This window comes from Topomyia yanbarensis, chromosome 1, assembly GCF_030247195.1.
Source record: "Topomyia yanbarensis strain Yona2022 chromosome 1, ASM3024719v1, whole genome shotgun sequence".
Lineage (NCBI taxonomy): Eukaryota > Metazoa > Arthropoda > Insecta > Diptera > Culicidae > Topomyia > Topomyia yanbarensis.
The window spans coordinates 93,127,516-93,199,604 of record NC_080670.1 but is presented as its reverse complement, the minus strand read 5'-3'; positions in this window follow the sequence as shown (position 1 = coordinate 93,199,604).

Sequence of the window (72,089 nt, the reverse complement as noted above, 5' to 3'; positions counted from 1 at the left end):
AAAATTTATATTGTTGTTAGCATAATTTTGTTGTTGTAATATTTTCTGTGAGAAACTACGGACCCACTGCTGTTTCCTAACCCCGGCTTTTGAAAGAGACCTTTTGCGTCCACCCCAGAACATCCATACCAGGTGTTGGGGCTTAGTAAAGGTTCCCTTAAGGTGCCATAATGAAATGCCGAGGTCAAAAGCAGCCGTACTTCTCAAACGGTAATATAAAAATTATCACGAACTTTTGTAACGGAAAAACCGCAACAAAAAAGACAGAAAAAGACCGCATTAATTTCCAAACCCTTTAAAATGTTCCCGAAAATTTGAACAGCCAAAATTATACCACTAGCTGGGGATAATTTGAATGCTCACAACTACTGCATCCTGTCATCATCGTGTTCAATAATGAAAAAATAATTAGAATCAGTCAACAAACCATTGAGATATGGCCTTTTGAAGTAAACATTCCAACTTTTATCTATTTTCTTTAATTTACACATTATATTTAACGTTTGATAGAAAACCCTATTTTCATATTTTTTCAGTGCATCATATAAATAACACCTTTTGTACATTATATTTATGAAATTAAATTGTAAGGTTTTCCTTTAAAAACCGCGACACGTATAAACGATCTAAATAGTCAATGGAAAAACATGGATTCATGCTTGAAGTCTGGTAGAAAACCCACCTATGACCGCATATCACATCCAAACCGTTATAACTTTCGATTCCGTCAATGACATATTTTCAAACCTGCAGGGGATATACTTGATCACTATATCTTTCGAATTCCATGTACTAAATAAGTAGAAAAATATTTTTTGTTTATAGAGATAGGACCAAACCCGTGGGTGTTTGCTGGTAGCCTTATGAAACGTGTCATAAAACTTCAAATCGCAATTTCTCTCGAATCTCTCGATGGATCATTTTGAAATTCACTGAGAAGACGATTGGATACTGTATCTTTCGAATGCCGTATGACAAATGTATGGTCATTTTTTTTGTTAATAACGGTTTTAGGAACACCGTGAATACGTTTTAAAGGAGTTGCGAAATCTGGTGTTTTCCAACACATCAACACAATATTATTTTTTTCGTTCATTTTGATGTCACCTTCAATGTGGTAACATATCGTAATCCTAAATCTACAAACTGGGACCTCTTTTTGGAAAACTTGGCGACAAAATTTCATGGATATTTTCCAACAATTAGTCAACTAAACGTGTAACGTACTCGTTACAAAGATACATTGCACAGTGGTCCCCCCATAGTCCAATAATATAAATATATATATATATATATATATATATATATATATATAATATATATATATATATATATATATAATATATATATATATATATATATATATATATATATATATATATATATATATATATATATATATATATATATATATATATATATATATATATATATATATATATATATATATATATACCGGCAAGAGCGTGTTTTTACCTCATGATTATATGGTTATGGATGTTTTATTGTTTTATTGTTTCAAACTTGATTTTGACAATAATGAACTGATTTTTGCCTTTCTCAATAGAAAGGTATTGCAATTGCTCTGAAAACCCACTTTTTAACGGAGACTCGGAGGGCCGAGTGACATGTACCATTCGATTCAGCTCGTCGAGTTCGGCAAATATCTGTGTGTGCATGTATGTGTGTGTATGTGCGTCTGTGTGTGTGTACGCGAACACAATCTCACTCACTTTTCTCAGAGATGGATGAACCGATTTTTACAAACTTAGTCTCAAATGAAAGGTGCAACGTTCCCATAGGCTGCTATTGAATTTCTAATGGATCCGACTTCCGGTTCCGGAATTAAAGGGTGATGAGTACGAACACGCAGAAAATGTCGATTTTAATAAATTCTGCAATGAATGAATAATGGTGAAATTTTTTCCAAAATGTGACCACAACTGCTTCGATTTGTAGTACTAGGTCACTAACAGTCTTTTTGGGCACATTGGCCACCATCATCGGTTCCGGAAGCCCCGGTGGAAGTATCCAAATTCAGAATAACAGTCACATCGGTTTCTCGGAGATGGCTAGACCGAATCAACCAAACTTAGTCTCAAATGAAAGATGTTGCGTCCCCGTAAATGGATATTAAATTGTATCCCGAACCGACTTCCAGGTTCCGGAGTTACGGGTTGTGGCGTGCGATCACATAGCAAATTGTGATTCAAACCGATACTCCGATGAAAACAAAAAGGTAAAAATTTCGCTAAAATGTCTCGCAAACAACTTAAATTTGCAGTTCTAGGTCACCGACGGTTCCGGAAGTGTCCGGGAAAAGCGGCCATCTTTCAAAACTAGCAAATTCATATCAGTTTCTCAGAAATGGTTAGGCTGGTTTTCACAAACTTAGTAATAGCTATATTATCCCCACAGATGTCTATAAAATTTCGCACGGATCGCTTATATGGTTCAGGAAATATAGACTGAACCGTCCGGTCACATCTGAAATTCCCATATAAGCCGGAACTCAATTTTTTTTCAATGGGGGGACCCAATGAAACTTCAAAAATCGAATTCGTATTTTTGATGCCAAATATCTTTAAAATGCATGAAACGTCGAGATTTTATGTTATCACGAAAATTTTCTTTTATAAAGATCGACTTTTTGGGACTTTGCCGATTTCGCACTTTTTTCAGTTTAATATTACCGTGGCTGTTTTTTCTTGTACAAAATTTTAGAACTCAAATAATGATTTCTTTTCTTGTATATAGATGTCATGTCATGTATAATAATAAAATGTATTATATGCATTTGAAAGCTTTTAATGAATTTTAATTCATGATTGAGAAAGGTACAATTGCACCAATAGGTGGATTGAAATAGGTTTTTAGTATATAGATGAATTCTTAGGGTGGTTCGCTATATACCGATAAGTTAAATAATATAGATAATTGATTGCTCGTCAGAATTTTTTTTGTCGAGCTGTAGTTATCAATATTAGTATTTTGATCTTCAGACTATTCAGTTCCTTTTTAAACTAGGCTTCAGCTGCGCATGTCTGCGCCCAGAATGAATGCCTGAAGAATCTAAGATGTTGTATATGTTTGACGAGTTAGTTAGACGAAAAAAATCATTTCACATTTTAGAACTATATTATTTATTAATACTTCAGATATTGAAATTTTATAGCTTAATTATTATTTTCACAAAATTTCTTTTCGATTGGATCATTACAACTTGAGTTATATTAATTTATTGGACGCTACTTTTTCAAACATATGTCAGAATGGAATATTCGATGTACGGCTCACTCTACTTCGTACCACAACAATGTTCTCGAATGCGGATTCTTTGAGAAAGTCCGTTGCGATTCATACCATATCCGTAGTTCCAATTCACAAATAAATTTGAAGTCATGAACTGTTGTTTTATTTTAAAATTATTGGTACCATAATGAGGATATTTTTTATTTATGCGAAAAGCTTTATTTTCACGGTGGCTAAAACACGTTGTATTCTTAAATTTTTTTAGGGAAACATTCACAATTAATTTTGAAATTTTCTCGTGAGCTTTCTATTATAATCACGAGAAACATTCCAAAATTGAAGATTGGTCTGTAATTTGGTTCACGAGATATCAATTTCACTGGAAACGATATCAAAATATTGGCGTTCAAGCACAAAAGCTGCAGTTTCAAGAATTTTCAATAAAAAATCATGTTTTTTTTGCAAGCGCATAAAAATGTACTATTTGAGACTCTAAAAAATGTTAATGTAATATGAAAGGCACACTGTTAGGTGGATACAATGAATTTTTTAATGTGAAACTCAGTGACCCAAAATTTGCTAGACATATAGTTTAGTAGCGATATTTGCATTGCACATATTTATGACACCTTCTCTTAAGAAATGGAACCACTGTGCATTGTGGGTTTTTGCGGTTTTTATTCGTCTCGAATGAAAATTTGAGCTTTGGGCTTGATACCTGCACACCTAGAAAAAATAGTGTAAATTTACGTCTCCTGACCCTGACATATACGAGCATCAAAAATGACTAAGTTTTACGTTTGATTTCAATTTTACATGACGTTTAATTTCGTGAATCATGTAATTTTACTTCTCATATACCGTTTGTTCTGAATTGTAGGAAGTGTAATTTTATGCCATTGCGCATGCAAAGTATATGTTTCATGTAAAATTAATCGGAACACGGTAATGTTCCGTCTTTTCGAAAATTACGGTTTGTTGAATTGTGTCATGTTTACAATTACGTCAACGGTAAAATTCAGATTTTTTTGGTGTGTGCATTTAATTTCTGCACAAGCTGCTGGTCAACACCTCTCGCTGCTTTTTTCCAGTATCTGAGCATTGAATTAGCATCATTAGCCATGTTTCAATTTTGTATATTTATAGATTGTATAGATTTGGATTGGGTGGCATTCCAGGCTGTTTGGGGAGTTCATCCTATTCTCAAGGACGTTGACGTCATTATCCCGGTACTGCCATTGCGCATTCTTACTGTAGTAGCTACTCGCCAAATCTAGCAAAAACTTGGAAGGACCTAGTTAATCACTAAATGTTTTTAAGACTATCGTAGATGTATAACTCGGTTCATAGTGTAGGTTGTTATGAAAATCGGAGTTATTACCTCCTTCTTTAATATTACTCCTGTCAGGAAGTATAGTTGAAAATGGAGCTGGTACTGGTTGAACCGTTTTACTACAAATTTACTGCCAGATCATACACTTTTTACGGCAAACTTGTCTGCAACAATAATTTTATACTTCTAGGAAATTTGTGATCATTGGCAACATAAAGCTTCTGTCCCGGAAGCTGTTTTCATTACCCATACATTTATTGAATTTGTTCAGATCCTGACCATACATCTTTCAGACCTGCGATTTTGGCCATAATGTTTTGCTTTGCGGTCCAACTCGATTGCTTGATAGCCCTATATGAAAACGATGACACCGCTTCGACAACACACCTTCAGGACAGCAAACAAACATTACTTAAAATCTATTTGAACTGCACAAATAAAAGTTTGGCCATTGTGATCATCATACTCGGGTTTTCATCTCTGTTGTGCAGAATTAATTCTCTATTTTTCCATCGCGTGACAACTTATGAAAACATTAGCTTTTTTCAAAAATTTTGCATTTAATTGCAAGCAAATTGCAGTCAAAAATTTACAGAACCGCTCACAAAGAGCACTATACCGGAAAAGAAAACTCATAACGATTCTGCATTCGTAGAGTTTCAAATGTTTCTAACTTTGATTTTTTGCTAAATTTTTAGAATTATGTTGGGAAAATTTTGTTAAAAAATCAGAGTGGATTTCAACATACAAGCTATTTCAATTTTAATAGGCCGCCTGCTATAAAGATACCTTGTTTTAATACCATTGATTGGTATTTTTCCTGAACATCCAAAACTCAAGAATGTTTCAATGAAAAGTTTTACAACTGAACAAAAAGCAAAACATAAATAAAATCAATAAAAAAAGTACTATGAACTGAGCTCCAAAGGTGGAAAAATTTTTTTTATTCATTTCGTTTATTTGATAGGCACAAATGCGTTAGCTTGGCGGTGCCAAATGCTTTTGTTTTTACATTTTGGATATCTTAAAACTAGGAGGTTACAATGTTGAAATATTTTTTTTACAAAGGAAAAGAAAGTTTACAGCTATCTTAAGACTAGAAATAAGATTCAATATACAAGAGAGGGCCAAAAGATTTTTTTATGAAAAAATTTAAAACAAGGGATTCACTTTGATATACAAGAGAGGGAGTAATAGTATTTTACGAAATATTTTACGGTTATCTTAAAACTAACAATATAGTTTCGTACACAAAAGGGGGAACAAATATTTATGAGAAATTTCACAGAAATCTTAAAACTAGGGATTCAATTCTTTACAAAATGGAGGACAAGAGTTTCAATAAAGAGTAAAAATTATAGCTATCTTAAAACTAGGAATACAGAATACTAATTTGAATTTTTCAACTAAAACTTATGCTTCGTCAAGATATTCAGAGGGTGGCTTATTTCCGCATTAGTGTAGCAGCAGTTGTATCAAGGACAGGGGAGAGACAGGAAAAGAAGAGCAAAACTTGCAACTTTCGCTCGAACGGGGGGGGGGGGGGGGGGGAGAGGGGGATCAGCGAAACAAATTTGCGCCTCAGTCTAGTAAGTCGTCGAGTACCGGATTGGCGGATGGTATTCTGCGGACCCGCGGGGAATCCTTCAAAAGTCATCGGACCTCGAGCCGCTCTCGCTTCAGTTTCCTTCTATGCAGGCGTAGTGGTAAGGGCGACAGCGGTTACATAGTGGCACTCTGGAGCTGATCGGTTCCACAAGGCAGGAGGAAACTCTAAAAACGAGAAATAAAAGAGAGGGGCTAAATTGGGATATTTATCGTTTTTATGAAGGTATACATAAGGGACATATAGGGGAAATCACGAGTTGCCAGCATATCTCGGACTGGTATATTGGGTGGTCTACCTCGGGCCCGAAGGGATTCCTTTAACTGAGACCTAGCGTCACAATACCCGGCGCATACCCAGACAATGTGTTCGATGTCGTGATAGCCCTCGTCACAAGCGCACAGACTCTCCGCAAGCCCAATACGCCGCAAATGCGCATCCATGGTGTAGTGAATGGACATAAGTCGGGACATTGCACGAATAAAATCCCGACCCACATCCATCCCCCCGAACCAAGGCTTCGTTGATACCTTTGGGATAATCGAATGTAGCCATCGTCCAAGTTCCCCATTGCTCCACGAGGTTTGCCAACTGTTGAGCGTCCTCTGACGACAAATACTAAAAAAATCGTTGAAGCAGATTGGTCTTTCGTATATGTCACCATTTAATGCGCCCACCTTTGCTAATGAGTCGGCCTTTTCATTACCCGGGATAGAACAATGAGAGGGGACCCAAAAAAAGGTAATCTGATAAGATTTTTCAGATAACGTACACAAGGACTCCTGTATCTTCCCCAGAAAATACGGGAATTGCTTTTTAGGCTTCACCGCACGAAGAGCCTCGATAGAGCTGAGGCTGTCCGAAATGATGAAGTAGTGATCTGTGGGCAGAGTGTCGATGATCCCAAGGGTGTACTGAATTGCAGCTAACTCTGCGACGTAAACTGAAGCGGGATCATTGAGCTTAAATGAAGCGGTGATAGTATTGTTGAAGATACTGAAGCCAGTGGACACATCGAGATTTGATCCGTCAGTGTAAAACATTTTGTCGCAGTCTACTTCTCGGAATTTATTATAAAATATTTTGGGGATCACCTGCGGGCGTATATGGTCCGGGATTCCACGAATCTCTTCCTTCATGGATGTGTCGAAGAATACAGTAGAATCAGATGTATCTAGTAAACGGACACGGTTGGGATTGTACGAAGAAGGATTGATGGTCTGTGCCATGTAGTCGAAGTACAAGGACATAAAACGGGTTTGAGAATTAAGCTCGACGAGCCTCTCAAAGTTTTCAATCACCAACGGGTTCAGAATATCGCATCGGATGAGCAATCGATATGAGAGTTCCCAAAATCGATTTTTTAGCGGAAGAACGCCCGCCAGCACTTCGAGACTCATCGTATGGGTCGAGTGCATGCAACCCAAGGCAATGCGCAAGCAACGATACTGGATTCTCTCCAGTTTGATGAAGTGTATGTTCGCAGCGGAGCGGAAACAGAAACACCCGTACTCCATCACCGACAATATCGTTGTTTGGTACAACCTGATCAGGTCTCCTGGGTGAGCACCCCACCATGTTCCAGTTATTGTTCGGAGAAAATTGATCCTTTCTTGGCATTTCTATTTCAGATACCTAATGTGACATCCCCAGGTACCTTTAGAGTCGAACCAGACTCCGAGATATTTAAATGTGAAAACCTGGTTGATCGTTGCACCCATTAATAAAAGCTGGAGTTGCGCCGGCTCACGCTTCCTAGAAAAAACAACCAACTCAGTTTTCTCCGTGGAGAACTCAATACCCAGCTGAAGAGCCCAATCAGACAAATTGTCCAAGGTATTTTGTAATGGTCCTTGCAAGTCGGCAGCTTTGGGTCCTGTAACAGAGACCACCCCGTCGTCTGCAAGTTGCCTTAGCGTGCATGAATTGGCAAGACAATCGTCAATATCATTCACGTAAAAATTGTAGAGCAGGGGACTTAGACATGAGCCCTGAGGAAGACCCATGTAGCTAAATCGCGATGTTGTTAAATCGCCATGCGAAAAGTGCATGTGCTTTTCAGACAACAGGTTTAGCAAAAAGTTATTTAAAATTGGCGAAAGACCATGCTGGTGCAGCTTCTCTGACAGAATATTGATAGAAACTGAGTCAAAAGCCCCCTTAATATCCAAGAAGACTGATGCCATCTGCTCTTTGTTAGTATAGGCCATTTGGATTTCTGTAGAAAGCAACGCAAGGCAATCGTTCGTCCCTTTGCCTTTGCGGAAGCCAAATTGAGTATCTGACAGTAAGCCATCTGCTTCAACCCAATTGTCGAGGCGAAACAAGATCATTTTCTCGAACAACTTCCGAATACAAGACAGCATTGCAATCGGCCGATACGAGTTGTGGTCGGAGGCTGGTTTTCCTGGTTTTTGGATGGCGATGACCTTCACTTGCCTCCATTCATAAGGGACAATGTTACCCTCAAGAAAATAAATTCAACAAGCGCCTTTTTGCAGTGTCAGGCAGATTCTTCAGCAAGTTGAATTTGATTCTGTCTAACCCTGGGGCGTTATTGTTGCACGATAAGAGAGCAAGTGAGAACTCCACCATCGAAAACGGTGTTTCGTTCGCGGTATCGTGAGGAGACGCGGCGCGGCACGTTTTCTGTACCGGGACAGAGTCCGGACAGATCTTCTTGGCGAAAGCGAATATCCAACGGTTTGAATATTCCACGTTCTCGTTGGTACTATTACGGTTACGCATAAGTCGAGCTGTACCCCAAAGAGTGCTCATCGCTGTTTCTCTCGTTAACCCGTCGACGAACCGGCGCCAATAACTGCGTTTTTCGGCTTTCATTAGACTCTTCATTCGCCTTTCTAACGACGCGTACTGTTGATAGCTAGCGGGTAACCCGTCTTTCCGGAAGGCCTTATATGCAGTGGACTTTTCCGCGTACAGCTCTGAGCACTCTTTATCCCACCACAGGGTGGGAGACCGTCCATGAGTATTCGCGTTGGGTACTGGTTTAGTCTGAGCTTGATTCGCACTGTCGAGAATCAAGCCAGCCAAAAACCTGTACTCTTCCTCCGGAGGAAGTTCTTGAGTGGATTCGATTTTAACGGATATCGCGGTCGCGTAACTCTTCCAATCAATGTTCCGTGTGAGGTCATACGAGACATTGATTGTTTCCGATGGTCTTGAACCGTTAGCAATTGAAATCACGATAGGCAAATGATCGCTACCGTGGGGATCAGGGATCACCTTCCACATGCAATCTAACTGTAGCAATGTCGAGCAAAGCGATAAATCCAACGCGCTTGCGCGTGCTGGTGGTGTAGGAATCCGCGTCATTTCTCCCGTGTTTAAGATGGTCATGTTGAAATTATCAAATCAAAATCAAAGAAATCATCGCAAAGATCTTGGATTAATGTTGATCTATTATCATCATGAAGACAGCCCCATACCGTACCGTGCGAGTTAAAGTCTCCCAGAACTAGCCGCGGTGCCGGTAAGGATTCCGTGATATTACAAAGCGTTCGGTGCCCTACCGAGGCTCTAGGAGGAATGTAGATGGAAGCAATACAAAGGTCTTTACCTTTGATTAAAACTTGACAAGCGACAATTTCAATGCCTGGTGTCGAAAGGAGGTTAATTGGGTTAAAAGAATAGCACTTTTTGATCTCCAAAAGTACTCCTCCATAGGGGTTTTCTCGATCCAGACGAATAATATTAAAGTCGTGGAAGTTGAGATTTATATCGGAAGTTAACCAAGTTTCACATAATGCGAAAGCATCACATTTTAAACTATTTAGTAAAAATTTAAAGGAATCGATTTTCGGGAGGATACTTCTGCTGTTCCACTGTAGAACAGTGATCGAATCGGTGACCTCGTTCGATGACTTAGCCATCGAAGGATACGATCGCTGCAAGGAGGGGCCATTTAGTAGTCAACTGCTTCAAAAATGTTTGCACTATAGGGAGAAAACGTATCAGAAGGCTTTTAAGAGGATCAGTAACATTGAAAGCTGTGAAAATTAAGTCCACTATGTCAGAAAATTTCATTAGTCCGCTACTGGACTGAGTATCTGTTTGAAAAACGGGGACACTTGGGGTTTTTGGTGTCCCTGGAAGTGGTGGGTACTCCTTGTTAGAATTAATATTTCCAAGTCCTGGAGCACATTGCTTCGGCTTTTGTGTATCACTTCCGTTGGATTTATTGATTGTTGTTGGCGCACTCTGAGTGGACGACACCTTGGCACCCTTACGAGGCAATGTAGGGGAGGCTGGATTTCTCCTCTTCCTGGATTCCGCTGGGTTAACCAAAGATGTTCCCTCTCGTGGGTCGTCAGATTCTTGCTCAACGTTAGCCAAACCAGCATAGGGATTTTCGGATAGGACAGATGGCGAAGCATTCTTTAGCATTATGCATAAGAACGCCTTGAGCGTTCCTTAAGGGAGCGCTTAATTTTATCCCCGCGCTGCTTGTACGCAGGGCATGATTTAAGAGCATGTGAAGGGCCCCCGCAGCAAGTACACTTTTCAGTTTCTTTGTCGCAAGAGTCATCCTCATGCTCTCCTTCGCATTTGCCGCATCGTTTCTTATTTCCACAATATGTGGCTGTGTGGCCCAACTGCTTGCAATTGCTGCAGCTCATGAGCCGCGGTACAAACAGGCGAACTGGTAGGCGAACCCTGTCAAGGAGGATGTAGTTGGGAAGAGAGGACCCGGCGAATGTCAGCCGAAGCGAGCCTGATAGAGAGTAGGTAGTCTTACCTCCCTCGGTGTTTGCGGTATACAATTGTTTGCATTCCAAGATCTTAATCTGTTCAAGTGAGGGGTCCTTAAAGCAGCCAACCCCGTGCTCCAACAGTTCTCCGCATTTCAGGCCCGGTTCGGACACTACCCCATCGATTTCACATGCCACACAAGGCACGTACGCTTTAAATTCCCGCGTTAAGCGCTCACAGCAAGCAATCGCGTTTGCCTGGCCGAGATCATTCACTAGAACACGTATCTTGTTTGCCCGAACACGTGTTATCTGAGTTACTGCCGGGTAATTAGCAGTCAGATCTCGAGAAAGTTTTAATATATTAACCGGTTTCTCTCTGGTCCGAAAATATACCACCCATGGCCAGAGGAACCTTCTGGGTACTGCTTTATACGGGGAGCAATGCGAGTATTAGGGGGATCAGGGACTTCCATGATTACATCAGATGGTATTTCGCCCTCGACCATTTAAGCACGAGGGCAGAGCGTTATATAAACGGGAATGTGTCTTATTATTTGATTACAAGGAAGAGTAAAAGTAGGGAAAAGGAAAGAAAGCAAACGAGGAAAAAAATAAAGCAAAACTTATCTGCAAACAACGTCGATTGTTCCGCACGAGCGAAAACAACGTACTGGATTTACTGTCGGCACCAGCAGAACGGCAGCTCACGAACGAACAAAGGATGACCTTCTCTCACTGAAATTTACACACCGAACACCACTGTGAAATATAACGATCCGTTCCGTTCAAAGGTTGGGAGACGTATGAAATATTGAATTTGAGTAATCAGATCAAAATATTTACGAAATATATTGTTTTTCTTTCTATCTCGTCAGGATTTGGTAATGGATTATGGCCCACTGGTTTTTTTCACTATATGTTTATAAGTTTAAAAAATAATTTTTAGTTTACTTTACTACTTTGTTAACTTCATTTTATGATACCAATTTTGTCAATATGTGAATTCTGACCTAGATTTCTCCTAAAATTACTTTTTCAATTCAAAATAAATCTCTATTTCAGGTATTTGGTGAATCTCTAATGGATTTATAACACAAATTATGACAAACAAAAACTTCTGAACAACTTCTGAGCAACTCCGAGAATCAAGCATAAAATAGAAAATTTTCTTTCTGTAGGAAAACATTTAATAACACTTTTCGAGGTTTTTTGAGTGGTCCAAAATGCATTTAGAAAACATAGAAAAAAAATCAATTTTTTTCGTAAACCTGTACTATTTATAGCGACTGGGTATTTGATGCAACCATGGTTGAATGCATTAGACATTTCCAGGGAGCATCTTTCCAGTCACGCTCCAAACACATATTTTCCTCGATTGCATACCTACAGTGTCAGCAACACTTTCCCCAAAAGTCGACGACGCCTTATTGGTTGTCTACTAATCACTTTAACAAGTCTCCTACGCTCTACATGCTCAAAACTGAATATCATTTTAAACTGTCTCTAACATGCTAGTCCATAATTATAAAACCTTATGCGCATCTGTCGTGATCGCTATTTTCAGCGGCTTTCAGCTCACTACACTGTTCTAATATATAACCAGTGCGAGCAATAAGCTCCTAGTCTGATTTTTCTCATCTGTTGCTCGTTGGCACATCGAACCAGTTTCATCGTGTGTTTTCCGATAGTCATGTGACTGCTGAACTGATCACCTTATGAACTTACTGCTACGTTGTGATCAGGCAATCTCTTGTTGATCGTTCCCCAAAACCTATTGGCGTAAAGGCGGAATTATATATCTCATGCTTTCCATGAAATAAGATATTTAAACATATATTTTTTGGTATTTACTATTAAACTAAGATTGCACTCGTAGCGTGCTATAAAACATCAATTGTTACTTGGGTAGGAACAGATTTAGAAGCTTCCGGACTAATTTTTTATCTTCTGCTGATAGGAGTCGTGCTTAGGCAGAGTTACTACGAATTGCTTAAATTTACCATGTTTCACGGCAATAGCAGATTCGTCCCTCTTTACCATGAGAACCTTCCTATCTGTATATTCCAAATCCTTGCATAACTATTTTTTTAATACTTTTCCTACTTAGTAATTTCTAGCTAATTTGATGTCGTTAAAATGAAAAGAAGATAGAAGTAGAATAAGTTGCTATCCAAATAAATAACATCTATATAGTTCTTCTAAGTTTATATTACTGTTTAGAGTTTTAGAAGAAAGTTGAAAGTTTCTCTTGTTCTCGCTTTCCATGTAATACCTCCTGGAATCGCCATATACCAACTGCATTAATCATTTGCAATAAAAAGTTTATAAAAGCAAAAACTGAAATTGATCACCAACACTCTTGTATTTTTAAGCCAGTAACCAAATCTTTGCTGCAGTTACCACTTCATCTCAGCAACCTTATCTCGTTTTTTTTAATTGTAATATGTTTTATTAAGGCCTTTTCGTAGTTACCATCTCACAGCCGAGAGTCCGATTACAATTAATAGTTTTTGGAAAATTAAATACTAACTTCATAAATTCTAAAACTAAGAAAATAACTTTTTTTTTTTAAATTTTGATATCTGATGCTTTTAAGAACGAATTAATTATCAGCATGATTTGATAGTCCATTGATGCAATTATGTCACGTATTGGTACATGCGCCGACTTTCCAGAATGTTGTATTTCTCTGACCAAAGATTGGCGTTGTGTGTCGTATTTGTCGCAGGTCCATAGCACGTGATCGATATCCTTATATCCGTTACCACAACTGCACAAGTTACTCCCTGATAGCTTTATTCTGAAAAGGTGTGCATTAAGGGTAAAATGATTAACCATAATTCGTGTCATGTTTTTTATGAATGCCCTATTTGGTTTATGTGGTTCAAACCAAGGTTTTTTTAATACTGTAGGTACAATGCTATGACAATATCGACCAAGCTCGTCTTTGTCCCATGCCTGTTGCCAGTTTTCGATTGCCCTTTCTCTTATAATCAGATAGAAATCGGCAGCTTCCATTTGTCTTTCGAAAATTACTCCTTCTGACGCTCCCTTTTTGGCTAATTGAACAGCAATCTCATTTCCTTCAATGCCAGAATGAGTAGGAATCCATAGGAACTTGATTTCGTACCCTTTATTTTTTAGTTCATATGCCTTCTTTCGAATACGCAAAACATCTAGATTTGCACCGCCATTCGCTCTACGGTTTTGCAGAGCCGAAAGAGAGCTAAAGCTGTCCGAACAAATATGAGGCAGGTGGAAACCATGTCAGTCTTTGTACAACAAAACTTAATGCTGTTATCTCCGCTCTGTAGCTTGTGCAAGGCTCATTTAAACTAAAGAAGTATTTTCCACGAAGCCCATAAACCCCAAATCCTGCCTGGTTTTCTGCCAACGAACCATCAGTGAAAAAAATATTTTCTTACGAAAAATCTGCACTTTTTTCTCTACACAGAACTTGTGCGAGTATTTGCCTACTAATTCCACTTAAGCCATCTAATTGGTTTTTCATAGATAGATCGACGTCTAACGCAAAATACTTCGCGGGATTTTCTAGGTCGAGATATGTTTTCTGACATATTGTTTCAGTTGGTAACGTTAAACATTGCCGATACGCAGTTAGAAATTTGGACTAGGGGTTTATTTCAAATAGGTCATCCAATTTCTTACTTATAGCTGTCCCTCTGATGTGCGACGATACCAAATATCTAGATGTCAGTTCAGTGAATCTTAGTTGTAGGGGAAGTATTCCAGTGACAACTTCCATTGACATATTAGGCGTCGAACACATGCTACCCATACTTATTCTTAAGCACTTATATTGAACACGTTCCAGCTTGAAAAAACACAACATCCATACTCCATTACCGACAATATTGTGGTTTTGTATAGTGTAATCATACTGGACGGATGCGCCCCCCACCATGTTCCGGCTATAGCTGACATAAAATTTATTCTTCGTTGACATTTACTCACTAAATATCTCACATGGGTTGCCCAAGTGCACCTGGGATCGAACCATATACCCAGATATTTGAATGAATAAGCTCTAGATAGGTTCAGTTCCCCTATCATCAGAGAAATATCCCATTTTCTAGTTTTTCGGGTAAATACAACAAACTCGGATTTCTGGACAGAGAATGTGAAACCGTTTTCGTGGGCCCATATTGTAAGATTATTCAGAGAACATTGCAAAGTTTTTTGAACTAATGTTCTGTCATTCCCGTACGCCCAAAGACATGCGTCGTCCGCAAACTGTGTTAGGACGCTATCTATATCGATACATTGATCAATATCCGAAACGTATAAGTTGTACAGTAACGGGCTCAGTGTAGAACCTTGGGCTAACCCATAGTAGCTATTGCGACGACATTTCTCGGTGTTGTTCAGGAAAAAAAATCATAGCTTTAAACGACAATAAATTGAACAAGAAACTTGCTAAAACTTTAGGAACTCCAAAGCTTAAAAGTTTCCCACATAGTCTATCGATCGGTACCGAATCATATGCACCCTGTATATCGAGGAATACCGCTACTAGCTCTTGTTTTTTTTAAATCAAATTTGTATGTCGGTCGCTAGCAGTGTAATACAGTCCCTGGTGCTCCGTTCTTGGCGAAAACCATACTGTGTTTTTGATATAATGTTATTCTTTTCTGCCCATGATTGCATTCTATTTAGTAAGATTTTTTCGCATGCTTTTCTGAGGCAACTCAATAGACATATTGGGCGGTAAGAATCATGGTTCGAAGGTTCTTTACCCGGTTTGGGCAGGGAAACCACCTTGATATCTCGCCACGATGCGGGCACTTGATTTTGTTCAAGCATCCCGTTGAACAGTTTTATCAACAGTAATTTTGCCGAGATGGGGAGGTATTTTAATAAGTCGAATTTAATGTTATCTAAACCCGGCGCGCTATTGGAACAATCTATTAGGGCAATTTCTAATTCTATTTGACTGAATGGCTCGGCCAGATAATTGTGCCGATCGGACGCGTTTTCGAAACTTGGTGTTATATTTGCACAATAAGCCGGACAGATTTTGTCAGCAAACTCATATAGCCATGCATGGCTATTTTCCGTTCTACTTGCGGTATTCTCTTGATGGTTATTTCTCAGCCGCTTTGCTAGTGTCCATAAAGTTTTCATGGGAGTGTCCTTATTAAACGTACTTACTAAGTTTTCCAATAGTTAGATTTTTTTGCTTTGAACATATTTTTTGAAATTTTTTCTATGTTTTTATATTTACTATAATTTTCTTTTGTGCCCAGTGTTCTGTATTCTATAAAGGCTTCAGATCATTCTTTTTTATTTTGGAACACTCACCGTCCCACCAAGGAGTAGGAGGGCGTTTTCGTAAAGTAGACTTTGGTAATGGTTTCGTTCGACTACACAGCGCGGACTCAATTATTGTAGATACTAAAAGACCGTATTGTTGCAGTGGGTCTAACGATGCATCAATATGTTGAATGCCGGTATCGACTATATCCGCAAACTTTTCTTCATTCAAGTTGCTACATAAATCTATTGGTATATCAATCGGTTGTATGTTAGGCGAATGAAAAGTTAATGAGATTGGTAAATGATCACTTCCAGAAGGATCTGGAATTACATTCCAAGAACAGTTAAGCGAAAGAGATGATGAGCAGAGAGAAAGATCGATTCTAGTACCTCGACCCGGTGGAGGCGCAATACTTGTGATTTCGCCTGTGTTTAGAATGTTCAATTGAAATTCTTCAAAGACTTCGCTTAGTAACACTGCCCTTTGGTCATCTTTATCTTCCACCCAAGCGCTACCGTGAGCATTAAAATCTCCAAGTATGAACATTGGGTGAGATACGTGAGAAAACAACTGTCGCATAGCATTCTTAGTAACGGGTGCAAACGGGGTTATGTATATTGACATAACAGAAAATCTCAGTTCACCTATATTGACCAAAGCAGCAATTGCTTCGACCGACGAAATATCTGGTACATCAATTTGTTGGAACTCAAGTTCCGACTGTATCCCTAGCATGACTCCTCCATACCCATCGGATCGTTCCTTACGTAATCATCGGTATCCTGTAACATTAAACTCTGATGTTGGTCGTAGCCATGTTTCACTAAGGGCAAACATTTTAACATTTTGTTCTGATAGCATAACCTTCAAGTTGTCCAGTTTTGGAACCACGCTACGGCAGTTCCACTGTAAGAAGTCAATATTGTTCGTAGGAAGTCGATTAATCATCATTATCCACCAAAAAAGCTAAGAGGGGCAAGGTATCTGAGAGTTTTGCAACAATATTGCTGAACACTGGAATCAAACTGCGAATTAAAGACAGCCACGGATCACTGATTTGACAACTCTCTATTACTAGCTCTACTATATATGGAATAGTGGTTTTAGTATTGTGTTTGAGTGCTGTGTCTGCTTTGGAAGTGGTGTTGGTTATTTTTTTGGGGAGCTCAGGGAATTGAATAGGGTCACTCAAGTTTGCGATAGGGCTTTGTTTTTTTGTTTTGGTGCTCGGAGTTTTAGGTAGACCTCTCTTATTACCGTTTTTCTTGAGCTTCACTTGGGTAGCAGAGTGTGGGGATCTTTTTCTTTTTAGCGGTGGTTTGTTGCTGCAATGGGCAACCGGATCATTGTCAGCGTTGTCAGTATCGGCCTCCGAGAGAGAGTCGTAGTAGTTCGGTTGAATAAGATCATTGGACTCGGGCAATGACCCCACGATTTGGGCATAAGAGAGACGAGACTTTTTAACGATTTTGGAGCGCATATTCTTCACACGTTCTTTGTAATGCGGGCACATTTTAATGTCTGTGTGAGTTTCTTTACAGATACCACATGTGTTCTGCGTAACTTCACATTGTGATTCGTTGTGATTGCCACTACATTTGGTACATCTTGCCTTATTGGTACACATCTTTGCGGTATGTCCGAACCTTTGATATTTAGAACAAACCATTAATTTAGGCGTATACAGGCGTACGCTAATGCGCACGTGTTCGATTTCAAGGAATGTGGGGAGAATATTGCCTTCGAATGTGACTTGTACGAAACACGAGGGGACATACTTTTGAGAATTATCCTCATTCTTCTTTTCAACTAGGCGACTACAGCCCAGAACCTTGACACCATTCACTCTACCGTCTTTAAACTTTCCTACACCATTTTCTGTTATATATTTTAGATCAATATCAGCATCTTCCACAACTCCGTCAATTTCTACTTCTACCAACGGAATATACACCCTGTAAAGTTTACAAAGAAGCTCGTTTTGGACCGCAAGATTTGCTTCCATACGATCTGAAAACGTTACCTTGAGTTTCGAGTAATTAACCTTTTCAATAAGTTTAACGGATTTGAAACATTTGTGTAACTCCGCCGATACAAGCAGCAACTTGATCGGTGTTTGTGTTTGGCGAATGTATACTACAAAAGGAAATTTTTCTGTAGATGGATAGGATCTGTGTCGGTTAGTATTAGTGTGTGTGATTTGATCAACTTGATCCGAATCTTTCTGCTGATCGGGGCACTTGGGATCAGTAATATCGTCATTATTCGTATTTTCTGGGGTGTCTACTGAACCCCCTCCGGTGGGGTTCATGACTCTATCCAAGCAAATTCCTGGATTAAGAAAACTGTACGGTGTCACGAAAATTCTATCAACAAAATAGGTTAGATAATCTTCACTTAGCTTCGACTGTGGATCACGATTCAACACTTCACTACCAGCACCTTTCACTTGAACGTCTATATTCGCGGAAGGTTCAGAGCTGACTCCAACCTTATCTTGTTATCGATAGAGATTCCTGATTTCAACGAACTTGCGCCAACTAAGATAACATGGCTTGCTTAAACAAAATGAGATATGCAGTAAGTTTGACATGTCTTTTCAACATTATAATAATACTAATTTTTTTTTTATTCCAGAGCATAAGAAGGAGGGGGAGGGCCCCCCCCCCCTAGCCGCCCTTGCGCACTCCAATGGTTTTGTCATGTGTACATAATTCGGAAAATCGATTATATCATTTTTAGGATCAAAATATCGATACATAATATGCGAGAAGCTTGTGTAAAATTGTATAAGCTTCAACATTGCTGAACAATAGAATCTGGTATTTGATATAATAAAGGTACTATAGCAAAGTAACTAGAATGTTATCTAGATCTTATGTTATTGTTTGTTGCTCTCAGTCGTAAAACAGCTAGACAGGTAGTGTTGGTAGATTAGATAGAATTTAGTTTGGCTAGTAATTCTTGTTTAAATTTGCTTTTTGTTTTACAAGTCTTAATCGCTGCAGGTAGACCATTCCATCTGTTAACACCTCTTACAAAGAATGACTGATTATAGTAAGCAGAGCTATTATCTGGTATAATGTAGCTTTTTGATCTGTTATTGCGCATAGGTCTCAACTTTTCGTATAGATAATGGGGTTTTTGTAAATTTATGATTCCGAACAGCGTAACGCAGGAACGAAAAATGTAGAATTTCGAAAAACTACAACCAAGCAGCGATGATTGAAGACGGGTTACTCTTGAATATCTTGAAAGATTATAAATGTATCGCACACAGGAATTTAGGGCTACCTTGAGTTTGTTCAGTGCTCCCATGGTTGCATTGCTGTAAAAGACATCTCCGTACAAAAAATAAGGTAGTATTAGGGTTTTGAACAGATTCAACTTAGTTTGAACGTCAAGGTGTCCAGTTGCCAAACGTAATCGTTTGAGAGTTCCATAAATTTTTCCACACTGTAAGTTTATGTGAGGATCCCATTCAAGTCGTGGTGTCAGTATAACACCGAGACTCTCTACACGATCCACAAACTGGATTGATACATTGTTCAAAAATAAACGTGGTGCATCAAGAATAATTTTACGCTTTTGTATAAATATAGCTTTTGTTTTTGATGAATTTATGGATAGCAAATTTTTCAAGGACCAACGATATACCCTATCAAGATCGCTATTTATTTTGCGAGCCATCACTTCCAGACTCAAACTCTCGTAGGCACAAAAATAAATTTGTACATCATCAGCAAATAAATGTACACGACAATATTTCAGTACAGACGGCAAATCGTTTATAAATAATGAAAAAAGGAGTGGTCCAAGAACAGATCCTTGTGGGACTCCAGATTGAATGCTGTGGAATGAAGATAAAACGCTGTTGCAGAATACCGCTTGTGTACGCCCACATAAGTAAGATTTAATGAGGTTAGCTGCAGTGTGGGAAAATCCGAAGCAAGAGACCAATTTAACTAAAAGTTTGTTGTGCGAAACCCGATCAAAGGCCTTAGCAAAATCAATCAGCAAAAGAATTGCTACTCCCCTTTTGTCAAAAGTTTGAGCAATATCGTCATGCACTTTCAAAAGAGCGGTTTCAGTACTATGGGAGCAGCGGAATCCTGATTATAACGGACTCAAAAGCTGCATCTGATCCACAAAGCTCATGATTTAGATTTTAAGCAGTTTTTCAAAAACCTTCGAAAGTGCACTGAGAAGGCTAATCGGGCGATAATTTGTTATGCTTGTAACATTACTTCTTTTTTTAATTGGAATTACTTTGGCACGCTTCCATTCGCTTGGAAAAATCGATGTTTTGATGATGGAATTAAACAGGTGGACGATCATAGGTAGAGCCAATGGCAGTATAATTTTGATGAACTTTATTGAAATGTTATCTAAACCTGTAGCAGTGGAATTAACCGAACAGACAGCGTTAACAACTTCAAAATCTTCGAGCAATTTGAAATGGAATCCACCGGAACGTTCAGGAAACTGGGGAATCAATTGATCATCGGTTGTATAATTTGAAGAAAAATATTCATTCATGTCGTGTGACGTAAAGTCACACATGTCATTGGAAATGGTGTTTTTCGAGACACCAAGTTTTCTTACATGTTTCCAAAGTTGTTTATTAGGAATATTTTCGTTCAAAATTTGCCTGTCGAAATTTTCCTTCGCTTGTCTTATAAGGTAGTTGACTCTATTTCTAAGACGCTTATAGTGCGACTCATATTCAAGTGATTTAATCCGCTTCCAATTTCTGTACGCTATATCCTTATCGACCATAGCCTTCTGGATCGCATTATTGAACCACGGATTTATTCTAGGCTTAATAGGACGCAGTGGTATAAAATCATCGTGGAGATGTACCATGTGATTGTTGAAAGTCTCTAACAAAATATCAGGATTATCAATGCTCATGAATTCATCCCAATTGATTGAAAAGAATACATTATGTAAGCCATTTGAATTAAAGTTGACGTAATCCCGGTAAGCATCTGTTTTCGACACAGTGTTGCGAGAGAAGTTTAAAGCACAAAAAATCAAGTCGTGTTTTGATATACCAGACATTGAAACTTTACTGAATTTTAATACAGACTCGGGGGAGTCGGTAATTAAAAGATCGAGCAAAGAGCTGCCAGATTTATGAAAGAAAGTTGGCTCGGAGTTTACACACGTGTACGCCATATTGGAGAGAACGTCTTGGAAACCGCGCAATTTCCTAACTGACTTACATAAATCTGTGCACGGTAACGAAAAACTACCTTAAATTGAGTTCCTTTGACTCAATCTCGTGGTATCGTGGGGGAACTTAAAATTAGGTAAACCGTGTTGAAGGTAGTTTCCATTTAACCACGGCAAAAATTACAACTCATTGATAGGTTTTTTATACTCAAATTTAAGTTGAATTTACCTAATTTTGAGTATACCCCAAACAACTCAAAAGTACGTTCCTCCACGGAAGACCTCGACTGAGTCGAATCTCTCGTTTTGTTTTTGACAACACTAATAAGTGCGAAAGCGACGCACAACTCAAAAGTAAGTTAAAAGAACTTATTCTACAGGTTGTTTTATTTAACCGTGTGTTGAAATCACCAATGAAGTAAATAGACTCATATTTTATAGTGTACTCTTCCAGATGCCCCAACAAAACTTCTGAACAATTCGACTCGGGCGGGTTGTAGTATATACCTAACATAAATGTTTCATGAGCGATATGAAACTCCAATAAAAGATATTCCACTTTGCAACCATTCGAATGTATGTCACTGTACAAAGATTTACGAACTGTTCTACATAACAGATCGTTTTTAATGTAAGCACAAATGCCACCTCCATTCCGATTTCGATCATTCCTAATCAAACGGTAACCATCAATTGAAACCATGGAATCACTAACAGTACAATCTAGCCACGTTTTTGTCATACATATAATGTCCATTCTGCTATTCAAAAAGTTCATCTTCAATTCATTGAACTTAGAAAACTTACGCGCACAAAGGCTCTGTACATTTATATGACATATGTTAAGCTTATCATCTTTTAAAATTGCACTAAATACAGCGCTTGGTATGAGACTCTTCGAATTGGAATTGTTATCCATTATCATGTACGAAGAGCGGATGAACCACGTAACGAAAACTAACCAACTATAGATACACGATTTTAATATGACTGAGAGACAACACCTAACGTTATACAAATTTCTTCTAATAACATGTCGTGTGGCACAGTTTAGCCGGCATCGGTCGTAGGTACAAAGACCTGTATCAACAGCAGAAAACAGCAACAGCAGCAACGATGTCCAGACTTTTAGGAGGGAACAATCACGGGAAGAGAGGATTGGAGTCATGGATGTAACAAAAGTATAGGAAGTGAGATAAACTAGGAAAGGGTTTTAGTACTTCTAGGAAGGGAAGAATACAAGGAAATTTAGGATGGAGACATGGAAAAAGGTAGGAGAAGAGAAACTATTTGGAAAGGTTTAATTTACTATAGAGATCCTTTACGGCGAAGTATGCCTCCGGAACACCATCAGCCACAGCAACGTATACAAGGCCATCCTTTGTGAATACCTTCTGCACACAACCTTGCTTTTTACATTTCTTATAAAAGAAATGTATAGAATTCGCTCAAACTTTCAAGATTTTTTTACATTTCTTATAAAAGAAATGTATAGAATTCGCTCAAACTTTCAAGATTTTTTCCGAGGCCCGGAGGGCCGAGTCTTATATACCAATCGACTCAGCTCGACGATTTGGGACAATGTCTGTGTGTGTGTGTGTGTGTGTGTGTCTGTGTGTGTGTATGTAACGGACAAATTCTCATTCGTGTTTCTCAGCAATGGCTGAACCGATCTTATCCAAACCAATTTTAAATGAAAGAACTAAAAAACAGTATGAACGCTATTAATTTGTTTTTGATTCTGATGTTTAGTTTCCAAGATATGAATGTTTGAATGCGTAAAAATGGCATTTTTTGCAGTTTTTTTTAATTATCTGTCGAAATTGACAATATAGATTAACAATTTATATGTTTTTCGACAGCTTCAACGAATACCTTTCGAACAAGCTATAGATTGTTAAAATCGGACTATTATCAAAAGAGATATTTAACATTAAATGCGGACGAAAGATTTTTATCATTTCCCATTGCCAGAAATATGACCAAAAACATGTAATCTATTATTAACGCCAAAACGGCTTATTTTAGGTCAATAGTATCTTCGGAGAATATAATGGAGGCAATATGCCCTTTCTTTTGGTATTGTGCTTTTGCTGATTAATCCCCCTATGAGTGAGATATTTTCACAAATTTTCTTGGAAGTGATTATATCGAAATGATGCCTTCAGCAAATTTGTAGCTCTTACTTTTGCGAATAACTTTGCTAAAGACTTTAAATATCTATTTTGAATACTTTAAAAGTTATGGCTTGTTGTTTGTTGATTACTCTTTGTCGCCTATTTATTGTTCAATATAGTAATAATCCATTGAAATAAGCCAAACATTATTTCGATAAAACGAATTTTGTATTTCATTTTACTATCTACAACCGCTAGAAATAATCACCGAACACTTCCAAGTTGTCTGGAAGGAACTTGATAACTTATCAGTACAAAAATGTTCATTTGTGCGAACCTTCTGACTGCAATTTTTCTAACTTATGACCATCGGATCGATCTGAAACATATCGGAAAATGAAAAGCGAAGTAAATAACTCCAAGCAACGGCGTAGCCAAGAGAAGGTTTTGGGGTTTAACACCATACAACTCCCCCCCGCCACCACACAAAAAAGAATTGGATTGAAGTTGAAAATTTATTGATGCAGACTGATTTAATTCAATATTACAATAACAATTATCTGATCCGTAGATTGATTACCTGTTGTTGTAAACATCATGAGGACTTTTGATAAATTGTTGGAATGGGGTCCTGATATGTAACTGATCTATTGGTCTTGATTTCACAGTTGTCTGATAACATCAATATCGAATTCCTGCCTGAAAACATTCCAATAGAAAATTCCAGAGTTCTGTAATCAATCATAATCCTCAGATTTATTTTCAAATTGAGCTCGTTTTTGTAGCGATGTACTGTAATAAGGGTCTTTATTTAATAGTAAGTGAAGTTAAAATTGATTTAATGTCTATGAAACATAGAACTGCTCACCAAAAAAATGTATAACTTTCAACATTTGCTAAAAATGTTTTTGCCTTTTTCAAACACTCTAAAATTCGTCAATCTAATCCCGACCCGGAGGGCCAAGTGTCATATGCCAATCGACTCAGTTCGTCTAGATCGGAAAATGTCTGTGTGTGTATGTATGTGCGTATGTGGAAAAAATATGACCTCTGTTAATCAGAGAAGGCTGGATCGATTTGCACAAAGTTGGTCTCAAATGAAAGGTACAACCTTCCCATCGGCTGCAATTGAATTTTTTATTGACTGGACTTCCGGTTCCGGAGTTACGAGTTGAAGAGTGCAATTACACAGCAAATTCCCATATAAATTGAAAGGAAAAATTTTCAATTTAAAATGCATGAAACATTGAGATGTTTGACAAAAATTGACTTGTTTGGACTTTGGTACATTTTTGCCTTTCTCATATAGAAAGGTTATGCAATCACTCTAAAAATCGTCAATCATACCGGCCCGGAGGGAGTATGCAGTGAGGGGTTGCTACTTTAAAATTAAAACTAGTTCAAAAAATTTTAACAAGTCCGGCCGAACCCGGATCTTTTTCCATGATCCGCCGCTGGTTTCAAGCGATGTTTCAGTATCACATAGTATCTCAAGATCGTGGCTGTCGATCCATTGTATGTATGTGCATATCGTACTGAACATGTAATATTCATTTCCACCTTTGTATTGAACATAACCAGCCATGGAATCATAGTCTGGACAAATGAGACAAGCACAATTGCACCACTAGGTGGATTAAAACAGGTTTATATTTTTGGAATGCGTCGAGTTGAGACGAAAACGTAATATGATTAATAACGAGGATAACACTTTCCGAATGTAGAGAAATTTATGAAAAATGACGATTTCCATTCGACTCTAGCAGGTTCTGATCGATTTTGATGAGCATTTGATTTTTGTTGTATGACCAATTATATGTATAGGTCAAATGTTCAAAAACAGTAATTTAAGGTCAAGATAACATCATTTTGAAACCGCCAATTTCGGAGGTTTAGTATCTTCGATGAGTTTTACAAACGTTAAACAGCGCATCATTTTATATAATAATTTTGGCGGTATATCGTCCAAGAAGTATGTATGGTGAATTTTATTCATGAACTCTGTTACTATTTTCTGAAAAATTAATTCTGCATAATTTTAAAACTTAAAAAAATCACGGTTTCGGAATTATGCCGTTTGGACAGTATGATCGACTTTCACCAAACCGAATTTCTGGCTACGCCGCTGATTTCAAATAAGTAGAAACAAAGTCGTTCTACACTCGTTCACAAGAAACTTCTTCGAATGCTGAATATCTATTATAACACATTGAAACCCCGATTTTATCAGCCAAATATGAATATATGTTTGATGGGCTCTAGCAGACGAACAAGACTGAATACGAGTAAATCCTTTCTGGAGCATGTTTTCCTTATCACGAAGATATGCGAAATAATGGAAAATAAAAAGATCATCATAATCAGAAATAGTTATCAGACTACAACAAAGGGACGAGAAGAATATTTTAACAGCTTCAGTTTATTATAAAGAAAAAAAATTGCCCGATTTAGTCAATGTCCCCATTTTGTCAGCCTAAAATACACCATGAGACTGATAAAATGGGTCTTTATTGTATGTATTATTCGCTGTGTTTCACATTAATAGGTACATTTCTTTTTTGGAGATTTTTTTTATCGCATCGAACTACAACAATTTTTAGGGAGTTTTCAAGGGGTTATTTTATAGACTTCTTCCAAAATTTGGCGAACCTATTCCAATTCGTATACCAATTAATTGGTATACTCAAGGGTTTATATGTTGCAGATAGAAAAAATACTGAAATTTTCAGCTTTTTCCTACACAATATTAGGAAAGCTTATTAAACAATCTTTCCTAATAAGTTTGTGAAAATTATAAACTATTTGAAATTTTTTAATAGTTTTATTTTTTATTTAACCGTGATTCTTTAATAAATAGTGACCATCGCTTCACAACGTAGTCTATTTTTCATGGCTTGCGGTGAGCACGATTTCTCGAATTGCTGAACTGAAAATTATGGAATAGAAATTAATTTTTAGTATTCTTTACAGATTTAGCTCGCCGCGCAGATAGCTCTGAATTAGACCCGCTGGTGCCCTAAGACGATTTCGCTAGATTTTCAGAGCACTGTGCACCCAGTGCATTAACGCAAGTGACGGAAGGTTATCGAAAAGTTTCGTGAAAATGAAAAAGTAATGATGATGATTTTCCCAAACGGTTCGTTTTCGAGAGGATTTTATTTGTTCTGTGACATTAGGATTAGCGATAATAATTCAAATCAAGGATACTACTAGGAAGTTTCCTTTAGAAAAAGTCGATGTCGAAGTAAAATTTGGAACTTCAGAGATAGCGTGATATCAGGAAGTGCGATTTCATTTCAACGCTTTTTTGTGAAAAGGGCGATACTTACAAATGTAAACATAAGGCTTTTTTCATACATGCGAATGAGGGCTTTGAAACGCAACAAATTAACCTAAAAATTTGGATTCTACGATATTGCTTTCTTAAACTACAGCAAAAAATACAACGGGCGAAACTGAATTTTTGTTTGTTTACTTAAAGTTTCTCCCTCCACGTTCAATGCAAACAAACAGAGCGATACTTTTTTTTGCTAGCAGTTTAGAGGCGAAACTGTTTTTCGTATTTTTTAGGATTATCAAGCTGATACCAGCTATAAATAGTAACAATGATCGCTATTGAAAAAACCCGGACGAAATCGGTGGTGTAAAACGGTAGTTATTGTAAAAAACGTAAGGGCGATACTTCAATGCTGATAGGTGGGACCGAAAAAGTAAACAATCGCCAAAGGGGCGATACTATCATTTTGTCAATTTCAATAGCAAAAACAAATTTTAATTTAATAATTTCAAATACTTTATGAAGTTTTGGGTTTCGATCACTAAATTATGCAATCTAGGATGTAAAAAAACACAATAGTTCTGGAAATATTCACTGTTGATTTTCTTTGAATTTCCTTTTCAAGAAAAAATGTTGATTTCTTAGTTCTCAGTCGCGTTGGAAATTTGAGTAAAGTATAAATTTCAAATCGATTCAAAAAAAATTTCGATTTTTTTGGCTCAGTACAATATATAACCCCTTTAGGAAAATTCAGTTTTCCCACCACAATATAGATATTTTATTAACAGAGCATTAACAATAATTCGTTGGTATGTCTACTTTATGGGCCATTTTTTCGCTTTCCCATTGATTTGGTTTGAGATTTCTAGCACTGATGTTGTCCTATGCTGATTTGAGCGATTCTCTGCCACTATCCCATGTAGTATGTGTTATCAAAACATCGCGAAGCATCAAGTTCTAAATGTTCTCAAACGATATAATATCCGAAGAGAGTGATAAGAGTTATAAGAAATGTCTCATCACACTGTTAGGTGGATTAAACACGTTTTTAACTTAACAGCTGCCGTACGTACTTCTCTTGCACTTTTAGTGAGATTTTCGTTGAGAAAAATGCGGTTGTCATTATCCAGTCCTATGTGACGAAGCGTTATTGTTCTACTCCTAAGGTACCTTCTGTAAAAGTCATCTCTGACAATGCGCAACGCAAATTGGCAGATGATCGGCGGTGATGCTCCTGCTGCAATAGGTAGTTTCGCGAGGCGCTTGAGATCGACATGGGGTATATCCTCGTTATCATAGGCAAGATGAGATGCAATACTTCGAAATATTTGTTTTAAATTTTCGCCATTCAAAAGGGGTATTCCAGATATGATCAGGTCTTGAGATTTCTCTAGTCGACACACACTATTTGCTGCGAGATCGAGGTCAACACGAATATCATCCACTTTGGCTGCCACAATTTTGATTTCAGCACTGCACTATCCTTTGAGCTCCGCGAGCTGATTCTCCAGACCATCGATACGTTTTCCAAGCTCAGCTTTGCAAGAATCGATTTTTGCTTCAATGTGAGCATTTGTGTTATTGAACATTTGTTGAATATTGTTCCACAGCTCATTTATGGTTGAGATCTCGTTGCTATCCTGGGGTAAATCAGTTATGTCTTCTCTAGAACGTTTTGTTGACATTGCCTTCAACGTTGAGGCCAGCAGAAGATGAAACTGAACGTGTCAGGGGTTTGTTATGGCTCATTTTGATGACAGTGGTTGTCGCTTCGGCGATTGCGGTTTTACTGAAGGACACAAATAAATGATGCTTGTTTCGTGATAATTAAACTGAATTCAACGGCTAAGAATGTTGTTGAGCTGAATAACTTTATGCGAACCAGGTAAAACACAAAGAGAATAGTGAAAGAGACGAAGAGTGAAAATCAGTCAAAACGGCAACACTCCCTTTATGATGATTTCAACACTAGAATTTTGGCAACCGCTTCTACAGGCAGCACTTTAAATGACTCCTATTATATTTTGAAAACAAACCGTATGTCGATCGATGGATTTGTTTATCAAACGATGTGCATTTCGAAACAAAGAGATGAAATAATTCTAAAGCTTATTTTTACTCATACATATACTCTAGAATGCACCTTACAATCACGATTGAACTAAATTCTGACGAAAATTCAAATTTCTTTTTTGATAGAAGTACAATACTTATCGCCTCCAACTCAGGCATGAGTAATGTTTATTTACATTGCACGATTGGTCTGCTCAATAAGGTATTTTTGGCTTCACACTATTCGTCTCTTTCCCTATTCTCTTTGGTAAAACAGCACTCAACTGACTAGCTCTCTAAAGCTGACTTGTTGCTTAGGTAAAAACAGGTATAAAATAGCCGACTTAAACTGCGCGTACTATACACTTTACTCAAAGGCACACATCCCTTCAGAAATGTGTACCAAGCAATTCGTCATCTTCTGTAGCACAGGCTCTGGAAATCATTTACTTTATATAGGGTTAAGTGCCTATTGTCACCCTATTAGGGAGAGTGCCTCTCCCAAACAAGTTTGTGTGATTCGTATCGCCGCGTTGCAAATCTGTGTGTTCCGACCAAATTACTTTGTTCTCGCTGTAAAACCGTTTACTTCCTTCAATAAACTCTACCAAATCGTAGTTGTACTATCAACTTTTTGATTGCATCTATTAGCTGCTTCACAAAATTGTGCGCAACGTAAATAATTTGATTTCAACTCGCCGCTGAAAACAAATTCTCCATTGTTTCGTCATACTGTGTTGGAAATACTACTTCGTGATCACGAACCAGCTAGAAGACAAACCATGCGTAAAGTGTAGAATAGTACTGGGTAAATCTGACCCAGTCTTGTGCGATGGCTTCTGCGATGGATTTCGTTATTTTCACAAACACTGCACCGGCCTATCGGAAGATGAATTATCTGCTGGTAGCGGCCTCGAATGTGCTATGGATGTGTGACGATTGCCGTAGCCTTCTGGAAGACGCAAAATTGCGTAATTCGATCAGCTCGGTGAAAGCCGCCTATGAGATGCGAGTGCAACAGCGCGATGATGAGATTGGATGTTTAAGGCAAAGTATCGAGTCATTGAATTCTACCATGACTAAACTTATAGATTGCACAAAACCGAATTCTGCTTTGCAACGTAGCGAAAGTGCCATTGTCAATGCGAAACCTCAACATTCTTCTCCAATAACAGCAAACTGCTCGGAAACAATATATACTGAAGGAGATGCGAACGATAGTTTTACGTTATTTTTATCAAATATCAAAAACGACGTCAGCGAGCAAGAAATTTCGATTCTTGTAAAAGAATGCTTAAACGTAAATGGTTCTGCAAAGGTAAAAAAAACTCGTTTCGAGTAGGCAAGACGTTAGTACGTTAGACTACGTTTCATTCAAAGTGGAGCTAGATACTAGTTTGAAAAAAACACGCTCTTTCATCCGGCACATGGCCACACGGAGTACGATTCAGGGAATTTCGGGATCTTCGCCATGATGTACCCTGGATACCACCCGTTCGAGTGGATTCTTTTAGATCTTGAACTGATCCCTATTTATTGTTGTGGAAATTGCTTAAGTGTTAAAAAATGTTACTGATTGTGTATTTCATGTTAGTTCTTTTTGTAACTATTGTATTTAAGCTTCCTGTAAATTTAAAGTTCTACACATTAGTTTTAAGTTTTCAATAAGACTGCGAAAGTTCGTTGAATAAACAAACAAATAAACAAACAAATAATTTATTAATTACTCGGTCTACAATCTATGAAATTCTTACACAATGGTATCAACAGCTTTACTTCGTACCTAGATCATAACATAAATAACCTCTGCACGGTGAAATGCTCGTGCTTGAGCGCAATGAGAACTCGAATCGAGTGCTCTTATTGTTGCCCTACAATTTAAATCAATGCGTTGAACAAAGATGGCGGACCAGTGCTGTAGTTGCGGTTAGTCACGGTTAGTCGGCGACTAACCAGCTCCTGGAACCGAAAAAAAACTTTTTTTTGAACCAAAGAAAATTCAGTTGGCCTTATCATTCTGAAAGGCAAATTTAATGATCCCTATGCTCGTAAAAACCATCCAGCTAATTGGAATTTTGTGAATCTATTCAAACTCGTAGGGTATTGTCAAACTCCCTGCCGCGCTAGTATGATATTTTCATAACTTACATGGCGATCCCAGACTGTATGGGGCACTGGTATGATATGCTCATAGCTCGCGGGATACTCTCAGATACTTGAAAGCACTAGTATGATATTCCCACACCTCTGCTGTGATTAATCAGTAGATCATTTGTTCGACACCATTTAGCTACTCTATCAAGGTCTTCGTTCATCATGCGGGTTAGCTCACTAGTGCATTGTCCAATTCTAGCAACGTAAAGTTGAACGTCATCTGCATATAATTGTATGGAGCAGTGCTTGAGCACGGTAGGCAGATCATTAATGAAACAACAGAAAAGCAGTGGCCCAAGCACCGATCCTTGCGGTACTTCTGACATCACAGTGGCACTTCTTGAGTATTTATTATTACACACGACAGTCTGCGTCCTTCCCTGTAGATAGGATTCAATCAGGTCAACTGCTTGCGTCGAAAAATCAAATTGCGTTATTAGTTTATTGCAGAGTTTTCGATAAGCTACTGTGTCGAATGCTTTGGTGAAATCCAGGAACAGCAAAATACCAACTCCTCTTTTATCCAGTACAGAAACTAGGTCGTCATGTACGCGCAGCACTGCGGTTTTGCAGCTTTGGCCCTTTCGAAATCCTGCTTGGTACACTGAGAGTAATTGGTTTTCTTCTATATAAGAAGACATTTGTAGTTGGATGATTTTCTCGAATGCTTTTGATAGAGCACATAGAATATTAATAGGTCTCAGGTTACTAATAGAATTCAGCTGAGGTTTCTTACGATGCGGAAGGATTTTTGCGTGTTTCCAACAAGAAGGAAAAACAGATGTTTCGATGAACTTGTTGAACATATATGTTATTGGTGCCACAATCAAGGGTAAAGCGATCTTGATGAACTTGATTGGTAGACCGTCAACCCCTACTGCCTGTGATTTGATGTTCCAGATTGCATTCACGATTTCCCACCATTGTACCGTATGAAAAGAAAAAGTGAATGGTGTTGATGCAGCTCTCACCCGTCCTGGAGTGTGTGTCTGACTATTGTTATGATTAGCCAGGAAAACGCGGTTTACATCATCGGGATCAAAGTCGCAGACCTGTGGTGCCCTGTCCTTGCCAACTCCAAAACTTCTCACTCGTTTCCAGATCTCCGTTGATTGAATTCGAGTATCCAGGAAGTTCTCCAAATATTGCTTCTTAGCTCTTCTAATTTTCGCATTCACCCGGTTGCGTAACATTTTATAGGCTAGTCGCTTTGCATTCTTTTCGTGTAGGAGCGCTCTTACTTAGTCTTTATAAGCAAGATCCCTTTCCACTAACGACCTACAGACGTCGAAGGAAAACCATTTATTGTTATTTTTACGATTTTTGCTTCTTCGCTCGGGAATGCAACTGTCATGCACTCTCTTAACGTGGACATTGAAAAAATTCAGCAGCTCATCAGAGTCCTCAATGGCGTAAAACTCATCCCATGGCACAGAGTTAAAGGCGTTATGCAAGAGTTCCGGATTAATGTTATCGTAATCGCGGTATATGTAAGTGTTGGTAGGCTTGGTGACGTCAAAATCTAATGACCCGAAAATTAAATTATGTTGGGAAAGGCCCGGGAAACTGATCTGGCCGATTCGTAATGTTCGTACATTGCTACTAGTGAGAAGCAGATCTAATTGCGAGCATCCATCATTATGAAAAAACGTCGGTTCTTCTCCTACACAGATAATCGAGAAGGATTGCAGCACCGTCTCAAGCTGACTGCGTTCCCTGCCTGGTCGTAACATGTTCGTGTTAAGATCTCATACCACGACAATGTTTTCATAGCTTTGAGTAAACTCTGCCAATTTGTCAGCCTTGAAGAGCGAACAGTCGTTGTTCGGTGGACTGTAGACAACCACCAGGAAAATTCGAGAGCCATTCACAAGAAATTCCAGAGCCAGACCCTCAGTTTTGTCCTCTGTGCCACCTGTTATTTCAGTGCTTATGATTTTACTGCAACGAAGATGATTTCTGTAGTATACTACAATTCCACCCCCGCGCCGGTAGAGCCTGTCGTTTCTGATTGTCGTTAACCCATCAATAGCGATACTGCGATCACTGTCCTTAGGAGTTAACCATGATTCTGTGAAGCACGCAACTTCTACTTTTGACGTCGTTAAAGCCAGTCGCACTTCTTCTAGTTTATTCATTCTCCTTGCGCGTAAACTTTGAAAATTTCCATGACAGATATTAAATTTTCCCGGAAGTAGAACAGCATTCAACACAGCTCCAGGGATATTTGTCGAGGTGTGGTTTAGTTGAGGGGGCATTTAAACGAAAAATGGGAAAACAATTTTTAGGGAAACAATTCAAACGAAAAATGGGAAACAATTTTTTTAGATAGATAACTAAAATATATTCTGACATAATACGATCTTGTTAACAAAAATTACAACAGCACTTAACAAACTTTAAAAGTGAAGCGCGCATACATACATAATATTATGTTCAAGTGAATTGAGCCAGCTCGTCTTCAGATTGCACAGCTATTGTTTGTCCTTCGGTTGTTTGCCGCACGTGTACCATGCCTTGTTTAGTAAAAACCGCCGTTAACCTCCCTGCCTTCTTCAAACGTAGAGCTGCCGCCTTTACCTTCCGAGCAGAAGTAGTGAGATTTTCATTAACGTAGACTCGCCGGTCCGATGCCAGACCCAAGTCACGAAGCTTAAGGTCACGTCTTCGTAGAAAGCTTCCGTAGAAATCATGCCGCACATTTCGTAGTCCAAACTCCACAACAATAAGGCTATCATCACCGTTTTTAAGGGAGCGAGTTTGAATTCGTCTGATATCTGTCATGGGGATAGAGTTGTCATTGTATCCGATTTGTTAGCTTTGAAGTACGTTCCCAAATTCTCGCCAGTCATAAACGGGATACCACTAATGATGAGCTCATTCCTACCCAGTCAAAAAGGGCAAGTTGCTGGCTAGCGGGGGGCTATTTGCCAACTCGGATGCGCTAATTGCCCTACAATTTGCCAGCAATTTGCTGGCAATTAGGGGGCTATTTTATATGCAACATTTAGGAGATTTGCCGCCGTCATTTTTTTGCCGCTCTACCCGCCCTTAAATCGCCCCTAAATCGCCCAGGGAACGCGCCATTTAATCGCCCTTAATTGCCTGATATGAAAATTAAAAATAATAATTATTTTCGGATTCACTATCTACTCACATAAATTTATCGGTACACTAGGTAATCTCCACCAGACTATAGGAAGAATCGATGGTTAAATTCGTATTGCACACCAAAACTTACCACAATCTGACTTTCATTTAGACTCAGAGATCTTGTTCCAGTGTACTTACATACGATTCCACAATTTTCCGCATTCGTTGGCTAAATTAAGTGCACTAAACAACCAAAATACAAGCGGGAACGTGCCAATTGTTTAAATAAAACAATCTTAAACTTAAGCCAAACATGAACCGCCATGTTTGAAAAACGCAAAAAATAACCAAGTCCATTTCAGCCGCCAGAAAATTTGTCTAAGTATTGAAATTGCCTTTAAATCGCATTCGCAAATTGCATTTGTTCCTAGGTGCAATTAGCACAGGCGAGTTGAGTCAAACGTCAAACTTTTTAAATCGCCTGACCATGTTCGTCCGCATTTTTTTTGACAGGGTATTGCCAAGATTTCCGACAGATTGTGAAATTTTCTCCACTCTCTCGTGTAGTGAGCAGAGAGCGGCATCAGTGTTGCAATACTTTACCGTACACTCATTCTTGAGAGCAGTGATTTCCTGAGTGACATTCTTTAGCTTTCCTTCCAAGATTTTACAGTATCGATTTTGATATTTATATCACTGCGCAGGTTGTCGATCATCTTATTCGTTTGGTTGAATTGGTTCATGAGCATTGATACTGCACTTTCCAATGTGAGAGGAACAGGCACTTCCTGTTTTTTTTATTCATTTCGTTTATTTGATAGGCACAAATGCGTTATCTTGGCGGTGCCAAATTCTTTTGTTTTTAGATTTTGGATATTTTAAAACTAGGAGGTTACAATGTTGAAATATTTTTTTTATGAAAGAGAAAAATTTTACAGCTATCTTAAGACTAGAAATAAGATTCTATATGCAAGAGAGGGGGCAAAAAAATTTTTTTTTATGAAAAATTTTTAAACAAGGAATTCAATAGTAATAGTTTTTAGGAAATATTTACAGTTATCTTAAAACTAACAATATAGTTTGGTACACAAAAGGGGGAACAAATATTTATGAAAAATTTCACCGGTGTTTTAAAACTAGGGATACAATTCTATTTACAAGATGGGGGACAACAGTTTTAACAAAGAGGTAAAATTAAAAATATCTTAAAACTAGGAATACGGAATACAAATTTGATTTTTTTATCGGAGACTTATGCTTGGTCAAGATATTCAAAGGGGCGATTATTTCCAAAATCGGTATAGAAGCAGTTGTATCAAGGAGAGGGGAGAGAAGATGGTGACCGGGAGAGAAGAAAACTTGCAACTTTCGGCCAAACGGGAGATCAGCGAAACCAATCAGCGCCTCAGTCCAGTAGGTCGGATTGGCGGATGGTACTCTTCGAACCCGCGGGGAATCCTTCAAAAGTCATCGGACCTCGAGTCGCTCTCGGTTCAGTTTCCGCAGTGGTAAGGGCGACGGCGGTTACACAGTGGCAGTCTGGAGCTGATCGGTTCCACACGGCAGGAGGAAACTTCTAAAAACGAGAAATAAAAAGAGAGGGGCTAAATTGGGATATTTATCGTTTTTATGAAAGTGTAAACAAGGGACATATAGGGGAAATCACGATTTGCCAGCATATCTCGGACTGGGACATTGGGTGGTCTACCTCGGGCCCGAAGGGAATCCTTTAACTGAGACCTGGCGTCCAAATACCCGGCGCATACCCAGACAACGTGCTCGATGTCGTGATAGCCCTCGTCACAAGCGCACAGACTACTCTCCGCAAGCCCAATACGCCGCAAATGTGCATCTAAGGTGTAGTGGTTGGACATAAGTCGGGAAATTACACGAATAAAATCCCGACCCACATCCATCCCCCTGAACCAAGGCTTCGTTGATACCTTTGGGATAATCGAATGTAGCCATCGTCCAAGTTCACCATTGCTCCACGAGGTTTGCCAACTGTTGAGTGTCCTCTGACGACAAATACTAAAAAATTCGTTGAAGCAGATTGGTCTTTCGTATATGTCACCATTTAATGCGCCCACCTTTGCTAATGAGTCGGCCTTTTCATTGCCCGGGATAGAACAATGAGAGGGGACCCAAACAAAGGTAATCTGATAAGATTTTTCAGATAACGTACACAAGGACTCCTGTATCTTCCCCAGAAAATACGGGAATTGCTTTTTAGGCTTCACCGCACGAAGAGCCTCGATAGAGCTGCGGCTGTCCGAAATGATGAAGTAGTGATCTGTGGGCAGAGTGTCGATGATCCCAAGGGTGTACTGAATTGCAGCTAACTCTGCGACGTAAACTGAAGCGGGATCATTGAGCTTGAATGAAGCGGTGATAGTATTGTTGAAGATACTGAAGCCAGTGGACCCATCGAGATTTGATCCGTCAGTGTAAAACATTTTGTCGCAGTCTACTTCTCGGAATTTATTATAAAATATTTTGGGGATCACCTGCGGGCGTATATGGTCCGGGATTCCACGAATTTCTTCCTTCATGGATGTGTCGAAGAATACAGTAGAATCAGATGTATCTAGTAAACGGACACGGTTGGGATTGTACGAAGAAGGATTGATGGTCTGTGCCATGTAGTCGAAGTACAAGGACATAAAACGGGTTTGAGAATTAAGCTCGACGAGCCTCTCAAAGTTTTCAATCACCAACGGGTTCAGAATATCGCATCGGATGAGCAATCGATATGAGAGTTCCCAAAATCGATTTTTTAGCGGAAGAACGCCCGCCAGCACTTCGAGACTCATCGTATGGGTCGAGTGCATGCAACCCAAGGCAATGCGCAAGCAACGATACTGGATTCTCTCCAGTTTGATGAAGTGTATGTTCGCAGCGGAGCGGAAACAGAAACACCCGTACTCCATCACCGACAATATCGTTGTTTGGTACAACCTGATCAGGTCTTCTGGGTGAGCACCCCACCATGTTCCAGTTATTGTTCGGAGAAAATTGATCCTTTGTTGGCATTTCTGTTTCAGATACCTAATGTGACATCCCCAGGTACCTTTAGAGTCGAACCAGACCCCGAGATATTTAAATGTGAAAACCTGGTTGATCGTTGCACCCATTAATAAAAGCTGGAGTTGCGCCGGCTCACGCTTCCTAGAAAAAACAACCAACTCAGTTTTCTCCGCGGAGAACTCAATACCCAGCTGAAGAGCCCAAGCAGACAAATTGTCCAAGGTATTTTGTAATGGTCCTTGCAAATCGGCAGCTTTGGGCCCTGTAACAGAGACCACCCCGTCGTCTGCAAGTTGCCTTAGCGTGCATGAATTGGCAAGACAATCGTCAATGTCATTCACGTAAAAATTGTAGAGCAGGGGACTTAGACATGAGCCCTGGGGAAGACCCATGTAGCTAAATCGCGATGTTGTTAAATCGCCATGCGAAAAGTGCATGTGCTTTTCAGACAACAGGTTTAGCAAAAAGTTATTTAAAATTGGCGAAAGACCATGCTGGTGCAGCTTCTCTGACAGAATGTTGATAGAAACTGAGTCAAAAGCCCCCTTAATATCCAAGAAGACTGATGCCATCTGCTCTTTGTTAGCATAGGCAGTTTGGATTTCTGTAGAAAGCAACGCAAGGCAATCGTTCGTCCCTTTGCCTTTGCGGAAGCCAAATTGTGTATCTGACAGTAAGCCATTTGCTTCAACCCAATTGTCGAGGTGAAACAAGATCATTTTCTCGAACAACTTCCGAATACAGGACAGCATTGCAATCGGCCGATACGAGTTGTGGTCGGAGGCTGGTTTTCCTGGTTTTTGGATGGCTATGACCTTCACTTGCCTCCAGTCATGAGGGACAATGTTACCCTCAAGAAACTTGTTAAATAAATTCAACAAGCGCCTTTTTGCAGTGTCAGGCAGATTCTTCAGCAAGTTGAATTTGATTCTGTCTAACCCTGGGGCGTTATTGTTGCACGATAAGAGAGCAAGTGAGAACTCCACCATCGAAAACGGTGTTTCGTTCGCGGTATCGTGAGGAGACGCGGCGCGGCACGTTTTCTGTACCGGGACAGAGTCCGGACAGATCTTCTTGGCGAAAGCGAATATCCAACGGTTTGAATATTCCACGTTCTCGTTGGTACTGTTTCGGTTACGCATACGTCGAGCCGTACCCCAAAGAGTGCTCATCGCTGTTTCTCTCGTTAACCCATCGACGAACCGGCGCCAATAACTGCGTTTTTTGGCTTTCATTAGACTCTTCATTCGCCTTTCTAACGACGCGTACTGTTGATAGCTAGCGGGTAACCCGTCTTCCCGGAAGGCCTTATATGCAGTGGACTTTTCCGCGTACAGCTCTGAGCACTCTTTATTCCACCACAGGGTGGGAGACCGTCCATGGGTATTCGCGCTGGGTACTGGTTTAGTCTGAGCTTGATTCGCACTGTCGAGAATCAAGCCAGCCAAAAACCTGTACTCTTCCTCCGGAGGAAGTTCTTGAGTGGATTCGATTTTAACGGATATCGCGGTCGCGTAACTCTTCCAATCAATGTTCCGTGTGAGGTCATACTAGACATTGATTGTTTCCGATGGTCTTGAACCGTTAGCAATTGAAATCACGATAGGCAAATGATCGCTACCGTGGGGATCAGGGATCACTTTCCACATGCAATCTAACTGTAGCGATGTCGAGCAAAGCGATAAATCCAACGCGCTTGCGCGTGCTGGTGGTGTAGGAATCCGCGTCATTTCTCCCGTGTTTAAGATGGTCATGTTGAAATTATCGCAAAGATCTTGGATTAATGTTGATCTATTATCATCATGAAGACAGCCCCATACCGTACCGTGCGAGTTAAAGTCTCCCAGAACTAGCCGCGGTGCCGGTAAGGATTCCGTGATATTACAAAGCGTTCGGTGCCCTACCGAGGCGCTAGGAGGAATGTAGATGGAAGCAATACAAAGGTCTTTACCTTTGATTAAAACTTGACAAGCGACAATTTCAATGCCTGGTGTCGAAGGGAGGTTAATTCGGTTGAAAGAATAGCACTTTTTGATCTCCAAAAGTACTCCTCCATAGGGGTTTTCTCGATCCAGACGAATTATATTAAAATCATGGAAGTTGAGATTTATATCGGAAGTTAACTAAGTTTCACATAGTGCGAAAGCATCACATTTTAAACTATTTAGTAAAAATTTAAAGGAATCGATTTTCAGGAGGATACTTCTGCTGTTCCACTGTAGAACAGTGATCGAATCGGTGACCTCGTTCGATGACTTAGCCATCGAAGGATACGATCGCTGCAAGGAGGGGCCATTTAGTAGTCAACTGCTTCAAAAATGTTTGCACTATAGGGAGAAAACGTATCAGAAGGCTTTTAAGAGGATCAGTAACATTGAAAGTTGTGAAAATTAAGTCCACTATGTCAGAAAATTTCATTAGTCCGTTACTGGACTGAGTATCTGTTTGAAAAACGGGGACACTTGGGGTTTTTGGTGTCCCTGGAAGTGATGGGTACTCCTTGTTAGAATTAATATTTCCAAGTCCTGGAGCAAATTGCTTCGGCTTTTGTGCATCACTTCCGTTGGATTTATTGGTTGTAGATGGCGCACTCTGAGTGGACGACACCTTGGCACCCTTACGAGGTAATGTAGGGGAGGCTGGATTTCTCCTCTTCCTGGATTCCCCTGGGTTAACCAATAATGTTCCCTCTTGTGGGTCGTCAGATTCTTGCTCAATGCCAGCCAAAAGAGCAAAGGAATTTTCGGAAGGGACAGATGGCGAAGCATTCTTTAGCATTTCTGCATAAGAGTGCCTCGAGCGATCCTTAAGGGAGCACTTAATTTTATCCCCGCGCTGCTTGTACGCCGGGCATGACTTAAGAGCATGCGGAGGGCCCCCGCAGTAAATACACTTCTCAGTTTCTCCACCGCAAGCGTCATCCTCATGCTCTCCCTCGCATTTGCCGCACCGTTTTTTATTTCCACAATAAGTGGCTGTGTGGCCTAGTTGCTTGCAATTGCTGCAGTTCATTACCCGCGGTACAAACAGGCGAACAGGTAGGCGAACCTTATCCAGGAGGACATAGTTGGGAAGAGCAGATCCGGAGAAAGTCACCCGAATCGAGTCTGACGGAGAATAAGTTGTCTTATCATTTTCATTTTTTGCAGAATACAATTGCTTGCATTCCAGAATCTTCACCTTTTGAAGTGAAGGGTCCTTAAAGCAGCCAACCCCGTACTTCAACAGGTCTTCGCACTTTAGACCCGGTTCGGCGACGACCCCATCGATCTCCACAATTCTACAAGGCACATACACTTTGAATTGCTTCGTAAAACGCTCGCTGCGAGCAATCTGGTTTGCCTGGTCGAGGTCATTTACTATAACGCGTATCTTATTAGCTCGAACACGTGTTATCTGAGCTACGGACGGGTAGTTAGCAGTCAGCACCCGTGATATTTCTAGAATATTGGGCGATTTCGTGTTGGGCCGGAAATACACCACCCAGGGTCCATTTGAACTGGCTGGGTATGTTTTAATACGGGGAGGACTGGGGGAATCAGAGGTGGGAGTGATTTCGGGTTTATCCGGTAAATCCATGGGAACATCATTCCCATCCAATGTTACTTCGCCCTCGGCCATTTAGGCACGAGGATAGCACGTGGTGAAAACGAGAGATGAAACTTATATTCAGGGGAAAGGGATCTAAGAAGTAGCGACAGATCGGGGGAAAGGGAAATGAGAAAAAAAAAAAGATACTTAGCTTATATAGCGGTTTGTCCGGTTATTGAACTGTTCACTTCACCAACCTAGGCACCGGCGAACAAAGCCTGCCTCAAACAATGACTGGCCTTCACAATGTATATATTTATATTGATTTACTCTATGCACAGCACAAGAAAACGATCTGCTTCGATCGAGAGCTCAGACGATTGTGAGGCACTTCCTGTTGATCATCATCTTTCCGTGAGCGCTTGTTTGTTTTGGTGTTGATTGTAGCAGCAGGAGTACTCACTGGCACGTTCAAGTTGAAGTTGCCCGGAGGAGTTCTTTTCAAAGTATTGGTCATTTCAGTTTCTGGGGGAGTTCTGGTGATACTTGCCATTTCCAATAGAGTCAACTGTGGCATCAAAAACAAGCTTGCTTGGATGGGCAAATGGCGACAAAGATAATGGCGTAAAAACTTTGATCGGCAACAACGGTAACAAATCGACTAGCACGACAACGATAACATACGCACGACTACCGGAAAATTCTGCGGATTACTTTAGCACTACTTCAGGCGACATAAGTAGCTACTTTCTTCACTTTTAAAGGTTTGTTTATTCCGCGCTCTACTCGTGATGCATCCCAATGGCATACAACACACACTGTGAAGTATACAGAACTCGAAGTATCTTTAGAAAAAGCGCTTCTGTTATAATCTAGGCAAATATTAAAAGGCGCCTTTCTACTACTTATGCGCAAATTAATAAGTATTGATGCCTCGTTATCTTAGTGTCGACTATCACAGATAGTACTTCATCAGCCTTTAACACCTAAACGCTCGGGTTGAGATTTCAGCAGAATTTTTTTTTCAAAAATTCATAACTCTTGACAGAGTTGACTAATTTTGATGATTTATATGTCAAAAGAACCGGATATTCCAAATGGTCTAAATACTTGTTTTCAATGCCTTCAACTAAATTGTAAAGCTCAGTAGATGTTTTTGGATAATGCGACGTATCATTGAATGGTTTGCAATTTGATAAAAGTGACCGTCTGGGACCCAAATCCGGATTCACCGGTGAACCGGTCAAGTGTCCTCGTAGTCTGAAAATGGTTCGATTTGGTTCTCACACACAGGTTTTTGCCGCTTACACTGACTTTGTCATTCTTGGAGTCATTTTTTCAATGGATCCAAAGAGCATTCATTATTGGCCTCTTGTAACCGGTTCCAGGCCCCTCGGGGAAGATTGGCCAAACATCAAATTACTCTAGTATGATGTATTTTAGTAAATCCCACAAATTTTAAAACAGTTTAAGCATTGTCCCATAGAAAATTTCCATGTTATTAATAAAACCCCAAATGGCAAATCCGACTTACCCCAACGCAATCCGGAATAACTCCGGTATTTTTGGACCATGGCGGACGATGTTCCAGTAGTATAAACTAGAGGAATATCCGGTTCTTTTGACATATAAATCATCAAAATTAGTCAACTCTGTCAAGAGTTATGAATTTTTGAAAAAAAATTCTGCTAAAATCTCAACCCGAGCGTTTAGGTGTTAACTTCGCAAATTCTATAGCATAAGCACTAAAGTTAACTAGCAGAATTTTCATAATAACTTGCATCAATTTTAGACAATTCTAATACAGTGAAGATCCGTTTTAACAGCCCTTTGGTGAGTTTTAGGCTGTTAAAACGGGGGTATTGACAAAATCGGGACAACCGAAGTTCTTAAAACATTCTTCTTTAATCCCTAGATATAGCTTAATAACCCTTTCCGATTATTTAGTTTAAATTTCGCTTAATAGGGTCAGACAGCGCAATAATTAAAAATCATATTGGATTTTGTTCTGTTTGCTTTGTTCCATTTCTGGACAGCCAGTTTATAAAAGGAGCAAATGATTTATTTTAAATCTGCAATCTTTTCCTAAAACACTAATTATAACGATATTTGTAACTTGTATGGACTTGTCAGGCTCAGATTCATCCAAATATAAAAAAATCAGATCCCTTCAGATTTCAGCTAATTATCAGCTAAGGGGTCATGCACAAATAACGTAGCTTTTTGCCTTTCTCATATAGAAAGGATATGCAATCACTCTAAAAATCGTCAACCTGATCCCGGCATTGACATAAGGTTTCTGGGTTTTAACAGGAGAGATTTACACCCCCCCCCCTCCCGATCACCGGTCACCACCAATTTAAATTCCCCTTAGATCCCCCCTTAGATTAGATGTTGCGTCCCCGTAAATGGCTATTAAATTTTATCTTGAATCGACTTCCGGTTCCGGAATTACGGGTTGTGGCGATCACATAGCAAATTGTGATTCAAACTGATACTCCGATGAAAGCAAAAAAGGTAAAATCTCGCTAAAATATATCTCAAACAACTTGAATTTGCAGTTCTAGGTCACCGACGGCCAAACAAACTTTCGTTGCCTACATTGACCACCATAGATGGTTCCGGAAGTACCCGGGAAAAGCGGCCATCTTTCAAAACTAGCAAACTCATATCAGTTTCTCGGAAATGGCTAGGCCGATTTTCACAAACTTAATCCCAAATGATAGCTATATTATCCCCACAGATGTTTGTGAAATTTCGCACGGATCGCTTATATGGTTCCGGAAATATAGACTGAACCGTCCGGTCACATATGAAATTCCCATATAAGCCGGAACTCAAAACTTTTTTCAAAGGGGGGACCCCATGACATTTTTGAAATCGAATTCGTATTTTTGATGCCAAACATCTTTAAAATGCATGAAACGTCGAGATTTTATGTTATCACAAAAAAAATTTCATGAACATCGACTTTTTAGGACTTTGCCGATTTCGCACCTTTTTGACTTTCTCATATAAAAAGGTTATGCAATCACTCTGAAAAACGTCAACCTAATCCCGGCCCGGAGGGCCAAGTGTCATATGCCATTCGACTCAGTTCGTCGAGATCGGAAAAAGTCTGTATGTGTGTATATGTGTGTGTGTATGTATGTGCGTATGAATCAAATCATGTCACTCATTTTTCTCAGAGATGGCTGGACCGATTTGCCCAAACTTAGTCTCAAATGAAAGGTGCAACCTTCCCATCGGCTGCTATTGAATTTTGGATCGATCGGAATTCTGGTTCCGGAATTACGGGTTTAAGAGTGCGGCCACACAGAAATTTCTCATATAAACTATAGGAAAAATTAAAAATGGAATTTTTATTTTTGATGCTAAACGTCTTCAAGGTACATGAAACGTCGAGATTTGATGCAAACTCGAAAAAAAATTTGACGACGATTCACTTTTTTGGATTTTGGCACATTTTTGCCTTTCTCATATAGAAAGGTTATGCAATCACTCTGAAAAACGTCAACCTAATCCCGGCCCGGAGGGCCGAGTGTCATATCCCATTCGACTCAGTTCGTCGAGATCGAAAAAAGTCTGTATGTGTGCGTATGTGTGTGTGTATGCGTGTGTATGTATGTGTGTGTATGTATGTGCGTATGTGTCAAATAATGCCACTCATTTTTCTCAGAGATGGCTGGACCGATTTGCCCAAACTTAGTTTCAAATGAAAGGTGCAACCTTCCCATCGGCTGCTATTGAATTTTGGATCGATCGGAATTCTGGTTCCGGAATTACGGGTTTCAGAGTGCGGCCACATAGAAATTTCTCATATAAACTATAGGAAACATTAAAAATATAATTTTTATTTTTGATGCTAAATGTGTTCAAGGTGCATGAAACGTCGAGATTTGATGCAAACTCGAAAAAAAATTTGACGACGATTCACTTTTTTGGATTTTGGCACATTTTTTGCTTTCTCATATAGAAAGGTTATGCAATCTCTCTGAAAAACGTCAACCTAATCCCGGCCAATTTTTTTTGACTCGCCTAAGGTTTCTGGATTTTAACAGGGGCGTAGTTGACGGTTTAAAGAGAGGGGTTACACCCCCCCCCCTCTACTGTTCACTTCCCTCCCTTAAAAATCTCCTTAAATCACCCCTCAGACCACCACCCCATCCAGCCCTCATACCCCTCCCCTTCAACCCCATCATCTTTGAACCACCACTATATCACAAAGCATACCAATTTAAGCTGGGGAGTCGTTCGTTCATGGGACTTTCGTCCTCCTCACATACCCACCCCCGCATGACAAAATAAGTTAGCAAGCAGATAACATTGATCTAAGGCTAATGAAGTACGATATTTTTTGTTTCAAGTGTTTCACCGTCGACACGTAGCTCATCAAGTTCGTGGCTGGCAAGCCATTGTGTATAAGTACAAAGTGTACTAAGAATGTAATGGACATTTCCACAATTATGTTGAACATAAAAAGCCTCCGTGCCATAGTTTAGAGAAATGAGAAAGGCACAATTGCACCGCTAGGTTTTTTCAGTTCAATATTACCGTGGCTGTTTGTTCTTTTACAAAATTTTAGAACTCGAATAATGATTTCTTTTCTTGAATATATGCATTTGAAAGCTTTTAATGAATATAAACAACGCAAACATTCTCGTGTTCATGATTGAGAAAGGCACAATTGCACCGCTAGGTGGATTAACACAGGTTTTTGACATATGAAAATGAAATGGATGATTTTCGCATTTACGTAGTAAACCACCTTTCATTCTTAAAGGAATTTCACCAAAAAAAATTAAAGTCGAAATACCAGTACTTCTAAACCGGCCCCTTACACGAGGTGTTAGTAATGTCATTAGTGAGCAGTAATGTCACTTTTAGTGATCGTGTAAGGTGAGTAATGACGGAATTTCCATAAAATTTTAGTAATGTCATTACTTAGTAATGACACTTTTATTGTACGTGTAGGGGGCCCTATACAGTAGCGTATATATTCCAATACAGTGAAATAAAAACATTGTATTTCATTAATAAGAACGACGCTATATTTGTCGAAAAAAATTGCCTATACATTATATCTAATCAGGAGTCCGGTCTCAACCGGCACAGAATTATTGAACATTAGAAAAACTGCAAAAAATGTATGATTTGTAGCATACAGCAGAAATAATTTTTTAAAATAGGGGGTTTTACAGAAAAAATATCCCAAAACTCTAACTTCCGCATTTTTCAAGAAACAGATGTATTACACTAGTTTACAAATTTTGGGTTAATTGCATGAAGTTAAGAAAAAGGTGTTTTCTAAGTCGATTTTGGGTCGCTAAGCACGAAAATCATATTCATTTTCTTTTTCAAAGAACCGTTTTCGTGATTTTTTAAAAAAGGTGTTTTTGAGCACTTTTTGCAGTTTTTGGTCAATATCTCAGAAACAAATCTTCCGATTAACACAAACAACTCACCATTTGAAAGGTATTGATGTGCCCATTCCAAAAATGTATAACATGTTAGGATAAAATATCAACAATTTAGGGTTAAGAGCAACCAAAGTCAAAAAAGTAGTGTTTGGTAAAATTACTAATTTTTGGTTGATTTTTTATAATCATAATCATAAATCAGCAAAAAAAAATCTTTTAATATCTTATGTGACAGGCAAACTTCTCACGTGAATTTTAAGCCTAAGATCACGAAAATACGACAAAAACTGGCGATGATATTAGGCACCGAATGAAAGTTGCTCTGCTTTTCACATATCTCTTTTGGTCTTAAATAAGATTACACTAGTTTACAAGAAAAATGAAGTTACGAGAAAAAGTGTTTTCTAGATAAATTTTGGGTCGCTGAATACGAAAATAATACTCAATTTCTCTTTCAAAGCAGTTTGAGTTTAAAAAAAACGTTTTTCTTTTGCTTCCGCTTTTTTGCTTTTGCTCTATTTTTTATTACAGAAAACTATTTTTTCATATTTTCAGAATCTAATGTGACAGATTTTAACAATTTTAAGGTGATCGCGATAAGCTAAGAAGAAAGGTGTCTCCTCAGTTAATTTTGGATAGCTGAATGCGAAAACCAATTCCATTTATTTTTTTCAAAGAAGCATTTTCAAGATTTCTTTGAAAAAGGTGTTTTTGGGCACTATTTTAGTTATTTGTCAATATCTTGTTCAAATAGGATCCGATCGAAACAATTCGAAAGGTATTGATGTGCCCTTTCCGAAAATGTATAATATGCGTAGATCAAATCTCGACAATTATTACGGCTTAAAAGCCAACTGTCAAAATTATCTTTGAAATGAAATTTCAGACAAACTGTTACCCGCCAATCACAGATGTTTATAGTAAACAAAAGAAAAAAGTTTTCTCTTGAATTAACTGCTATGAACTGCGTTTAGCCAGTAACGGTTTGTCCGGAATTTCCTTTCAAAGAGAATTTTGACAGTTGGCTTTTAAGCCGTAATCGTATGTTTGTCGAGAAATGTACATTTATTATGATTACAATCGACCAAAGTAAAAAATGTCTAATGTTCGACCTTTTTTAGAAAAATGCATATTTCTAGTAAATTTTTTATAATTTAATGAGATAAATAATCTTTTTGCATAAATTTTAATCCAATGGTCACAAAAGTCGGATTAAAAATGTAGATGGTATGAAGCACTGAGTGAAAATTGTAACTTTTAATTTTTCGCACAATCATACTTTCGGCTGAAATAATCTTCTATACTTGATAGTTATTGTTAGTGTTGGGTACTGTCTTCTCGAGCTTGCATCCATCCATCCTGCGGCATTTGAATGGTTTTGGACATTTCATTGTACAACTAAGTGCTCTTTTTAAAATGTGGAAATATCGTTGGAAAAGTTTTGTTTTGTCTGCGGTGAGTACATATTTTACGAATTAAAGGAATTTTAGCCTTCTGCTTCAACAGGCTTCACGGCAGATTCTCAGTTCACAGAGTATTACGTGGCCAGTGCTACGATTCCACTGAGACTCCTTCCCAATAAGGACTCGAAATTTGACGACTGGCTTATGAGACCAGTGCTACACCCTCTAAACCGCCGCACCAGGGCAGGGTTCGCTAAAATAATAAAATTTCCATTTCGCTCAATGTGCCATAGCATCAACATTTTCCATCCGATGTTAGTTATATTAGGCTTAAAATTAACGTAAACATATTATTTGTCATCTTAGATTCTAAAAGGTCCGAAAAAAAATTGTTTTTCGGTAAAAAAATCATTTAAAAATGAGTAACTTTTAAAAATGGTCAAAAATGCACTTTTTTAAAACTTTGGTCGCTTGCAGCGCTAAGAATTTGAATGATTTTGACACGAAATATTGACTAAAAACTACAAAAAGTGCTCAAAAACGAGTTTTTTGAGAAAATCACAAAATCTCTTCTTTGAACAAAAAAATGAATATTGTTTTCGAGTTCAGCGACCCAAAATTAGTCTAAAAATATTTTTTCTCGAAGCTTCATTTTTCTTGTAAACTAGTATTATCATTCAAAAACTAAGATTGCTCCCTTTAAAAATGAATGAAGTGTAATTTTCTAAAGGATAGTTCGAAAGCTCTAGCATTTAATATATATTCCTCTAATATTTTCCCAAAGAGCCAATGGGAAAAACTTCAATTGAAGTGAACGTCAAACTATGTGGTATTTGGCAACAAAAGCTTCAGAAAAGCTACAAAATAGTCTTGACTGAAAAATATTAGGACTTAATTTGGTAGAAAATTATAGTAAATTTGATTGGAAGTACGCGAAAAAAAGTTTGAGAAAGAGTCCAATAAAATTGACTGCAGAAAAATTCACATTGAATTTACACAGCAATCAAAGAAGATAGAAATACAATGTTGATGAACGAATGATAGAATAGTCATCCTAATTTTGACCTCCTTATTTTGGACGCTTCCATATATTTGTATCCTATACTGCCAATTACTCCAAATTCGTTTGGTTTGATGAAGATAATTATATTCTTTGGGTTGTGTTTAAGTCCCAGCATAATTAGTTCATCTCTAATTCCTTTAAATTAGTCAAAATTCACAGTTGAAAAATTGATATCGAAAACGATTCATAATTCCACGATTTCCAACAGAAATCGAGAGAAGTGATGCACTTTTAAATTGGATTTAAGAGTAAAAATTTATTGTTTTTAAATGATCTAATAATTTTGTCTCTATTTGGATCTTGCATTTTATGTACTTGAAATGGTTAGTTTGTGAAGTTATGCTTAGAAGTATAAAATAACTAGTCCAAAATATGTCGTAAAAATAATAGCGTCAAAATATTTCGGACCTAGCTGGGTTTTCTTTCATTATAGCAGTCTGTTTATCAATTTAGAATAATCAAAATAATCACTTTATCATTTTTTTTGCGGTGCGGTTGCGGTAAAACCGCGCGGTAAAAGCTCTTTCCCGCACCGCATCTGCGGGAAAAAGTGTCTCGCCGCACCGCAGATTTTGCGGTGCGGTAAATACCGAACGGACGAACCCTATTCCTCCACACTAGTTTAAGAAATTCTCTCAAATTAAAAAGATAAACTAACTGCCATTATAGGACGGAAACTAATTATTACTCACCAAAATGAAGCTAAATCACTTCATAAAATCTTTGAAGTTGTTCAAAGGTTGCGTCCAACTATTTAACATGTCGTTAAAAACTTTGATGTGGCGAAACGCAGAGCAGATATTGCGAGAAACTTGAACTGTAAAAAAATTACGATGTTTTACGATTACGATTACGATTGCGAATTACGATGTAATTAATTAGAAAAAATTGGGAAAATCGAGTAATTAATGTTATATACATGGTAAATAAATTGAATCACAGCATTTAAGTATAAGTCTGCTATGGTACGGCTCGTAATGTACGGAGAACGGAAAATTACAATGTTCGTGTTCTGAGCAAGAAGCTGTTCATCAATGAGAAAAACAAAAATGATTTTCTTGTTTACTAAACAACATTGAAATATTTTATCGGAATATTGTAAAGATTGTAAACTTTGTCTACGAGCTCAAATTCATCATCTTTGACTCAAATGACTGTTTTGAGTGGAGCAAAGCGAACTAAGACTTTGACGTAATAGTCTTATAACAGCAGCTAAGCGCAGGGACAGTATAGTTATTGTATGGGGTATTATATGTCCGCTAGAAGTGCTAGAAATTTGGTCTTCATTGATGGAATGATGGATCAGAATGTGTATTTTAATATGAATATCTTAAAATAAATTTTAAAGCAAAGCTTCCGTAAAATGGTACTTTTACTAAGAAATGGCGGATATTGGAAATTCGATCAGGAGAAAAACCTAAAGCATAAGGCGTGCAAAAAACGCGTAGAGAAAATTTATAATTGTTTAAATGTTATGGATTCTCCACTGCGGACCCCGTTTATTAACTGATTAGAAAAATAAATGGGTGTAATTGGACAAAAAGTGGGAAACTATCCGGATTATAATGAGAATGATCTTAGAAACTACTAATTAGAAGAATGGGATAAAATTTAAGTTGAACACACACAAAAACTAGTGGTCAGCATTCCAACACGATTGAAAACTTTAATTACAAACAAATTATTATTGAAATTTCAATAGAATTTTGAAAAAATGTGTGTACTGTACGAATATGAGATTGCGTGTATATTTGACTATCTTTAGAATTATGATTATTTTTGAAAAAATGAACATTTTTAGTACAAAGATAATTATTGTATCTTCCCTATGCTGTCTAGTAAACTATTTCTACATAAATAAAATGTCTCGTAAACTAATTTTTTACTTGCAAAATGCATATAAGCTTTCCGCATAGCGGTGTACGAAAATGAGATTGTGTCACTGTATGTGTTTCTGCTTCTGAGTACTGTTAGCCGGTCAGTGACCAGTGAAGCAGAGCTTTTCTAGTAAGCGTTCTGGATACCGTTATACACACAGTTAAGTAAAGTTATTTTATACGTTTCCCCTTCTTGGTCCTCATACTAACGTGCACTGGGCAATAGGCCCGTGCAAAAATGATTTCCCCTGACGGCGGTTCATCTCAAGGTGAGATGGACGTCGAAACAAAATCGGCTTCCCGGCTCAAAGTATATCCAAGCTCGGCCACCGGGCCCTTCGTAATCTTCTCCCGGACCAAAGATAAAAGGTGTTTGAATACACTGATAGAATATATTCGTAAATCGCTATGCATTAGTTTCGTACAGATAATTTTCATAAAATATACGAATTTTTCGTACATATAATGAATCGTTCGTAGTTCTATTGAAACACATTTATTTTTTATTACGAGTTTTTCGTGAAAACCACGAAACGACTTTCGTTGGATTATTACGAAACAGCTTCGTTCGGCAAACGAATTGTTCACTGCTATATACGAATATCTTCATAATATTTAAGAGTACCATTCGTCGAACCGTCAACGTCAACAGAGCTTCAATATGGAGTCATTGTTGCTATACGTCATATAATTGTTGATGATCACGACGGTCTCGGTCTGACTATTTAGTAGCCGTATCCGTGTCCGCCGGTTTCAGGAAGATTTTCTAAACCTCTTCCGCTTCTAGTTGATCCAGAATCTGAAGCAGTACGGATTCAGTTGAGCCATCGCTCGATGGTTTTGCATGAATAATTTTGAGTTTTTCTCTGCCGGAGCAATGTCAAAAGAATATGCTATTGAACACGAAAACTTCTCTTAGATGAACGAAATGAATTCGTGCGACCATCGGGATTGTTCGTAATATACATAGACGTTTATTAAAATAAACAAAACATTTCGTTTCATTCACGAAAATTAATGTCGTTTTCAACGACAACATTCGTGCAATGTACACTAAATAAGTAAAATTCACGAAAACCTTCGTTCATCAAGCGACCATTTCTTCATATCACAATAAAATCGATTTTGCCAGATCGATTTTTTTTAACTAAAAAAATCGGTGTTGTCAAACATCGATCCCAAAAGATCGAATGAAAAAATAAGAAGATAATAAATACGACAACTTTTCTAAGATGAACGAAATAAATTCGTGCGACCAACGAAGTCGTTCGTAATATACACAAACATTTATTGAAATAAACGAATGATTTCATTTCATTCACGAAAAATAATGTCATTATCAACGATAACATTCGTGCCATGTACACTAGATAAGTAAAAGTTACTAAAATTTTGTTTATCAAGCGTCCATTTCTTCACACCACAATCTTTCTAGTACTCAATAATGATGAGCAGGTTGAAATAGAATCGAATTTGCCAGATCGATCTTTTTAATTAATAAAAAAAATCGGTGCTGTCAAACATTGATCCTAAAACATCGAATGCGACAAACGAAATCGTTTGTAATATACATAAACGTTTATTAAAATACACGAAACATTTCGTTTCGTTCACGAAAATTAATGTCGTTATCAACGATTACATTCGTGCAATGTAACCTAAATAAGTAAAATTCACGAAAATTTTCGTTCATCAAGCGGCCATTTCTTCGTATCACAGTAAAATCGATTTGGCCACATTGATTTTTTTAAATAAAAATAAATCGATGTTGTCAAACATCGATCCCAAATGATTGACTGAAAACAATAAGAGGCTAATAATACGAAAACTTTTCTAAGATGTACAAAATGAATTCGTGCGATCAACGAAATCGTTTGTAATTTACACAACTGTTTATTAAAATGAACGAAACATTTCGTTTCATTCCCGAAAAATAATGCCGTTTTCAGCAACATTCAGCAATGTACACTAAATATGTAAAATTTACGAAAACTTTCGTTCATCAAGCGGCCATTACTTCACACCACAATCTTTTTAGTCCTCAATAGAATTAAAATCGATTTTGCCAGATCGATCCTTTTAGTTAGTTGAAAAAATCGTTGTTGTCAAACATCGATCCTAAAATATAGATTGAAAAAATAATATGCTAATGAATACGAAAACTTTCTTAAGATGACCGAAACGAAATCGTGCGACCAACGAAATCGTTCATCATATACATAAACATTTATTAAAATACACGAAACATTTCGTTTCGTTCACGAAAAATAATGTCGTTATCAACGATTACATTCGTGCAATGTAAACTAAATAAATAAAATTTACGAAAACTTTCGTTCATCAAGCGGCCATTTCTTCGTACCACAATAAAATCGATTTTGCCGCATCGATTTTTTTAAATAAAAAAATTCTATTTTCTAAGATAAACGAAATTAATTCGTGCGACCAACGAAATCGTTCGTAATATACACACACGTTTATTAAAATAAACAAAACATTTCGTTTCATTCACGAAAAATAATGTCGTTATCAACGATAACATTCGTGCAGTATACATTAAACGTGTAAAATTTACGAAAGATTTCGTTCACCAAGCGGCGATTCTTGTTCATGAAATGAACGAAACCTACTATTTAGAATGCACGAAAATACTTCGTTGCAGAAAACGACGAATGAATTTGTGTATTGTATGATCGATTTCATTATATTTACCAATTTATATTATCAGTGTATGTTGAAGATTTCTCGAGTTCTGACGGATCGGTATTTGGCCGTGACAGAAATATCGAAAATTCGCCCTGACAAGCTTCGGGTGATTGTTAACAGTTTGTATTTGTATTTGAATTTGTATAAAAAAGTCCAACTGACCAGGCCCGTAGACAGGATTTTGTTTCGAGAGGGGCTTAAAACCTATTGCATAAATGTGTTAATTCTGGTATTTGAGATAGTCACTGGAAACTGAATGTAATTTTGAAAAGTTCTAAGTGAAAACAGTTCCAAAACAAAGGTAATAGGCAATATGTTATCTGATACAAGAAAGCCTATAGTACATCGACGAATTATTGCTGTTGAATTTACACACCAGCTATAAAAGGTGTCGATAAGATGCTGTAGCTCACGGCATTTGGCTTCATTCCGTATAACAAGAAAAATTTTAAGTCGTCGGCAAAAACAGCTTTCCTTCACACCTTAGATCGAAAACCGCATCGTTCACGAACAGTGAAAAAAGTAGTGGACCTAGCGTACTACCTTGAGGAACTCCGGAAGTGTTGAAAAAGGATTCTGAAACAATATCGCCAATTTGAACAACGACTTCACGGTGCGCAAGATAGGATCGAAGCCAATGGCAGAATCTAGTAGAACAGGCTAGTTTATCAAGCTTTGTTATCAGTATATCATGACTAACTCAATCAAAAGCTGCCTTTAGATCAGTGTAAATAGTATCCACCTGCAATTTCTTAGACATTTGTTCCGTGCAAATGATTTGAAGCAGACGAGATTCGTCTCGACCGAACGTCGGGTGAAAAATCCGTGCTGGAATGTGCTGATGTAGTGTCGACAAGCAGAAAATAACGCTTCGTTGATGATTGATTCAAATACTTCAGATTCGACTCCTAGCGAAGTGATTCCGCGGTAGTTCTCTATGTAGCATTTGTCACCTTTCTTGAATACCCGGAACATTACTGAGCATTTCCAATACTCAGGAAACGTTTGCTGATGAAGCGATAGGTTAAAAATATATATAAGTGGCGTTACTAGTAAGTCCCCACATTTTTTAAATACAGTTGAAGGTATAGCACTGAGGCCGGGTGCATAAGATGACTTGGTTTTCCGCATTGCAGATATAACCATTTGTTCAGAGACAGTAAACACATCCATATCAACAGCACAAGCAGGAACGTAACGAGAAGCATTTTCGAGCTAGATTGCGGTTGGCGAGTCAGTTGAAAAAACACTCGAGAAGAATCTGGCAAACAGCGCACATTTTGCCAAAATTGTCGTAGCTTCTTCGCCGTCGTAAAGTATCCTTGATGGAATTCCAGTTTATTTTGCTTCGTGTTGACAAATGACCCAAAGCCCTTCGGGTTTTTGGGCGTAGATTGTTCTGGATGCGGTTTACATAGCGTTTGTACAGAAGCTTGTTGTAACAACGATACTCATTACTGGCTAAAGTGAACATGCGCTTAAAAAGAGGACACCTTCGATTTGTGTGCACACGTAGGGTTTTTGCTCGAGTACGTTTTAACTTTCGAAGTGCACTGTTTGACCAGGGCGGCTTGCTAGGAGGTTGACATTCAGGTACTGAGGTCTCCACACAGTTCAGTAGTAGTCGCTTGTAAAGGGCAACTGCAGCATTAACACTTATTTGGGCATGCAGTACACTCCAATCAATTTGCGACAGAGAACTGCGCAGCTTTACAAAATCAGTTTTGCGAAAGTTGAGACGGTCGACAAAAAGAGTTTCTACCTACTGAACTGAGCGAATAGTGCCAATTGAGATTTCAAGCGCGAGATGAAAGTTGACAAGTGGAACAATCACGCTGGATGCTGCATTCACGGAACATACAGGTATACAGGTGGTTGGGAATCATGCTTACTTGACTTAGTTCGTTGAAAGCATGTTGCGGGTTCCCTGCTGCGGGTAGAGCAGAACTACCAAAAGCGAATCCAAACGCAAACACTAAGGACAAAATGCACCAACTCATTGCATTCAAGTCGTCGTTACAGTTCGGTCGCGTTTCCATTTGCGCCGTTTAAAGTTTAACCGTGCGTGTTTTAATTTGTATTGTTTTCATTTATCATTGCTGCGTAAGTAAAACATGCCGTGCGTACAGTGAGTGACGACAAACATGTGTGGTACTGCCATGGATCATGCGGAAAAAAATTCCACGCTGCATGCGTTGGTGCTCAGAGGAATCATGAGCAAAGAATACTAACATACATGCTGCCAATATGCTACGAGTGCCAGAAGCGTCTCGTGATGGAGTTAAATTTCGATAAACTGTACAGACAACAACAAGAAGCCATCAACCTCAACAAGCTAGTTATGGAATCGAATCACAAACTCACATCCACATTTAGCAACTTCAATGCCCGAGATGGATTTGAATGTATCGAAATGCTCTTAAACGAGTTGAAAGGCGAAATTAAAACAACTGCAGCTAATCATAATAACGCGGTTGCACACATAGTCAAAACCTCGGACTTGTGGAATGAGCTGGCTGCTTCCAACAAAACTGGCAAAACTGATGTCGTTGCCACAAAAAATCACTTAACATCATTATTCGACATATCGATGAAAGCTACGAAAAACAACATCGCAGCCTATGTCAATGAACTGACCACCGATATGACACGCGAGTTGAAACAAATTTGTTCAGAAATTGAAAAGGTCAGCAGCGTGATAACTGACATGGCTAACAACTGTTCGGCACAGAATATGAGTTATGTAAACCCAACTTTCACGGATGATATTATCGATGAGTTAAAACAAATTTCTAGCGCAGTAAACTCACTGGAACAATAGACTGTTGCTTCACCCACAACAGATTCCTCCCCTAGTTTAGAGGCTGAGATGTCCGTCGAGGCAGCCAGTAACTCAGGCTGGCGTTTACTTGGCAACTCTAAGGTATGGAAGGCTGATTGGTCCGAATACGACGCACGTAAATTGCGTCGTCTCAATCAACAAAAAGCGGCGGAGAAAGCAAGAATAAAGAAGAAACGGAATAAACAGAGGCCCGCTAATGCACTTGACACCACCCGTAACAGTAATAATAATACCAAGCGTCGCAAGAATCACGGTTACAAGCACCACACAATTTTCGACAAAAATAACGGATGTAATTACAACCACAGCAGATTTGCGTACCGTGATGACAAACGCCGCGACATCGACAATCTTCCGTTGGATAGAGAGCTCCTGACTGAGGCGAAGAAACGTTTTTCGAGGCCACCTTCAACTTCGTTCACACCTACCATTGCATTCCAGAGAGGCGATGTTTTAAACCCGTGCCCTACCGACCAACCTAGCACCTCACATCGAACAGCTGCTGCCACACCTATGTACCCCTCCGGAATTGGCGCCTGTCAGTGTTTTTGCCGCAATCGACGCGCTCATTAGAGCAAGATAATAATAATGAATTGACAAATCATATTGCGCTTCAAGATGAAGAAGAGGTAGAGCTAGGTCTAATTAATTCCCATTCAACTAACACTTCTCCAAGAGAATCTCAGTCAAGAACAGAAATCTTGGTCTATTGCCAAAACTTTAACCGCATGAAAAGTACAGCTTAGATGAATGTGATTCAAAACAAAATATTAGGTTGTCATTATTCCGTAATTTTAGCAACTGAGACTAGTTGGGACGAAACAGTGAGAAGTGAAGAAGTTTTCGGGAGCAATTACAATGTCTTTAGGGATGATCGTGATTGTCATGTATCTGGTAAGAAGTCAGGAGGGGGCGCTTTGATTGCGATTTCAGCAAAACTAAATGCAGAAGTTATCAAAACTATAAAATCAAAAGAATTCGAGCATGTGTGGGTGAAAGTACATGTTAAAGACGAAACTCACGTTTTCGCTTCGGTGTATTTTCCTCCAAATTTTGCTCGAAAACCGACTTACGAAAAGTTTTATCATGCTGCTGAATGCATTATTAATAGTCTTTCCCCGCACGTAAAAGTTCACATATATGGCGATTTCAATCATCGCGGTATTGATTTCATACCAGATGCTGATAATGAGAGCATCCTACTACCTGTTGTAGGGGAAAATGAAACTTTGCAGTTCATTTGCGATAAATCTGCCAGTTTAGGACTTAATCAAATAAATCACATAAGAAATCAGCGACATTGCTATTTAGATTTATTAATGACGAATATAGACGAAGACTTCTGTGTAACGGAATCACTTACTCCCTTATGGAAGAATGAAGCTTATCATACAGCCATTGAGTTTTCTATATTCTTGCATGTTAACGACAGACCTGGTGATAGTGAATTTAAGGAGGTATTTGATTACGAGTCCGCTAACTATGAAAGCTTGAGGCAAAAAATTAATGCAATAAACTGGCAAATGATTTTAAGAAATGAAGAAAATGTTGAAGCTGCCGTAGACATCTTCTACAAAATATTATTTGAAGTCATTAGCGAAGATATACCATTGAAAAGAAGAAGGCGTCACTATAACTCAAAACATCCCATCTGGTTTAATAGAGAAATCAAAAATTTAAAAAATCATAAGCAGAAAGCACACAAAATCTACAAAAAATACAACAGCGAAGATAAGTTAACAAACTATTTAAATCTATGCGATCAATTGAACCTTGCCATTGATATCGCGTTTGAAGAGTACAATGCAAGAACAGAACGCAATATAAAAACTTGCCCAAAAAACTTCTTTAATTACGTAAAAACTAAAATAAAATCGTATTATTTCCCAACAGAAATGCATCTTGATGGAAAGGTAGGCGATAACTCAGAGGAAATCTGCAATCTTTTTGCAACATTCTTCCAGGAAGTTTACACTACATTTTCAGAGAAGGATCGAGAGCGTGAATACTTTTCATTCCTCCCAGAACTTTCAAGATATATTAACATTAAACAGATAAAAGTACATACAATCATGGATGCCTTAAAAAACTTGGATAGCTCTAAAAGCCCTGGACCTGATGGCGTTCCACCGGTGTTTTTAAAAACTTTATCAATAGAACTAACCGCTCCTTTATTTTGGCTTTTTTTGCTTACACCCTAACCTCTTCTCATGGTTGTTTTCCTAAAACATGGAAAAGCTCTTTCCTAGTTCCAACTTTTAAAAATGGTAAAAAATCCGATGTGCATAACTATCATGGAATAGCTATCATCTCGTGCATTCCCAAGATTTTCGAGGCGATTGTTAATGAAAATTTATTACACCAAATCAAGAACAGAATTACCCATGTGCAACATGGTTTTTTCAAAGGGCGTTCTACAAGTACAAAACTACTCGAATTCATTAACTACACATTAACAGCAATGGATAACGGAAACCACGTTGAAGCTCGTTATACAGATTTTAGCAAAGCATTTGATCGCATCGACATACCCATGCTACTTTTTAAATTAGAAAAAATAGGGTTTGAGCCAGGACTTCTTACATGGCTACAATCATATCTTACAAATCGTGAACAAGCTGTTAGATTTAAAGGGATAAAATCAATCCCAATTCAAGTTACATCAGGAGTCCCTCAAGGTTCTCATTTGGGCCCGCTATTCTTTATTTTATTTGTTAACGACATTTCCTTCATTCTAAAAAATGTAAAAGTTCTTATATATGCTGATGATATGAAACTATTTCTAGAAATAAGAAATAGTGAAGACTTTCAGACATTTCAAAACGAAGTAAATATATTTTATACATGGTGTAATAAAAGCCTTCTGAAACTGAATGTAAAAAAATGTAATTCCATAACATTGAGTAGAAAGAATAATATACAGAACAATAGAATCTTATTGGTAAATCAACAAGTAGAAAAGTGTGACAGAATAAGAGATCTAAGAGTTATTATAGATTCCAAAATAACATTCATAGATCATTATAACACAATAATTAACAAAGCAAACAGCACACTAGGTTTTATTAAACGCTTCAGCTATAATTTCCAAGATCCCTACACAATAAAAACATTATATGTAGCCTATGTGCGTTCAACACTAGAATATTGTAGTATAGTTTGGTCGCCTTTTGCAGCAACGCATGCAAACCGGATAGAATCAGTACAAAAGCAGTTTTTGATGTTCGCTCTTCGTAAACTAGGTTGGACTGGACTACATTTGCCATCTTATGAAGCACAGTGCATGCTAATTGACATTCAAACCTTGAAAGATCGTCGTGAATTTTCTATGGTATCATTTGTAAACGACATTGTATCACATCGTATTGATTCAATCGAACTTTTATCGAAACTAAATTTTTATGCTCCTTCTCGACAACTACGTAACCGCAGCATCTTTTGTACAATTCGCCATCGCACTAATTATGCCAAGTTTGGCCCTTTAAACCAAATGATGAATATTTACAACAAACATTGCGAAAGCATTGACTTCACTATGTCGAAAACAAAACTTAAGCAGCAGTTTAAAGTAAACCAAAATTTTAACTAGTGTTAAGTTAGTTTAATAATTATTGTAAGAAACCGGTCTACATCTGATTGATGACTTGAAATAAATAAATAAATAAATAAAAAAGTGTGTTACTCAAATCAATAAACATCTATTATTCCCATCTTCACTTTTCCTCTCCTTATTCCTTTCTCTTTGTTTGCTCCTTTCTACTGTGCCTCTACCATGGCTTCTTTCTTCTTACTTCCTCTCTTCCACTATGCTTACACCCTAACCTCTTCTCATGCCTTTTCTCTTTTTCCTGCTGCTCTCTTCTTACATTTTACTACTCACTATTCTGCCATTTTTCTTTCGCTCACGCTCCTGTACGTCGTTCACTGTCCTGCACGACGATTACGTTCCTGTACGTCGTTTTCGCCGACTAGCAGCCGTTATAAACTTATTGCTTTCATCCAATCAGTTCGCTCGTCGATCGTGAACCTAGCACACGTGGGAGATACGCAGCCGCCTCTGTTTGTGGTACTGCAAACTTCCGGGCGAAACTGACTCGGTAATCCTGACCGGCCAATAGAGCGCCAAAATGCTGCAAGATAATAACGAAAAAAGACCCTATTGGGCAATTGCCATTAGTCCTCTGCGTTTCGTTTCGCTAACTCACCCTTCCGAAAGGGGTCTTTGCTGGTGCTGATAATGCGGACTGCCAGCCAATCTACTTCCGGAGGAACTTCCCGGGGTATTTTCCGCCTGACGTCTTTTAAACACGCTTCTGTCGACTCGACGTTTGAGTCTGGGGTCGTTTGTGTTCTGGAAGTTGAGCAGCTTTATGTAAGGTTTTTTGGTAGTTGCAATTTGCTTACCGTTTCGATGTCACCTCGGGCCACTTGCGGGAATCAATTTATTCCGAATACGGGCTGCTGGTCGTGGGTCGTACCACAGAAGCAAGTTGAATAAAGTTTCCGCGCGTGATCAAACGTGCCGGCGCACAATTTTCCAATCGGCTGCAGCGGTGTCTGTTCTCCTTTTGGCGGTAGTACATTGATGCCGAGGCAGTTTCTAGCACTATCGAGGTGCTCACTTGTGTAAGTGTGTTTTGCTCGCACTGTTTCGTGCTATGTTTTGCAGCGTTCTTTTTTCGGTTGCGCTTTACGACAGGCCTTTTTACTTCGATGTAATATTTTGAATCGACGGTTGAGCTGGGTGTTTTGATTCGACGGTTTACGGCAAATATAACAGTTTCAGTTTTTCGCTTAGGGTGTACAATGTACATTACAGGTAAATCTGAATATATCGTAACAAGCGAATTCGTCCAGTAGCATACGACTGGCGATGTTTGTTGTCGAATCGGGTCTGGGTAAGCGTATCCGTGTCGTGACGGCACCCAAATGAGCCCTGGCTGATTGAAATCACCAAGGACAATCATCACGCCATCCGCGCCTGCTTGTGAAGAAGCGTTATTCACAGCATCCATGTGAAGTTGCATGATATTGCAGTCGAGTCGCTTTTTAGCAGGAATATAGACCGCATTAATATAAAAGTACCTCAATGGAGTTGTAATTCTAACTAAAACAGCCTGGTTAAACTACCTACATCAATCTCACATGAGACAAATACGGTGGAAATAGCAATCAAAACTCCTTCTCCACGACCGCGAATACTGTTGCCACTATTTCGATCCGCACAGTATACGGTGTAAGCATCGCCGAAAAGCTGCACCGATGTTATCCTCGCTTCAAGCCTCGTTTCGGTGAAGACGCAGACATCGTAGTTACCGTCCACAACAGCTAAATACACGTCGTCAATTTTCGTCTTAAGCTCTCTCGCGTTCTGATAGTAGATCCGCAAACCATCAGTGTTATGTGAGGAGTTTCGTGCTGCATACAAATTTTCAGCACTGCGGGCTCGATGATCAGCATCACCGCGAATGGCGTGGGGAGAGCAGGATGTATTGTTGTCCGGAAGGGGAACAAGCTACGATGCGGAGGGAATGACCGAGTTATGACTGTTGTGTCCAGCGGCTGACTGGAATGGGAAGCATACTGAGCAGACAGATGCGATGCGATCGAAATTTTCATTTTGACATTGAAGGTTCGCTGCAGCGGTAGAGTCGATTGAGTTGTGTTCATCAGCAGACTGTAAGTGAAATTTACATTTAGGGTGTGCAGCATCTTGAATTGCTTCGGAAGGACATATACCCTTCTTGGCTTTACCTGACACAGAACAAGTTGCCGATTCATCAGGTAGCCCGAGGTCGCTCACCGAGGTACATGAAGTTAGACAGACGAGTTTATCCGGGATAGCTTGGCGCTACTGTCCACCACCAGATGGATTCTTCTCCGCAGCAATCCTGATAATAGGTCGTTGGATTTTTGAATTGGTCACAAATTCACGGAAGAAGATGTTCTCCGGCCAAGAGTTATTGGAGAGAGTTTTTTCTCTGTATGATTTGCTAGCGCCAACTTTGAAGGTGATGAAGCTCAGAGATGAGAGATCCTTGTCCTTAGGAACTAGACGAACTATTCTCGGTTGCGGATCCAACCCCAGACAATCTTTCACAAGCGTAGAAACTTCATCATCCGTCATGCTGGGATCGAATGCTAACAAGTAAACCCATAACAACTCCTCAGGTTGGGAAATTGTTTTTATCATTTCCACGAATATTAGGGATTTTTGTTTGGAGCGGATCATCTTCACATTTGCGCTTGGGCGTGTTTGAAACTGGATTATAAGCAGCAATCCGTTTCCAATGCGTGTTTACGGTTGGGGATAGCGACTTCGAGTCAACTTTAACCGAGAGAGCTTTGACGACATCTTTCAAATCTGCTATGCCATTCTTTATAGATTTCAAGGAACTATCGTCGGGTACTATGTCGCAACAACGCGAAGCCATTTTACGGATAGCATTCGAAAATAAGTCAGCACAGCCTTTACACATCCAGAATAGAGTAGGTTCCCAGGACGTCACGAATATTACAATCCATCTTGACGCAAATCATGTGGAACGAATTTCCGCAGTAGCCACGACAGGTTATTCGATCAGAATCATTAACCACTTTCGATCAGTTGGTACAAGCCATGCTTTTGGTTTGGAAATAATAGCGGGTATGCAATATGCGCAAAATAACTAACGGGTATGATAACTTGCGTCAATCAAAGCGACCTTGCACGCAGCGCTGTTGTAGTAGAATATTTGCTGGTTAGTCGCCAATTTAAAGCTGGGGCGCAACGACTTGGATAGGGCGCAACAACCTGGATGGGGCGCAACGACATTGATGGGGTACGAAAACTATAACGCCACTATACGTAAAGTGGACCCGAAAATGAGCGGATTGAATGCAAACATAACGAAAAGCACGAAATTGGTGCTTTTTGCTATGAAGGGTGCATTCCACATAAAAATTAATATCCGATTTCTTCGAAAAAAATTTCTCACGCCCTTTAACAAAAAATGTGTGTCAATTGTTATTTGTTAAGCTTATGATTCAATAAATTGTACATATACCATAATAACCATAATGATAACTCGTAAACTTTACAATATATGGAAAGAAATTAAAATTAATGTTGGATTTTTTTATTGAACTTAAGAGTTCGGAAATTAGTATAAACAAATTGAATATTTTTATATCTCGAACCATTTTTTACTTTCTAAATATTTAGAATCATGTTAGAAAGATGGTGTGAAAGATTCATATGGAAGTCTGAATACTTCATGAGATATTTTAATAATACCAATAAAGCAATGCTACTTTATGGTAGACACCCTGTGATAGAAACTTACAAAATGGTTTGTAAATCTGATATGAATTTTGTGTGTTTTAACGTGGTGATGGCAATGCCCTGTTTTTAAACATACGCCCTAAACGAACCCCCTGGAACTGTTACTGTTGAGGTATTGGGGCAGTAGCCTAGTACATAATATGCTAACCCTTAACATAGGCTTTGTTCAACAAGCTGAGCCACCATAGGGACTGAAATATACCTCTATGAAGGGGTTATATACAAAGTTGTGGCGAAAAAGTGAGCTAAGTTCGTGTTTTTTTTTAAAGTGCTTAATGCAAATTTTATTCGAAAAGGCGAAAGTAGTAGTGGTAGTACTCTCGAAGTTCGAAAAAACAAGCTGAATTTAAAAAAAATCTGCAAGATTGGCGGAGTTCTGGCCAATCCCCGAAGCGTATTTTTTTGGCAGAGGTTTGCAATGAACGGTCTCCAAGCCGAACCGCTCAACTGAAATCAAAAAAGTAAACTGATTATTTAAGAAAAATGTATTGTGGTAAACTTAAACGGAGCGGTTTCCCAATAAAAAAATTTCCTTCATAAAAAATTATGTCGATACAAAAAATGGAGTTTTAAACAAAAAATCATTACAAAGAATTGATAATTTTTGGATGAAAAAGCAACCGTTCAAGTACAAGTGTAAATACAAACAATTCAATAAAATATGAAAATCGGATGAGTAGTTTTTGCGATATCACGTACACCGCAACGGTACTTTTCAAAAAACTTAGTTCCGAGATAATTGCGTTTAATTTTTTGTGTTCACTTCATTCGCAAAAGAACCAGCGCGCTGCGAACCGGCTATAGTTTGAAATCTATTTCACCGACCTGGATAAAATTTCGCACAAATATTTTCAAAAGTGTGTACTTTCAGAATATTCAATAATTTTTATTCGATTTTTTGAGTTCCAACTTTGTATATAACCCCTTAATGATGAAGATGAAAACTTCTTGATTTTTTAGTGCATGAGTTAAATAATTTCATTTTGTTATTTTAAGAATCGAACGTTGCTTTTATTATAAATTCTAAAAAATCAGATGGAGAGGGGGGAATATTTCCTTGGTATTAGAGACAGGGGTTCAAGTTAACGGGAGATCAACGGCATCGATTACAGACTCGGGCGGTCTTTGTCAGATGACGACCGATAACATATCGAGTTGCGCGTGTGATGTTTGTGCTGCAAATTCCGCGTTTGTTAACATTTTCGACAGAGATGTTTCATGTCACTTGCATCAAACCATCAAGGATGTACGATATATGTGGAAGAAAACACTTCTGAGAATGATAAGAACAATAAAAGGGGCAGGTAAATCTATATATTGATGGTTTTTAGGAAGGTACATACGAGGGACATATAGAGGAGATCGCGGTTTGCCAGTACATCCCGCATCGGGACATTGGATGACCTTACTCGGGCCTGAAGGTAATTTAATAGTTGAGATCTGGTGGAACAATGCTCGGCGCATGTTTGTGCGATTGGCTCAGTTTTCTCCTTGGAGAATTCGATACCCAGCTGGAGGGCCCAAGTAGGCAAATTGTCCAAGACATCTTGCAATGGTCCTTGCAAATCGACAGCTTTAGGATCTGTAATAGAGACCACACCGTCATCTGCAAGCTGCCCTAGCGTGAAGGAATTGACAAGACATTTGTCAATGTCATTCACTTAAAAATTGTAGAGAAGGGGGCTTAGACATGAGCCCTGGGGAAGGCCCATGTAGCTAATTCGTGATGTCGACAAATAACTTTGCGAAAAATACATATGTTTTTCAGACAACAAACCCCCTGAGTCAGTAAGAAAACTGATGCCATCTGCTCTTTGTTAGCATATGCCATTTGAATTCCTGTTGAGAGCAACGCAAGGCAATCGTTCGTCTCTTTACCTGTGCGAAAGCCAAATTGTGTATCTGACAGTAAGTTATTTGCTTCGACCCAATGGTCGAGACAGAATAGGACCATTTTCTCGAACAACTTCCGAATAGAAGAGAGCATTTCAATCCGTCCATACGTGTTGTGATCGGAGACTGTTTTCCTTTTTTTTGATGGCGTGAACCTTTACTTGCCTCCAGTCATGAGGGACAAGGTTACTCTTAAGAAACATATTAAATTAATTCAACAAACGCCTCTTGGCAGATTCTTTAACAAGTAAAATTTGATTCTGTCTGGTACTGGCGCTTTATTGTTACAGTATCGTCCGCGGGGGGAAGCGGCGCGGTAGATCTTCTGTGCCGGGGCGGAATCCGTACAAACCTTCTTGGCGAAATCGAATATCCAACGGTTTGAACATTCTACTCTCTCGTTAGTACTGTTTCAGGTTCGGTTTCTCTCATTAATCCGTCAACGAACCAGTGACAGCAAGCGTTTGTTGGCTTTCATGAAAAATTTCATTGGCTCAGGAAACCCGCCATTCCAGTTGATCTTGTACGCCGGTGGTCGCGTACACGTTTCAACACTTTTTGTCCCACCACGGGTTGGGAGACCTTCCACGAGAGTTCGCGTGGTACACGTTTTCTGAGTTTGAATAGCTGTGTCGATCATAAAGCCACCCAAGATGCATGGACTCGAGTTTACCGGATGCCAAGGATGCTTAGCTCTTCCAATCACTATTTCGTTTGAGGTCATACGAAATATTGATTGTTCTCGTTGGCCTTAAGCCGTTAGCAATAGTGATTAAGATTGGCAGAGGACCGCTGCCGTGTCGATCAGGAATTACCTTCCACATGCAATCTAACTGAGTCGAGCAGAGAGACAAGTCTAAGGAGCTTGGGCGCGCTGGGGGAGCAGGGATCCGTGTCATTTCACCGGTGTTCAAAATGGTCATCTTGAAGTTATTACAAAGTTTTTGAAGTGAGGTAGATTTCGATTATCATTATCATGAAAGCAATCCTATGCTATGCCGTGTGAGTTAAAATCAACTAAAACTAACTTCGGTGCGGGAAAGAGTTCTGCAATGTCGCAAGATCTTCAATGCCTGGTGTCGAGGGAAGGTTAATTCTATTGAAAAAATAGCACTTTTTGATCCCCAAAAGTACTCTTCCGTAAGAGTGTTCTCGATCCAAGCAAATAAAATTAAAATCTATTGCTGAAGTAAGTCATGTTTCGCATAATAAATTTTAAAAGGATCGAGTTTCGGTATAATGTTTTGCAATGCTACTGTTAAACAGTGATCAAATCCGTGACCTCGTTTGAATTAGCTATCGAAGGATACAATCTCTGAAAGGAGGGGCTATTTTGCAGTCAACTGCATTAAGAATGTTTTTATTGCAGTGAAAAAGCTTACCAGGATGCTTTTAAGAGGGTGTTCTATAACAATACGGTCCACAGTGCTGGGAACTTCTTTTCTGAGCTCAGATTCCGGAGACCAGGAGCTGTTTGCTTCGGTTTTTCACCTTCTGAACATTACAACGAATCTTAGGAGAGGAAAAGTTCCTCCTTTTTCTATTGCTTCTAGGCGCAGCAGAAAATGTTCATAGTGTTCATCAGAGTCACCATCGTCAGTAGACAAGTCAGTATAGATTTTTGTAGAGACTTGTGGCTTAGTTATTTAAAACAGCATTTCTGCGAAAGATCCCTTAGAGCGTCCCTGAGGGGAACTCTTCAGTTTCTCTCCGCACTGTATCATCATGTCGGGAGATTATATTGATTTCCCCCACTGTAAATCCACATGATTCTCATCGCATTTCCCACAACGAACCATATTGCTACACTGGGAGGCTGTGTGTCCTGATTGTTTGCAATTTTTGCATTTCATTACACGTGGCACAAAAAGGCGAACAGGTAGACGATCATTGTCAAAGAGGAGGTAGTTAGGTAGAGCAAAACCGGCGAAGGTCACCCGATAAGAGTCTAAGCTGACGTATGACGTATTCCCGTCAGCTGCCACTGATGTTGAATGCAAACATCCTGTATCTTCCCTGACTCAAGCATGGGGTCTTTAACCCTTGATAAGGCCGAGAGTTTGGGGCTAATAATGAATGTTATATTAATGGAAACACGGTTCTTTCACTTAGTTTAGAATCTACATTTATTTCGTAAAAAAACTGTTTTGAAAAAGGTGGCAATATAGTTGCCATCGCCCGGTAAACACATTTTATGAAACTCTGTTTCTTAAGGATACTATAGGAAGAAATCCAAACGAAAGTTTAAGCTAGCTACCGTTATGCCCGTTTTTATGTAACCATTTTTTTATTGCTAGATTCACTGTTTTTACCTCCACCTCTGTGCAGGCCAGTGATCAGGACATTTTTAAGGGGGTTGGTTTTATTCGTTTCTTACAAAAGAAGGGTATAGCAACCCTCAAACTTTGAAGATCTTTTCTCAGGTCTGGAGGGCCTATTCTATCGACTCAGCTCAACAAATTGGTACAATGTCTGTTATCGAGAAGGAATCTTGAACAGACAGCGCTGCCTGTGGCTCGTGGCGGTGCGGATTACTGCAGTGATTTGTAGTAAGCTTACCGACTAAACCTAAACCTCTTGTTCCTACCAGCCTTCAACTTACGCAGTCACCGTTAAGTATTACCTCAGTAGGGATTGTGTGCTTACTCTTTTTATTTTGTGTTAATTGGTCGTAGATTTCCCATTGCTGTTGTTTTTTGCTTGCTGCCCAACTTTCGCGGTATATCTAACTTGCTGATGTCTACTGTAAATATCGTCACCTGCCGAGACGCGAAACGATCCAGAGGTGCTGACCTTAATGACCGACATGTCTTTACAACTACCTTTCTTGGCACTAATCGTTTCGAATTATCCTATCTGGCTGGTGCTAAGCGGAGTACTCTCATAAGAATAGGAATTTTTGCTTACCGATTCCCGTTTTTGTAAACCATTTAGCTCTCAGGCACTAGGACAGACCACAGGCGGTGGTATTTTTCTGAATGATCTTACCCCGATTTCTCTGACTTCGTGTTGTTTGTTTGTTGTTTTTCATCCATAGCTGATGTTGCAAGCTCAGAAAGAAGAGAAACATTTCAAAAGTAATTCAAAGCCTTCATTGGAATGGGTTTGAGCCCCCCTCCTCCTTACTTCGCTCCTTTGCGCACGGGCCTGCCTCTATGTTATTAATTCTCAACTTCCATCGATTTGCAACTTTACACTACTTTTTAAATAACTTTCGTTCTGGACTATACGTCTGTAATCTGTGATCTCATTTTTCAATTTCTTCTCGAAATCCAGGGGTGATTTATTGTTAATCAGGTAATAAGCAATAAACAACCTTCGCTTATCTGTGAATTCCTGATCCAGATCGATTGGTCTTTATATTAGCACCGATCTCGTTTGAAGTCATCAAACATTAGGAAGACTGACGTTTTTTATCGGGCGGTGACAACTATATTGCCACCAATTTAGATTCATTTTATTTTGATCTTTGTAATTTTTGCAACTCAAGAACCGCGTTTTCGGATACTGGTGACCATACTGACATAAAAAGAAATTCGCGTTAAATAATTACCCCAAGACTTGAACCGACAATCATTGACTCACCGAAGACACCCCTTTACTAACTGAGCTAACACGATACATAACAGCGTGATGGCAAAGTGGCATACATAAGTTTCGCTTGAGCGTGAACGATCCAAGCGCAGAGCTCCTGCTCGTGCATGCATGGGTATGGGACATTGCAAGATGACGCGTCGTATGAGTAAAAATGCTCGAAAAAATGACAGCTCATCGAGCTTGATTACATGGCTTCGAAAATTTTTGATTCCGATTCAGTGCAAGAAATTGCTTTTAAATTCTAACACCATGTAAACAAGCTCTCTGAGCGTGTCATATCTTCGAGCATTTTTACTCATATGACGTCACCTTGCAATGTCCCATACCCATGCCATGCACGGGCAGCAGCTCAATACGCTTGAATCGTTCACGCTTAAGCGAAACTTATGTATGCCACTTTGCGAAGACGCTGTTATGTATCACTATAGCTCAGTTAGTAAAGGGCTCCCCCCCTTTGGTGAGATATTGATTGGCGGTTCAAGTCTTGGTAATTGTTCAACGAGGATTTATTTTTATGTCAGTATGGTCACCAACACATACGTAAGAGTTATTTGCCTGCGACGTCAAGCCATAACCGAACTTTTGAATGAGAATGAAGTTCCGGGCCAGAGAGCTCCTTCCCCTCTGCAATCAAGATGCCAGCCATCCAGCCAGCTGTGCTACTAACGGTACATTATTTGTTTCTGAAAATATTAACAGTTATGTGTCCAACAAAAAAACCAAAGGCCAACGAGGGTACCCGATGGCACTCAGAAGAAGTTCATGTAGAGTGAAGTGCCTATTTTCACCATACTAAGGAGGGTGCCGCACTGATTCATTAATTACTCGGCCTACAAACAATGGAATGCGTACAAATTGGCATCAATAGATTTGCTTCGTTGTTAAGTACCAAGATAATAACATACATGCGCTGAAAACAGTGAAATTCTCGTGTTTGAGCGCAACGAAAACACGAATCGAGTGCCCCTATTGTTGCGCTACCATTTGACTCAATGCGTTAAACAAAGATGGCAGACACTGCTCCAACCAACGGCTTCAAATGGGTAGCGTGATAATAGAAACATAGCGTTATATTATATGTTATATTTCAACCAAGTGACTGTCTGTTGATACGATATGGTTCGAAAATGCGCTACGGAGTAAACAAATGGTTGGTGGCGGTAATTGACCGGTTCGAGCCCATTTTTTCCGGTTTTTTTTCTATTCACGATATGATGTTCATATCACGATGTTATATTTGAAAGATGCTTTTTGTTAGATATATTTGAACGACACGTTTTACTACATCAGATTCAATGAAAATTTACAGGTTTCTTGCAAATTGTTGTGAAATAACTGATGCAACTAGCAACATAAGTGGCCTTAATGTTCGGATGTTATTGTCATAAACAGCCAGATTTGAAGGGCATTAGTTTTGGGTCTTGATTTTTTTGCTGCCTGTAAGCGGAATCGATAGTATTAAATAAAATAATAAAGGAAATTTCCCGGTTATGGCATATCTGTTATTTCTGGCGTGTTAACGCACGCTTTATTGCATTTTTGACAAAGTTATATTCTAAGCTTTTAGGTTTATGTTGGTATTACTATCATTATCGCTGGATGCTCCGTTCAAACATTTTTGGGTTCAATCAAAATGCGCTCCAGGTCCGCAGACTCTGTCTTTCTGGTGTTTAATGACAGATATCTCCAAACTTTCTCACCTGCAACATACTGCTCATGATCACATATTTGTCATATATTTGGGATTATTAATTTTTATGAAAATGATTTGCGATCATGGGCAGTAGAACTTGCTGCAGTTTGGCTGAATTTTCTATTGAATACTCATTAGCTCTGAGATACTTACCATATCTGAAATTTTAAGCAGTATAATATTTTTCGAAACTACTTATGGTAAACGAAATTATAAACTTTTGGTTGGTTAGTGAACATAAACAGTGAAGAGTTTTAAAATGTTATTTTTGTGCTCTATATTAAAAGCGTCTAAACCACTGGTTTTGTGGTTAGTTCGGAAAATTTTCGTTATTTCCAAACGCGTTTTTTTCGATTCCAAACAAATTCAAATAGAGACTTACTCTATTCAGTAAAGTTGTAGCTAATTCTAATACCAACAAAGGAACACTTGTAAAGTCATGAAGAGGCTGATCATGTTATGTGGATGTCGACCCGCATAAATAAAAACTTTATCTGGAATCCTCCATATTATACAAAAATCATAAGTGCTATGGTAACCACATACGTCAAGGTCTATTTATGATATTACGATAAATGCGTTTTCCTGTAAAATTATATGAAATTATAGAATGAAGATACGAGTTATTGTTACAATATAGGAAATGGTTATAATATTGTGTGTTAGAAACGAATTGAGGTGCTTCCGCAGGATTATTAAAAAATATATCGAAACGATTTGAATTGAAGTCACAATGATGGTAGTCGTTTTCATATGGTTATGTAAGGTTTGCTTTAAAGAAAAACGTGTATCGTTACAATTTCCTTACAAGATTACCATAATGTTCATCTCAAGTCGAATCGTTTGGTTACAGTTTTCAGTAATCCTTTATATTGAATTGAATGTGTTGTTAAAATTAAATAACGAATCTTTGTTTATTGCACATATTTATTGGGAAAAAAATAATAATTTATCCACGGATAAAGTGCTTTAATACTTTATTATTATTTCTTACCAAGTGGAAATCAGATTATTTAGGTTGGACAAAAGAAATTCCAAATTTAATGTTTGGCGTACAGGTTTCGTTTTTGGACAAAATCTAAAGCTTCATACCTTTCTGTAAAAGGTGAAATGAATCCACAAGGCTGTCAATAATATTTTACTCAGCGAAGGCCGATTAGATTAATTCACATTTCATCTATAGCAACAATTTGTTTATAAGCACATTCAGCAAAATGGTAAAACTAATCATAATCAAATTTCGTATTTGGCAAAATATATCACATCGTAACACTGCCGTTTAAGAAGTTCTGTTGGTAGGAAGGAGCTTCACGAATTTAGGATGGACTTCTAAAGAAGGGTTGCTACACCTGTCATATATTATTATTATAATATGCCCTAAAATTTGTTCGAGGAAATCGGCATTTTTGAATGGTAATGACCATAAGTGGAATAGTCAATATGATTGTCGGTAGCGTTGGTTTATCGTTTCGTTAATGATAAAAGGAAACTTCAGGGAATGTTTTTTAGGCTCCAAATACCATTGCGGTTATTATACAAGAATGGTCACTAAATATGCGGGGAGATTCTATGTATGAATAAATGTTGGGTTAACCAAATCGGTTATAATATTGTCATGATTTAATCACTGTAGTGTAGTGTGTAGCGTAATGTATTGT